Source organism: Phodopus roborovskii, unplaced genomic scaffold, assembly GCF_943737965.1.
Source record: "Phodopus roborovskii unplaced genomic scaffold, PHOROB, whole genome shotgun sequence".
Lineage (NCBI taxonomy): Eukaryota > Metazoa > Chordata > Mammalia > Rodentia > Cricetidae > Phodopus > Phodopus roborovskii.
The window spans coordinates 11,780,312-11,851,621 of NW_026126567.1; the positions used below are offsets into that span (position 1 = coordinate 11,780,312).

General features: G+C 45.6%; 2 protein-coding genes across 2 annotated transcripts; one reads left to right on the plus strand and one right to left on the minus strand.

Moving 5' to 3' along the window:
* The first annotated feature begins 779 nt into the window (after positions 1–779).
* Positions 780–37,144, plus strand: Washc5 (WASH complex subunit 5). The gene is made up of 28 exons (XM_051202648.1): positions 780–1,091; positions 1,686–1,831; positions 2,338–2,422; positions 3,398–3,498; positions 4,398–4,590; positions 5,571–5,723; positions 6,752–6,865; positions 8,614–8,785; positions 10,370–10,497; positions 12,609–12,738; positions 14,670–14,782; positions 17,104–17,270; positions 17,350–17,425; positions 18,065–18,175; positions 19,000–19,140; positions 20,322–20,402; positions 20,913–21,014; positions 21,674–21,853; positions 22,969–23,093; positions 25,261–25,423; positions 26,153–26,255; positions 26,346–26,425; positions 27,247–27,350; positions 28,104–28,233; positions 29,654–29,750; positions 32,069–32,222; positions 33,388–33,475; positions 36,768–37,144. The coding sequence occupies exons 1-28, from the start codon at positions 906–908 to the stop codon at positions 36,822–36,824; spliced, it is 3,480 nt and encodes a 1,159-aa protein (XP_051058605.1). The 5' UTR covers positions 780–905; the 3' UTR covers positions 36,825–37,144.
* A 1,037-nt stretch (positions 37,145–38,181) lies between these two features.
* Positions 38,182–56,320, minus strand: Sqle (squalene epoxidase). Its single transcript, XM_051202640.1, has 11 exons — positions 55,706–56,320; positions 53,662–53,914; positions 47,407–47,587; positions 45,550–45,646; positions 44,706–44,819; positions 44,458–44,629; positions 42,807–42,902; positions 41,380–41,522; positions 40,916–41,012; positions 39,426–39,513; positions 38,182–38,627 (listed from the first exon to the last, which is right to left on the minus strand). The coding sequence occupies exons 1-11, from the start codon at positions 55,991–55,993 to the stop codon at positions 38,435–38,437; spliced, it is 1,722 nt and encodes a 573-aa protein (XP_051058597.1). The 5' UTR covers positions 55,994–56,320; the 3' UTR covers positions 38,182–38,434.
* Positions 56,321–71,310: the final 14,990 nt, after the last annotated feature.

Sequence of the window (71,310 nt, forward strand, 5' to 3'; positions counted from 1 at the left end):
TGGTCTGTCTCTCTGTCCCGTGGGTGAGATGAGGAAGAAGGCAGTTATCATTGCTTTGCTTTAAGCCCTGTCCTCCAGGGTCCAACTGTTTGCACTCCTACAGTGTATACAGTTGGGCAGCAGTTTCATCTGCTATCCATAGCTTGGCCTTTGCTTTGTGAGGGCAGTTTTATCCTGTTTGAGTGAGTTTGGTCTTCACTGGGCCTCAGTAGTATCATTTTGCCCATTGTGGATTATTTTCTCCCTTGTCCTCTCTCATTTCCCGTGCCAGTCCAGATCAGTCCAGGAAAATGAGATTGCCTGAAGCTCGGCCTGTTACTTAGCAGTGTGGTTTAAGAAGCAGGTGTGACTGGGAATACTAAAAAGACTTGTTAAGAATGTGTGCCATGGTGTGTATTATAGGGTTCCCTGGTGAAAGTTCCAGGCAGCCGTTGTGACTTCTCAGCATCCTTTGCTTGCGGATCTGATCTGGTCCATCCCCATTTGCTCTGTGTCTACCCCTTGTTCACTGTGCATTGTCTTAGTTACTTTTCTGTTGCTGTGAAGAGGGATTCAACTGAGAAGGGGACACTTTCCCTGGATATGGGTGAAGTCATTCCACAGGCTGGAGTCCCAGACCTAGTAAAAAGGAAAGAAGGGAGTGACCTCTCTCTGTGAACATCGGGGAATGCCTTGCTTTCCTTCAGTGAGCCAGCGCTCGTTGGCATAGTTTTCCTGAGTTGTATCTGTACTTCAAAAGCATGTACACACATTTCGTAAATTTTCTCTTTTTTCAATGCAGGTTCTCTAATGGGGCAGCCATTTGGTCTACAGTCCTGGCTTCACCTTATGATCCACAGACCCCAGCTCTGAGGCCAGTTAATCATCCCCACCATCCGGGTGTGGAATAGCGGGTCGCCCTCACGATGTTGGACTTCCTGGCTGAGAATAACCTCTGTGGCCAGGCAATCCTGAGGATCGTTTCTTGTGGCAATGCCATCATTGCCGAGGTACTGCGGCTGTCAGAGTTTATCCCTGCTGTATTCCGACTGAAAGACCGTGCCGACCAGCAGAGATATGGAGACATCATATTTGACTTCAGCTATTTCAAGGTGCTTTTCCCCATGGCCTCGGTATTCCTGTCCCTTTTACAAAAGCAGCCTTGAGCCATGAGGCTTGAAATAGTCAAATTAGTTATGGAGCGGTAAAAGGACAGTTTTTCAAAGTTGACATTAACTCCTGCCTTGAAAATAAGGGAAGGAAGGGTACTGTGTGGAAAGTCCTAACATGATATAAACCACTAATAGAAAACAACCTATAACATAAAGCCTTTTGCCTTGAGAAGCATTTAAAAGCATGCTAATCTTGGTTGAGATTCACGCTGAGGCTCTTTGAGTCTAGGCCGTCTTAACCTTCTGTCCCTCTGCTGTAGTTTTGGTGAGTGAGAACCTTAGGCACAATTCTTTTTGGTTTTGGTTTTGGTTTTTCAAGTCAGGGTTTCTCTGTGGCTTTGGAGGCTGTCCTGGAACTAGCTCTTATAGACCAAGTTGGCCTCCAACTCACAGAGATCCACCCACCTCTGCCTCCCGAGTGCTGGGACTAAAGGTCTGCGCCACCACCGCCCGGCAAAATTTTACGGCAACCTGGAACTATGTCCAGCAGATCAGCCTTTGCTAACTTTTAATGCAAGTGTGTTTCCTTCTCAGGGTCCAGAGTTCTGGGAAAGCAAACTGGAAGCCAAACCTGAGCTGCAGGATTTAGATGAAGAATTTCGGGAAAACAACATCGAAATTGTGACCAGGTTTTATTTAGCATTCCAAAGCGTGCATAAATACATCGTAGACTTAAACAGGTATTGTTGAATTTTGTAACAGTTGATTGTGATGGAATAGCAGAGGAGCAGGGACCCAGCAGAACATGTATGCCTTTCTCATTGTTAACTCATCCATGCTGTACATTGATGTTGTTTCATTATTATCTCCCGTTCCTGTGATGGGTCATGATGAACTTTTTTTACATTGTCGTCGAACATCCAGCTCTTCAATTTGTGATCCTGTCCTACCGACTCAGCTTATATTAGTTCTTAGGAGTTGACCAAATGATATGCATGGGGTGTGTGTGTGTGTGTGTGTGTGTGTGTGTGTGTTTACCGATCCATTGACCCCTAGCCACTATTCCATGTTCTGTTCCTATGCCATTGTTTCTGGGCTCCTGCTGTTTTGTAATTCAGGAGTAGGAAGAGTGCAGAGGAACTAAAGCCAGAATGCCAGTGCCCTGCCTTGTCTCCCCCTCCCCCATCCCCAAAGACGTTACGTCTGCTGTTTACATTAACACCTTGCCCTTGCCTTTCACTTCTAGATATCTTGATGACCTCAATGAAGGAGTTTATATCCAACAAACCTTAGAAAGTGTGCTTCTCAATGAGGATGGGAAACAACTCCTAGTAAGTGACAGGAACTATAAAATACTCAAGAATACTCAACAGCTGGGCATGGTGGCAATCAAAGACAAGTGGATCTCTGTGAGATCAAGGCCACCTTAGTCTACACAACAAGTTTAAGGACACCCAGAGCTATATAATAGACTTTGTCTCAAAAAAATAATAATAATAATAATATGAAACAGTATCAATATATACAGAATCCCATTCCTCAAAGAAAAGGAAATAGCGTAATAATTACTTTCTGAGTGTAGAATGTGTGGGCGTTGTATGAAATTACTCATGGAAGAAATGGTCATGTTGGGTTATAGCTTCCCCTGTAACAGAAGTCCTTCCTCAGGGTTGGGGATGTAGCTCAGTGGTAGAATGCTAGAGTGCTTGCCTAGCATGTGTAAAGCCCTGGCTTCAGTCCTCAGCTGTGTGGTAGAACATGCCTTTATTCCTAGCACTTGTGAGACAAAGGGAGGCAGAGAGATCTCTGTGAGTTCAAGGCCAGCTTGGGCTACAGAGCAAGTTCCAGGATAACCAGAGCTACACAGAGAAACCCTGTCTCCAAAGACCAAAAAGAAAAAGAAGAAGTCCACCTTCTTTTTGCATCCAAGACACTGAGCTGGTACCTGGTACATGGAGACCATTTAAGAAATGTCTGTTAGAGCCAGTGTGCTGGCCATGTCTGTAATCCCAGCACTTGAGAGGTAGAAACAGAAAGATTAGTTTGATGTCATCCTTATTCATAGAATTGAGATTTCATTCTGGTATCGATAGCAAAATAATCTCTAGGAATTGAAGTTTATTTTAAGTCAAATTTTAAAGCCTGTTCTGCCCAGCAGTTGAAAACCCTTTGCAGAAAAACATACATTTACTTTGCAATACAAATACAACTTTTAGGAGGAACGTGACCAGAGTGATCATTTGTACCATTGTCAGCTTGCAGGTAGGCAGTCTTGTGAATTCGGCCATTGTCCTTTTTCTTCACAGTGTGAAGCCTTATACTTATATGGAGTTATGCTTCTTGTCATCGACCAGAAGATTGAAGGAGAAGTCAGAGAGAGAATGCTGGTTTCTTACTATCGATACAGGTATTCCTGACCTAACCTGCATACCCCACAGTGCTGCTACTGACCACCTGCACCGTGTGTTCCTGTACCGTTGGGAGCAGTGGCCTGTGGTGAAGGATGCTGAACACAATGAAGGAATGTAGCTTTGCCCTTTATGTATTATAAGTGACAAGTTACATCCCGCAAAAACTATGTAAAGTGTAAAAGGCTGTGTCCAGGACTCAGCAATATACAGATATGAATACATCCCGCAAAAAAAAAAAAAAAAAAAAAAAAAAAAACTATATAATATGTAAGAGGCTGTGTCCAGGACTTAGCAATATACAGACAAATTCTGTTTTCACTTGAGGATAAATAGTAAGGAATTTTGAAATTCTTAAATGATTCGCTTTTGAAGTTTTCTTTTTTTAGTTTTCAAGTTTTCCATTTTTTAGTTTTCAAGCAAGTCCTTGGCACCCACAAAGAAATGAAGGAGCTTTCTGTGTCATTCTCATGTGGGTGACCAAAAGACTATCATTCTGGATCAGGCTGAAAGTGTCCTCTCCCCATAAAAGCATAGACACACAAACACCACAGGCCTCGTGCTCCGTGAATCGGTGCAGGGCTGCGTGGCTGCGGGAGTGGGACCCCGGGAGCCAGGTGGCCAGCTCTTTCATTCCAGCGCCTCCATACAGGGTTCCAGTCTTTTGAAGAATGTGTCCACAAAATGGATACGTGGCTCTGGAGAAGTAGCTTGCCTGTTAAGAGTTTTCGCAAACTTCTTTTTTTGTTTTGTTTTGTTTTTAGAGACAGGATTTGTAACACTCCTGGCTATCCTGGAACTTGGTCTTTCCTGGGTGAAGTCCTTCGATTTTAGACTTACCTGTTTCTGACCTGTGATTTCTTTGGCTCTTTTGTTTCCGGTTGTGAACTTGACTCAGTGCTGCTCGATCCTCTGCTGACTCGAACATGGATGATATTTGTAAGCTGCTACGAAGTACAGGGTATTCCAGCCAGCCAGGAGCCAAAAGGCCACCCAACTATCCGGAGAGCTATTTCCAGAGAGTGCCTATCCATGAAACTTTCATCAGCATGGTGATTGGACGCCTGAGATCGGACGACATTTACAACCAGGTAGGTGTGGGCAGGGGCTTAATTTAAAAGGTGGATTTCCTTTCATCCTGGGTTACTCCTTCTTCTTCCCTCCAACAAGTCAGAACGGCAACTAGAAACCATTTGTAAAGCTTTTAAACAGAGGTGCAGGGTAAGTTTGGGAGAATCGGAGGGTTCGGGGAGATGATGTGAGAAGTTAGAAAAGAAGGGGCATCCTTTTAAGTCATCTGCTCAAGAAACGGTTGCTAAGAGTGCATGATGTGTTCACTCATGGGCTAGGTGCGGGGGATCAATCGCCAAAGAAGACAGACTCTGGTCCCCACCCAGAGTGGACTTGTAGCTTAGGAAGGAAGACGCCCACCAGAGGAGTGTGTTAGTTTGGGGGAGGCAGCGTGCCGTTGGAGCACACAGCAGTGGTGGCAGGATTGTAGCAGCTGACAAGGTGGAGCAGAAGGACGTCTAGACAGAGCTGGCAGCCTAAGCAGGCCTGGAAACACCGTGCAGTATCTGAGAGTTAACTCCCGTTCCTCACCAGTGTGTGCATCACTCAGAAAGACAGAGGAACTGTGTTAAAGGGCGGCAGCATCAGGAAGGTTGAGAACCACTGGGTTCCATAGTCTGGATAGGAGGTCTCTTTTGGCCGGGCAGCCTCAGGTTGCATCATCTGAGAGGACCCTGGAATTGGTGGGACTTCCGACTCTGGCTGTTGGCTTCAAGCCTGTATTATAGGCTGTTGCAGAGAACTCTGGGATGCCGTGGGAGGTTGCAGAGAACTCTGGGATGCCGTGGGCTGTTGCAGAGGACTCTGGGATGCCGTGGGCGGTTGCAGAGGACTCTGGGATGCCGTGGGCGGTTGCAGAGGACTCTGGGATGCTGTGGGCGGTTGCAGAGAACTGTCTGGAATGCTGTGTTGCAGAGAACTCTGGGATGCTGTGGGTGGTTGCAGAGAACTCTGGGATGCTGTGGGCGGTTGCAGAGAACTCTGGGATGCTGTGTTGCAGGTCTCCGCCTACCCTCTGCCAGAGCATCGCAGCACTGCCCTGGCCAATCAAGCCGCCATGCTCTACGTAATTCTCTATTTTGAACCTTCCATTCTTCACACCCACCAAGCAAAGATGAGAGAGATCGTGGATAAGTACTTTCCAGATAATTGGGCAAGTATTCCTCCCCTTTTGTAGTCACAGAACTGACTTCCTGAGACAGTATAACCCAAGCTGAGGACACAGAGGCAGGGGTCAGGTGCCTGGGTCATTCTCAGCTCCTTAGTGACTTCAAGGCCAGGTTGGGTGGGTACAGAGTGGGGAGGATCTGGGAGGAATTGGGCAGAGAGAAAACAAAGTATACTTTATGGAAGCTTTTTAATTAAAAATTCGTTTAAACAGAAATAAGCAGAACCCTTCTATTCTTTTGCCTTTTAATTTTTTCCCTTTTATTTATTGTGTATGTTCCCATATGTAAAGGTCAGAAGACAATTTGGGGGTCACTTCCTTCTGCCATGTGGGTCCCAGGGGTTGAACTCTGGTCCTTGAGCGTGCCACCAGGCACTGTCACCTCCTGAGTCTACTTTCCAGCCCTGTTCTTTTGGCTTTTAACTGAGAAGCCAACAAAACAATTTTTGTAAATAATTGGACACACACACACAAAAAAAAAAAAAAAAAAAAAACCCTCACTGGAGCAAATTATCCTATATAGTGAGAATTTTATGAATCATGACATGAAAAACTAACCAATTAGTTAAAAAGTTCTACACAAACAGTAATATTTTCCTTAAAACTTTACCATGAAAAACAAATTTGTCACTGTTTATTTGGAGAGCCCTAGGTTTTCATGAACATGAATTATAAAACTGGAAAAAGAGGGGCTACAGAGATGGCTCAGTGGTTATGAGCACTGGCTGCTCTTCCAGAGGTCCTGAGTTCAATCCCCAGCACTCACATGGTGGCTCACAAATGATCTGTTGACCTCTTCTGTCATGCAGGCATGCATGCGGGCAGAACACTCTGTGTGTGTGTGTGTGTGTGTGTGTGTGTGTGTGTGTGTGTGTGTGTGTGTGTGTGTAATAAATAAATCTTTAAAAATAAACTGAAAAGAGAGGGCAGCCCTATGCACAACTTTGTATTTCCCCACCCCTCTCGACGGAAGCCAAAGCAGCCAAGCACTGAATGACTGCACCTTCTTTCAGGTCATCAGCATTTATATGGGCATCACTGTTAACCTAGCTGATGCCTGGGAACCTTACAAAGCTGCGAAAACTGCCCTAAACAATACCCTGGACCTCTCAAACGTCAAAGAGCAGGTAGGTTCGGGCTAACCGGAGAGTACCCTGGGAGGTCAAACCGGGCTCGTAGGAAACAAGCCAGGCACACTTCCATGGAGTTGGGAAAAGACACTCCCGTACATCTTACTGCTAAAGAATGAACTTCAGAATTAATTACAGCCTTTAAACTTGGGTGTCAGGAGGTAGCAACTGGGACCCTAAGAAGGATTCAGTCCCTAAGATGAGTCAGTGTGATAGGGTGGCAGTTGACTTGGTTTCATCTTATGTGAACAGGGCTTGAATCTTTAGCAGCAGGATGAGTGCGGAGGTGAAGTGTGAGGGATGTTCTATTGCTGTGATGGAAGTCAGCCTTCTGGTGTGCTGCTTGGTCTACTTAAGCACAAGACCCTAAGTACTCACTTCTGAGTATGTGGCTGTGCTCTTCTTTGCTAACAACACCAGGCAGAAGGAAATAGCTGAGGAGACAAGAGAAATATAAATAAAATATTTATTCAAGCATGTACTTAATGTTTCTTAGTGGCTACATTCTCCTGCTTGGCTGTCTGGGTCTTAGAGCTTCCACTGTAGATAGAACAGTATTGGCTCCCAAACCTCTGCCATGTGTTTTATTCAAGTTGAATTCCTTAAATAATGCATAGAGAATCACTTCAGTGTTGGCCTGTCTCCTCGGGTGTGTCAGGACGGTGGCACTCGATGCTTGCTGATGTCAAAGCATTAATTTTCATTACTCAACTCTTTACCAGATTGGCATTTTCTCATTGTGACGTTTTAAGAAGTTTCTTCAGAGCCTGACTAGGTTAGCAAGGTTCAATGTTGGACCCTTACTGTAGTAAAATCAAATGGCCAAGGTTGTAAAAGATTTTTAGAAGAATGACAACTCTAATCTGCTGAGGTCTACTTTTTATTCATCTTTATAAACCTGTGGGAGTCTCATCCTTTGGGTGTGATGATCCCAGGACTCAAAGACGAATTGTCATGAGATCAAGGCCAGTCGGGGCTAGGCAGCAAGGCCCTGACTGAAAACTCCAAACACAAGTCCACTTTTGAGTGTGTCTGCTCTGTCTTGCATCTGTCAACCACAACAGGAAGAGCAGGCCTCTGTTTCTGTGCTTTGATTCCAGCCAGGGAATTGAGTTGAAGGGATCAAGCTGACCTGGTGGCACACCCCTTATTCCCAGCAGTTGGGAGAAAGAGGCAGGCAGCTCTCTATGAGTTCTAAGGTCAGCCTGGTCTATATAGTGAGTTCCAAGACAGCCAGAACTACATAGTGAGATCCTGTCTTGAAATAGACAAACAGACCGAAAATAAGTAAGTAAATGATTGAAGAGATCAGAGACACCACTTAGTCCAGTTCAGCATTAGACAAAACAATATACAAATATACACAAACAATATACAAAATATAAAAGCCAGTCTTGGTGGTGCATACCTTTAATCCCAGCACTCAGGAAGCATAGGCAGGTGGATCTCTGAGTTCGAAGCCAGCCTGGTCTCCAGAGCTAGTTCCAAGGTACATTGTGACAAGGTACCATGTCTCAAAAAAATAATAATAATAATAATTCAATAACTGGTTTCCCTTTGTGCTGTAACTGTAATGCATGTAATGCATGTAATGAAGTTATTAAGAAGTGGGGAGGGTGTGATGGATGGGTGGGTGGATAAAGGAGAGGCTTGTACTTTTCAGAGGACTCAGCTGGATGTGGTTCATTTTCAAGATGGCTATTCTCCCATCTAATTCCAGCTTTTCATCTTTTTTCATTTCAAAGGCGAGCAGATACGCTAGTGTCAGCGAAAAAGTGCACACCCAGGTGCAGCAGTTTCTGAAGGAGGGTTACCTGAGGGAAGAGGTGCTTCTGGACAACATCCCAAGGCTGCTGAACTGCCTGAGAGACTGCAATGTCGCCATCCGCTGGCTGATGCTCCACACGGCCGAGTCAGGTAAAGCACATGGCTGGGGGGAAAAGCGGGGGGAGCAACACTTAGCCCACCCCACCCCACCTCACACTAAGCTTTCCAGAGATCAGGTTAGCAGAGGGTGAAGCCACACGCCAGAGGCAGGTTGACTCTGCAAGGTAGTGATTTTTGTGTCAATTTGGAGAGGTCAGTGCCCACCTGAGCAGATGTCATCTGTTAGGCCCTGGTCGGTGCTTGGGAAATACGAGGACTTTGGGGCTCCCATGTTGAAGAAGCGTGTCACTGGTCACACTGGGTAGATCAGTTGTGAACATACAGAAGGGTTAGCTGCAGGCCTGTGGAGACAGAATGATGTGTCTACCCACCTTCTCCACAGCGGCACACGCACTCACCCCTAGAGCCTCTCAGTGCCTGTGGAGGAGTGAGGAGGATGTTGCCAGTCAGCTGCCCTTAGATCATCCCAGGAGACCCTCTGTAACACAGAGAGCCTTAAATCAAAACAGGGAGGCAGACACATCAGAAACAGATATGGCACCAGGCATATGACTTGGCCAATCAGTGCTGACTTTAGAGGTAGAAAGGGCCCAAGCCAGCAAGTGCGGTGACCCTTAGCGGCTAAAGGGGCAAGGAAAGGAATCTCCCCCACTTTAGGGGTGTCTACTCTTTGATTGTGACACGATGCTGTCGTCTATAAATGTGTGGGCCGCACTCATGGCTATCCTGCCCTCACACCACAGGTTGGACATGTCTTCTTAACCTGCTAAGAACTTTAGCAGGCCCACCGTGCTGATGGAGTGTATGTTTTTCCATTCATGTGTACATTGTCTATCTGTCTGTCTGTCTCTGTTCCTCCCTCTTCCTCTGTGTGTGTGTGTGTGTGTGTGTGTGTGTGTGCGTGCGTGCGTGCGCACACCCATGTGCACATGGAGTGTCACAGGACAACTTGCACATGTTAATTCTCTCCTTCCAGCATTTGGGACTTGGGAATCAAACTCAGGTCATCAGATTATGAAACCAAGGCTTTTACTCACTGAGCCATCTTGGTAGCCCCTGCCGACATCATGGTTTTAGTGCAGTGGATCCTGCTTCACATTTTGCAGCTCTAAAATGTAAAAAAAAAAAAACCTAGATTTATGTGCTTTCAGCTGCTGTTTGTGCTAACCTGTTAGAACAGCTCCAGGAAACTAAGGAAAGGCCCCAGGTAGCAAGTCAGAGCTGGCTGTGTGAAACGCCATAATGGTAGGGGTGGATGAACAGAGGAGGTCAAAGAAGGCTCCACCAGAAGGAAGGGACTGGCTAAGTAAGCTCTTGAGAAGATTTTTGACTTAATAAAAAGGAAGAATTCTGGACCATAGCTGTGACCAGAACGGGCAGCAGAGAAAATGCATGGGCCTGCTGAGTGGAAAACCTAGAGCAGGGAGTAAGGGAGCCTCAAGCTCTTCTGGATCATGGCTCTCTGGGATCTTCTGTCCATACCGTTCATTGGGTTTATAGCCTTCCCTGTCAAATTCTTATAAACCACACTAGCGCTCACTTTAGATAGCCTGCCCCATCTTATTTCATGTGGGTTCTATACTCTTAATCAGTGGGTATTCCTCCTCCTCCTAGCCTGTGACCCAAACAACAAGCGTCTCCGTCAAATCAAGGACCAGATTCTGGCAGACTCCAGGTACAACCCCAAGACCCTCTTCCAGTTGCTGCTGGATACTGCACAGTTTGAGTTTGTACTCAAAGAGGTAAAAGCATCAAATGGACAACCGTGGTCTCTGTTTGTTTGTTTGTTTGTTTAAAGACATTTCTCTGCACACGCGATATGTAACATTTTATTTGAAAAAATGGATGCGGTGGCCACACTCCACTCCCAATGCTGTCCCAGACAGCAAACCTGTGAGTTCAGTGAATGGCGTCTGAGAAACGTGAGCCGCTCGTAGCCTGTGATCAAGGTTTCCATGTGTTGTTGCTTTGCCCTTGTCACATGACAGTGATTTGTCCCAGGCACTCAGAAAGACAGGCTACATTCCGTAAGCAAGCCTCAGTGCCCCTCAGTGCCCCTCATCTTCTTCCATGGCGTTTATTGCTTAAGTGTCCTCTCTGGGTGACTAAGATTCTTTCTCCTCAGACCCCACAGTCTGACCCACCCCTGGTTCCCTCTCCTGCAGACGGAGGCTCTGGAGCTGTTCCTCTCCTCCTCAGTTTCCTTACGATGTCGACCATTGCAGACTCTCCTAACAGAGAGATTAGTGTTCGGGCACATTTATCTCATAAGAGGACAGCGAACACCTATACTGTTGTGTGGTCAAGCATGTCCTCCAATTAGATATCAGTACGATTTTTGTAATTTTGGTTCCAGGGATGAGAAAAGCAACCCCAAGTTATATTTTCTCCTCTGGCCAACCCTGCATAGGCTTACATTTCATGGATTGAATTCATAAATAGAATCGTCATCTAACGTAGCAAGAAGGAACTTATGTAGATCATTTAGTTCATTACCGTGTCCTCTGGCAAGATAATACTCAACCCTACTGTGACTGAATTGAAATTATGGGAGTTGTTCCCTAGACCAAGCCATGGAACAGTGCTCATGAATTTAATTTCATACCTACCCCCGCGACCTTCCGGACTGAATTACCGGGGCTTGGGAACTTTAAACTTGCTTTGTGTGCAAGAAGCCTGGGGGCACCTGTCTGGCTCTCCCTTTCAGATTTTATAATTAGCGTGTTACAGTTAATGATAATTTCTTGTGTGTGGGTATACGTGTGTTCTCGTGTGTAGGTGCATGGGTGTGGGGGTACGCACGGTTGGTGTCCAGTGCCTTTTTAGGTCACTTGCAGTTTATTCATAGAGCATGGTTGTGTTAGTCAGGGCCTCTAGTCTCGTGAAGAGACACCATGACCACAGCAATTTTTGTAAAGGAAAGCATTTAATTGAGGCTGGCTTGCAGTTTCCCAAGGTTAGTTCATTATCGTCATGGAAAGAATTATGGCAGCACACAGGCAGACATGAAGAAGGAGCTGAGAGCTCTACGTCTCCACCCTCCCCACCCCCTCCACCCTCCCCACCCCCACCTATCGCGGTAAATAAGGATCAGGATAAACAAATAGGCCGAATAGATGTTTATTCAGGGAGAAATAACTTACAACCTAGACAGATGAACACCAGGAAATTCAACCCGATCCTCTCCTGTCCGAGTCACGCCAGAAAGAGAGCGCCTTTCCTGGCTCCCCTCCGACCTCCTTCCTCAGGTCACTCCGCCCATGGCTCCACCCCCCAATGGGCGTGGTCAGAACCACAGAACTATCTCACTACACCCACCCCCACACTGTTTCTCGGAACTTGCTTTATAGACCAGGCTGTCCTTGAACTCACAGAGATCCACCTGCCTCTGCCTCCTGAGTGCTGGGATTAAAGGAGTGTGCCACCATCAGCTGAGTTCTACATCTTGATCCACAGGCAACAGGAAGTAAACTGTCCACCGCACTGGACATAGCTTGAGCATAGGAGACCTCAAAGCCCGCCTCCACAGTGACACACTTCCTTCAACAGGGCCACACCTCCTAATAGTGCCAGCCACTGTAGGGACCGTTTCCTACAAAACCACCAGAACACTAGTCTAGCTAGCCGGCTCACCTGGAGCCCCGTCCGCCTCTGCACCCGCCTGGTCTCTCCTGAATTCTGCAGATCCGAACCCTGCTCTTCTCTAGCAACACCAGCACATTACCCGCTGAGCCACACCTCCAGCCCTCCGTCGCATATTTGCTCAGTAATTTGGGATTCACTGAGGGTCTCTTTGTAAACTGTCTGATCTGAATCTCCTCTTAAGTCCTGAATCTTTCCATGTTGTCAACAGATGTTTAAGCAGATGCTCTCAGAGAAACAGTCCAAATGGGAGCATTACAAGAAGGAGGGCTCCGAGCGGATGACAGAGCTTGCTGATGTCTTCTCAGGGGTGAAACCACTAACCCGAGTGGAGAAAAATGGTAATTGCTGAAGAGGTGTTATGGTCTGTTTAATATATGTGTTTATATTGTTAAAGCCTTCGAAAATGGCTGGCGCTTTTCCTCATGGCTGTCAGAAAACACATGGCAAAACAAACTCAAGGAGAGGAGGGTTTGTTTTGGCCCACAGCTTGAGGGCGCAGCCCATCATAGCAGAGGAGGGGTGGAGGGAGGCAGGGGTGTGAGGCAGCTTGCTTACACTGCAGCTGAGGTCAGGAAGAGGGGAGGGCTAACTGCTGGTGCTCAGCTCACCTTATCAAGTCTGAGGTCTCAGCCCATGGGGTGGTGCTACCCACAGTCCCAGTGGGCCGCCCTCCTCCCGCTCCCCTCAGCTCAGCCTCTCCGGAAAGGCCCTCACTGACATGCCCTGAGCTGTGTCTCCCGTGGGGTTCTGAACCCGGTCAAGTTGATGGTCAAGAATAACCATCACTCTCACCCAGTTAAAAAGTCCTGGTCTCGTCATTGTATACGCTGTCAGCTATGGCAGTTTAGTTTGTGCTGCCTCTACCTTGTTCTCCCGTGGGCGACAACCAAAGCTGCTCTAGACCTCAGTTTTGTGTCTTACCCTTGGAATGTGAACCAGAGGTTCCTATAACTGGTCTGTTGATAGGGTTGAGAGTCGTAATCTACCCACCCCAGTGTCAGATAAAACTCATAAATGTGTTTATTTGCAACTGGGGGGAGGAAATGAAGCCAAGAGCTCTTGTGATCTAGGAGTACGTGTCACCTGAGGAGATTAATAACCACTGACCCAGACCTTAAGATTATCTTCTAGTCTTGCTAAGTTGTCTTAGTTAGGATTTCTATTGCTGTGAAGAGACACCATGACCACGACAACACTTACAAAAGGAAACCATTTAACTGTGCTGGCTTACAGTTCCAGAGGGTTAGTCCATTATCATCACGTCGCCACATGGTGTGTGGAAAAGGAGCTAGAGTCCTATATCTTCACCACAGGCAACGGGAAGTGGTCTGCCTCCTGGGATGTAGCTTGAGCATAGGAGACCTCAAAGCCCCGCCCCCACTGACACACTTCCTCCAACACGACCACGCCTCGCATTTGTACCACCCCTGTCGAGGGCCATTTTCTTTCAAACCACCATGGTTGTTTTCCCAGACTGCCTGCCATCTAGTGACAGAGGCTGTTCTTTAAAGAAAACATCTCAATTTTACATTAATGATTATGGTCCTGGTTCTTTTAGGAAATGTTACTGATAGGAAAACTGTGGCATCTTGTCGTATTTTTTAAGATAATATTCCTATGAATTTTCTTCGGTTCGAGAGTTGTCTGAAGCAGTTAAGACACCTGGTTTTGTAGAGGACCTGGTCTTGGTTCCCAGCGCCCACTCACACCTCACAATTCCCTGTAACTGCAGGGGATCTGATGCCCTCTTCTGGTATCTGTGGGCACTGCACACATGTGACACATACACATACATGTAGGCAAACACACCACTCTGCTCGCACCTCACGGATCTGACATGTTGGTCTCCACCTCGCCCAGAAGCCTCTGCTCATGTCTGTCTTTCATCTTGATAGGTAACCTTCATTGCTGACAACCCAAATCTTTACCCACCTTTACTTCTCCAGAGAAGCCCTTGCAGCCACACATCCTGTGCAACACTCAGTGCCCTCCTGACCCCTCCTGTGCCCATGAGCACCTTAGCATTTGCCCCTTAAGTGTGGGCCTTTCACCTTCAATGGTCAGTGCCACAGACTGAGCTGTTCATGTAGAAAACCGAATCTGTGTCCTAGGGTATGTGCCCTCCACATTGTTGGTGCTAGTAATTGGAGAATTGTTGGGAGTGATGTTCAGCACGTAATAAAAGGACTATGAGAACAAATTTGTAAAAGACGAATTAAAACCATGGCTACTGGGTTTCAATATGCTTTCCTTGTTTCTGAATTAACAGAAAATCTTCAAGCCTGGTTCAGAGAGATCTCTAAACAAATACTGTCACTAAATTATGATGATTCTACTGCTGCAGGCAGAAAGACTGTGCAACTAATACAAGCTTTGGAGGAGGTAAGTATTGCAGAGTATTTGTTTAACTATACAGAGATATGTTGTATTTATTTAATTATGTAAACATGTGTTGCATTTGTTGAACTATGTAAAGATATATTGCATTTGTTTATGTTGCAGAACATTTCTTTAATTATGTAAAGATGTGCTGTGCTTGTTTAATTATGTAAAGATATATTGCTGTTTTATCTTGCCTGCCTAAGGCACCTGATTGGTCTAATAAAAAGCTGAGTGGCCAATAGCGAAGGACGAGATATAGGCAGGACTTCCAGGCAGGGAGAGGAAATAGGAAGAGGAATTGAGGCTCAGGAAAAGAAGAAAAGAGATGCCAGGAAGACACCAGGGGCCAGACAGACAGACAGACAAGAGGAGGCAGGAAAGTAGAACATACAGAATGAAAGAAACATAAAAAGCCCATGCAAAGTGTAGATGAATAGAACCATGTTAAATTAAGTAAAAGAGCTAGTAGAACAAGCCTAAGCTAAGGCCCAACACTCATAATTGATAATAAGTCTCTATGTTTTTATTCAGGAGCTAGTTTATAGCCCAAAGAAAATTCCAGCTATAGGTAAGGTAGTCTTTTTCAGCCACAGTGCTTGGGCTGGAGAGTTGGCTCAGCAGGTAGGAGGGTCTGCTGCTCTTTCAGAGGACACAGGTTCCATTCCCAGCACCTGTGTCAGGCAGTTTACAGTCACCTGTAACTCCAGCCCCAGCGATTTTGACACCTCTGACCTCTGTGGGCACTTGCACTCATGTATGTATGTGCTCAGACATGTGCATGCACACACATACACAAGTAAAAGTAATTTTTAAAATTGTGAAGCTATGTCCTAGGCCAGAAGTTAAACCTTATGACCCACCTAATACTTTGCTCATAAAAATATGTCGAAGGATATTTCATCAGAATCAACCCTTGTAGTGTTGTATTCAGTGTCCTAAAATTAGGCTAACAACTGACTATTCAGCTGTAGCAACAATTGTGAATCCGAACTTGAATAAATATGTGGTTTTAGAAGCAGAATTATGAAGATAATCCAGAACAATTGCAGAGATTGTCATAAGGTATAAAAACAATAAACAAAATTCTAGATCTCTGCCTTCTTTTGGGTATGTAAAATGTTGTATATATACATGATAAATAAAAGCAGTTAGTTCCATAATGATATCATCCTTGTAAGCAGCCTGTGTTATTTTCTGAAATGTTTAATGTTTTTTATATACTCAAAATAACTGTACCCAGCTGGGCATTGGTAGTGTGTGCAAAGCTTTAGTCCCAGCACTCGGGAGGCAGAGGCAGACAGATCTCTATGAGTTCAAGGCCAGCCTGGTCTACAGAGCCAGTTCCAGGATAGACTCCAAAGCTACACAGAGAAACCCTGTCTCAAATAAAATAAACAAATAAATAAATAACTGTACCCAAAGAAGTGACTCTAGCCCGCCATTCTTAAATGTTGTCTGTTTACGTAAGGTTAACATGTAAAATAACCCTGTCAGAACTACCCCAGACTCCATTATTTAAAGCATCAGCTATACTGTGTCCATTAGTATAGTTAATATTTCTTACCAGCTTTTTTCTAGTTCTTTGAGATTATTCTGATGGTCACTATAAATAACAACTTCATGTGATCCCTGCAGTTAGCTCAGGGCATCTCACTCCAGAACAACTACAAACGAGTTGTCCTCGTCTGGGGATCTCCTCGACTATAGTAGCACCATAAACGGCTTGATGAACCTCCATGGGTTTTACTTTTTAATTATTTATTTTTATTTCATGTGCATTGGTATTCTGCCTGAATGTATGTCTGTGTGAGGGTGTCAGATCTTGGAGTTATAGACAGTTGTGAGCTGCCATGTGGGTGCTGGGAATTGAACCCAGGTCCTCTGGAAGAGCCATCTTTCCAGCCCTCCCCTCCCCCTTTTTCCCCCCTCACTTATTTTGGCATATGGCCCAGGCCTCTTGAATGATGCAAATTTGAGGACTTTAGGGAACCTTGAGAACACAGGAGTGTACTGCACTGGCATGTTGGCTTTAGTGGTGTGGGCATCCTCAGGAAGAGGATGTATTTCTTATAAAATGGAGGGTGAGGTGAGCCTGCCAGCTTGTCAGGTTGTTCACACGCAGGACAGGAGCAGGGGGAGAGTTTTCTAATCCTCCATACTGGTATGCTTCCTTAGAGCTTACCTTAGAGATGTCTGAAGCTCAATCTGAAATGAAAACCTTGGTCAGGAAGTGGCTGGCGAACGGTGAACTCCCTTTGAAGTACTCAAGGGAAAGGTTGCGCCCAAGAACTCTTTTAATTAAGTGGGTCTGTGTGACGCAGGTTCAGGAGTTCCACCAGTTGGAGTCAAATCTGCAAGTGTGCCAGTTTCTTGCCGACACCCGCAAGTTCCTCCATCAGATGATCAGGACCATTAACATCAAGGAGGAAGTCCTGATCACGATGCAGATAGTTGGGGACCTCTCCTTCGCCTGGCAGTTGATTGACAGGTAGTGTGGGCGGGCTCACTGACATTCACCCTCAGTGGAAGCCGCGGTCCATCCACTTACCACGTGTCCATCTCTACAGCTTCACATCCATCATGCAAGAGAGCATAAGGGTAAACCCATCCATGGTCACCAAACTCAGGGCCACGTTCCTCAAGGTAAGCGATGCCATCCTCTGGCAGAGGAAAGAGTCGCTTTTGCTCTGCCATCACTGGTCAGCATGTGATGCTATCCGCTCTGCACTAACCCTTTATGAAGTGGATCGTAAACATCTGTAGAAATGCTGTGGGTCCTGCAGCATCAAATATTCCGCCACCGTTTAGTTCTCTATATACAAATGAGCATGCATTGCATGGGTATGCAAACCTGCTTTCATCTTTAATATAAATGGTGAAAGTATGTTTTAAAATAAACCTGTGGCTTCTTATTGGTAAGTGTTTGATCTGTGCCTGTGGTATGACTGGGGCCACATACTGGTGAAAAGGAGTCATGAATGCAAAGAGCTCAGTGACAAGCCACTCTCCGGCTTCAGGGTTTCTCCACCTCCCTCCCAGAATCGCTGTGTCAGTCTGCGCTGGGCCTGGTGATCAGCATGTCTCTGTGCTGCCGGTGGTCAGCAAGGGTACTGATGGCTGTAGGGTTGTTTTGTTTGGTATCGTCAGAGACTATTGAGGCGTTGCTGGTTGTTTCCCTCCCTTGGGTGAAGCACAAATGTCGAGTTGTAAATTCCACTTTGGGGAAAGAGATTTCTAGGGCATTTATGAAGCAAGAAACGGATGTGTGTCGTTTCCTTGCAGCTCGCCTCTGCCCTTGACCTTCCCCTGCTGCGTATTAATCAAGCAAATAGCCCTGACCTCCTCAGTGTGTCTCAGTACTACTCGGGAGAATTGGTGTCGTATGTGAGAAAGGTAAGAAGTGCCTCTGGCTGCATTTCAGTGACAGCTAAACAGTGCACACTGGTGTGTGTCATGTCCTCCAGGTTTCAGATTTCAGATACCCCAAACTAAACAGTTCTTACTGCAGCTCTCTGAGGAGATCACACTGTTTTCCACACACTCTCAGCCTCGGAGTGGCAGAAGCTGAGGAGCGGAGGTGGTGTTGCTTCTGCAGAATCAGAGCCGGCCGCTCAGTAGTGGAGCACAGCTCACTTCCCCTTACCAGAACCTAGTCCAAGTCTTCATCCAAGTCCTCATGAGAGTGTTGGTCCTTGCCCCAGTCATGATGGATCCAGGACCCGGCCATGTCTAAATTCAGAGTGCACCCACATCATACATGGCTGGGAACTTCTGACGTCACCAGCACTGTGAGCACTGATCTTTTAAAATCTATAATAGGAGCATGACAAATCCTGAGTGCTCCCGGGATTAACTCTGTGTTCTCTGGGCAGTTGACAGCGGGAAGAAGTGAGCTTGTGCTTCCTAGCAGTTTCTTGCTCTGTTTTGAGATAGTTTGTTATGTTAGCACAGGCTGGCCTGGAATTTTCTGTGTAGACCAGGCTGGCCTTGAACTGATGAGATTTTCCCACCTCTGCCTCCCTGGTGCTGAGGTTAAAGGCGTGGGCCCCGTGTCCAGTGCCTTTATTACAGTTTAAAGATCCTTTTAGGGTTCTTAGCACCTCTATGAGCAAACGGCCATCCTACACACTGGTACCCTTCTTTCTATCATCTCCATTATCATCGGCTAAAAGAATTCAGATACTCAGGCGAACTCCTCCCTTGTCTTCTCATCAAAGGTTTTGCAGATCATTCCAGAAAGCATGTTCACATCTCTTCTGAAGATCATAAAGCTTCAGACCCATGACATCATTGAAGTGCCCACCCGCCTGGACAAGGACAAGCTGCGGGACTACGCTCAGCTTGGCCCACGCTACGAGGTGCCACATTCCCTTCGCTTCTGTCTTTTGATATTTAAAGCCCAAACTGTGAAACGTCCCAGGCCTGTGGCCCCCGGCCTATCCCAGGGGCCAGCAGACACTTGTGAGTGAGTCATCACACCAGCAGACACTTGTGAGTGAGTCATCACACCAGCAGACACTTGTGAGTGAGTCACCACACCAGCAGACACTTGTGAGTCATCACACCAGCAGACACTTGTGAGTGAGTCATCACACCAGCAGACACTTGTGAGTCATCACACCAGCAGACACTTGTGAGTGAGTCACCACACCAGCAGACACTTGTGAGTGAGTCATCACACCAGCAGACACTTGTGAGTCATCACACCAGCAGACACTTGTGAGTGAGTCACCACACCAGCAGACACTTGTGAGTCATCACACCAGCAGACACTTGTGAGTGAGTCACCACACCAGCAGACACTTGTGAGTCACCACACCAGCAGACACTTGTGAGTGTGTCATCACACCAGCAGACACTTGTGAGTGAGTCACCACACCAGCAGACACTTGTGAGTGAGTCATCACACCAGCAGACACTTGTGAGTCATCACACCAGCAGACACTTGTGAGTGAGTCACCACACTCTTCCCATGGCTCGCAGGGTTCAGTGCACTCACATTACCACGTTTCACCGGTGTCCCTGGGAGCCTTTTCCCGCACGCTCCCTGTAGAAATGGCGCTCATTTCTCTTCAGCGCTCTGCCATTGTCCTTGTTCACAGCCTGGACTTGTCACATCCCTGATCCTCCTTTGTCACATTCGATACTCAGGATTACATCCCAGTGAACCCATCGTAAGATGAGAACATTACAAATGAAAATGCACTTAGTGCAGTCAGGTAGCTGGCTCTTACAGCTCATCTTGAGGCAGCCCCGAAAGTTTAGAGCTGAGAAACAGAACCCAGGGAAGGGAAGTGCTGTTAGAGGGAAGGACTGCTCACAGGGACTGTCCCCAGCACATCCTGCAGAAGTCCTTCCCGTGCGCCACAGAGCCTCGCTCCCATCCCTGGCACACGCACACCAGTGTCCTTTACACAGCCACACAGCCATTTCCTGTAGCCTCTGGCCACTCCAGGCCGTCAGCCAGTTGCTTAGCCTCGCGCAGAGAGAGACGGTCTTTCCTGTCAAGTGCTGCATCCCTTCTTTGTCTCCGTTAAAGGTTGCCAAGCTCACTCACGCCATCTCCATCTTTACCGAGGGCATCTTGATGATGAAAACGACCCTGGTGGGCATCATTAAGGTAACAGCCGTGCCGCTGCTCTGTGTGGCGTGGGACGATGTGTCTGATTTTCTGGTAATCGTGTATGGGGCAGGAAGGGATGTGGCCATCTTGTGCCACTCAGCAGTTTTTAGTTATTGTTGAGGGAGGAAGAGAGCATCATACTTCCGATTGTTCAGAATTAAAGACAGCCACACGACATGAGCTTGGACTTTCTTGTCACCATCTCCCGCTGGCTGTACGGAAAGACACTCTACAGTCAGTGAAATGATTAAAACGTGTCCGTACCTACCATCTTTCTCATATGTTGTGAGGTTATCATGAAACTTACTGAGATGATCAGAGCCCTGCGGAGGCGACAGGATTAACAATGCCGTCACCCCGTGAAAAATGAAGTAAGGGCAGAGATTTAAAACTCCAAAACTCTTAGAGACAGTGGTGAATGCTGCACTGCAGACCCCCTAGCCGCTGGCCCTGCCTTCCTGACTTGCCTTTTCCTGGCTGCGTTGAATGCCTTTGGTTTGCACCTAGGTGGACCCCAAGCAGCTGCTGGAAGATGGAATAAGGAAAGAGCTAGTTAAGCGAGTTGCTTTCGCCCTCCACAGGGGACTGATCTTCAACCCTCGGGCCAAGGTACTGTGCCCAGAGTGGACCTGTCACTCAGCTCACATGTGCGACGGAGCACCATTCCTAACAAGCTAGGTCCTTCTCTCTCCTGCATTCCCAGTATGTGACCTGTGGTCCCAACAACTGATAATGCTTCTATAACCCAAGGATAAGAAAATCCCTTTAAAACCAGTTCTCTCCCTCTGCTCCTCCCGTGGGTAAGAACTGAACTGATACTTATGATTCAGCTACTCATTGCCAAGACCTTGTGTATCATAAAGCAGATAGAAATTATAAAGACTGTGTTTGTATTGACATTTGCATCATCTATTTAAAAGGGCGGTAGTTTTTTAAAAGAGGAAAATGAATAAGCCTGAAATTTTTACATACAATATGTTCACGTCAGTAAATTCAACTTAAGTGTTAGGAGTATAATATTAGATGTGTTCATCAGCTGATACTGGTGAAATCATCAGTATTCATCCTAATGTCCTTGGTGTAAGGCTTCCTTCCAAAGGCAGTCTAGTCTTGGCTGAGTATTTAAGAACACTGTCAGCAACGCTCGCTGCTAAAGGAAGATTTCTAAAGCTTTAACTGTGTGCGGTCATGGCCAAGGTGCCTTAGTTAGTGTGTCATTTAATGTGGGTGCTAAGCGTTATTGACAGGTTTCCTGTCCTTCTGTATAGCCGAGTGAGTTGATGCCCAAGCTGAAAGGTCTGGGAGCCACCATGGATGGGTTCCATCGTTCCTTTGAGTACATACAGGACTATGTCAGCATTTACGGTCTGAAGATCTGGCAGGAGGAGGTCTCTCGGATTATAAATTATAGCGTGGAGCAAGAATGTAATAACTTCTTAAGAACAAAGGTATTTAATAGTTTCTTTTTCAATTCTTCACTATTATCTATTGTTTCTCATATTTGAAATGACACTCCCAATTTTGGGTGTTTTGTCTGATAATTTTACGGAAAGCCATTCGTCCCACAGAGCACCTTCAGGAGACTTCAGGGGAGAAGGAGAGTTGACATGGGGCCGGGTCTCACAGAGCTTTCTGTGCTCTGGACAAAGCAGGTGGAACTAAGTGGCTGTGGCAGCTGCCACTCTGCTTGTTAGAGCCCAGGCCTTGAGAGGGAGAGAGACTCGGGCCCTCTCTTGACTTTGAAATGCTGTCTGACTTGTTCAGGGCCCCCAGAACCCTCCCATGGGAGCACTGGCGCCCTGCATCCCACCATCCCACCGGCAGCACGGGCTTCTGCCTCCCTCGGATCCTAACCAGAAGCTGCCGCTGTCCACTTGCTAACTTAGCTGAACTTGCAGTGAAGGTGCCTTTTTTTGGTGTGTCCTCCCGTAATGGCTGTCCCGTACCCTACCTTCTACCTTCGCGTGTCTTCTCTTAAAAGTGGGTTGTTTTCCTTTTTTCTTCTTTTCATGAACCATATAATAGCGCTGAACTGAAGTGCCACTGCTTTTAGACAGCATTTAGCAAGGAACTGACACACGCCCGTGACACTTTCAAAAGATTATTTAAGGTTATGATACTTTAGATTTTTAGATTACGCTGTCCATTTCTACTCACAAGACAGAAATCCTAAGTCTGTCTGTCTCTCCGTACGCTAACTTTTCTGCAGCCAGGCTAGTGTCCAGCTCACTGTTTAGCTGAGGATGACCCTCCCTAGCTCTGGGATCACAGGGCTGCATTGGTGTGCCTGGTTGACGGGCTGTGGGTGGAGTCCAGGGCACTGTTCCCGCTAGGCAGATACTCCACCAGCTGAGCTACCTCCCCAGCCTCCACTTCCCTTTTTAATGGTTGTTACTTTCCTTTTTTTACATTCTGTGTAGCATTGGTGTCAATTTCAAATTTTTCCCTTCAGCGCCAAGCAACATTTGTTGCTCTTCATGCAGTGCTTGTGAGATTGTGTAGAGAAAAGATCCCCAATGACACTGGCAGGGTTGAACAAGACATTTATGGTTTTGTGTTCTAGATTCAAGACTGGCAGAGTATGTATCAGTCCACTCACATTCCCATTCCTAAATTCGCACCTGTGGATGAGTCCATTACATTTATTGGTCGACTCTGCAGAGAAATCCTGCGGATCACAGACCCCAAGTAAGTATTTCTGAGTGCGACTGGGCCTGTGATTTGAGGCTGTGTCACTGAGATGTGGGCTCCCTTGTCCCTAGCCCTTGGCAGCTCGTCAACATGCTTATTTCTTAGCCCGGGACCAAGTACTTGCTATTGTCTGGTGATCACTGAGCATGCCGCCCGCATCTGCATACTTACTCCTTATCATAACCTTAGGAGGTAGGCACTGTTGCTCTTAGCACTTTAAAGATGAAGAAATTCAGACCCAAAAGCTTACTGTCCTGCCCATCATGTATAGTTGGCAAGCAGTATACAGTGCAGGCCAAGCTCCTGGCTCCCAGAGAGCTGCTAGTCAAGGTCACACCATGAGCAGTCAACACGCATCCTGGTCACATGGGTTCGTGTGACTTCAGCAGGGACTGAATGCAAAGCTCCCGTGATTCAAGCTCTTCCTAAGAGTGTCTGGTGGGTACCGTGGTGCCTCTCAGTAAACCCAGCTAACCCATTTCCTCTTCCTGTGTGCCTCAGAGGACGTAGCACACTAAGAACGGCACAGAAAAGAGCGGGTCTGTGTCTTGTGGTCAGCTGACCCCTGTGCATAAGCTCACCGAGGACCATGATGGAGGACTTGGCCGCAGAAAGCAATGCTCCCCATTCTCTCCCCCACGTACCTGTGTCCTGTTGAATGCATATGCATTCCTTAAGCACTCCATACCGCCTTCTGGTCCAGACCTGTTTTATCTCAAGATTTAGGAAGGTTAATAAACTGTAGATAAACTTTTCAAGATTTCTATTGGAAACATTTTTTTTTTTTTTTTTTTTTTTTTTGTCACAGGCAATAGTCCTTTGTGTGAATGGCCTGAATCACCAAGCCATGTGACTGGGAATTTGTTATTAGAAGTAGGGTCCTCACAAATGTCACATCCAAAGTGCCAGCACTGGGTAATAAAGGGATACCTTGAAGCCTGAGTGTAAAAGATGTATGCACTTTTGCAAACCATCCTGGGTTTTGTTTTGTTTTTTTCCCACATGTACTTCCAAGTCAACTTCTTACTCCTGAGGCTTTCAGCTCCTTCTTAAGCCCCAAGTGTGGGTGGTGGTGTTTATAACATGAGGCCTACATGTGTGGATGGTGGATAGTGGTGTTTGTATCATGAGGCCTACATGTGTGGATGGTGGTGTTTCTAACATGCAGTCTACATGTGTGGATGATGGTTGGTGGGGTTTATAACATGAGGCCTACATATGTAGAGTTTGCCAGAACTGCAAAGGCAGGGGCTACACCCCAAACCTGCTGAATCAGATTATCAGGAGTGGAATGTGGACATCTGTGCCATCTGCAGGCTCTACCAGTCATGAAGGCCCCTCCTCCATGGCACGAGATTCAAAGCTTTGAAATTATATAGCCTTGGGACCGGGCCTTCCTTGCCCACCATCCTCTCCCCTCTAAACTGGGGGTTGAGTAGCTTGTGTGTCACGGAGCTCTTTGAGGTGACATAGGTAACACTAAGTGCTCGGTGGCTGATGTGTTGGGGGCTTTGCCGCGCTTGTCATCATACTCTGTTCCCAAGACTAAGAAGGATCACTGAGAGATGCTGGCAGGATGGGCATCTGCCATTTAACGAGCTGGGCAGCGAGTGCATAGCTTCATCTTCCCTCTCGGACGTTACCGTTCAAAGATCCTGAGTTTCTTCTTTAACAGTGGGATTGATGTTAGGCTCTCACTGTCCCCAGGCCCTGGAAATTTCAAGAACACCCTGTAGAAAGGACGATAGGCTTTAGCGTCCTCCAACCTGGCAGCAGCTGAAATGAACTGCCCTCTCAGCATGGCTGTCAGTGGTAGCAGCCGAGCGGAAATAAATAAAACTGAGGAAGCAGCAGCAGTTAGGGAAGGAGGCCTAGCCGAGGGTTACTTCCTGTGACATCAGGCAGACAAGATTAAGTATGGGGTCCCGAAGGAACCTGGAAACACAAGTCATAACAAGTAGTGACTGCAGCCTGCAGTCCCTGCACGCGGGAGGTTGAGGCAGGGCCGGCGCACGTGCAGGCTGTGGCACACCACATGGTAAGCCTGTAGAGCAGCCAAAGCTCACAGCCCATGCCCTGAGCTGCGGTGCCCTGAGCTGCGGTGCCCCAGCGCCCATCCCACACCTTTGACCTGCTGGGACTTTTGCTTGTGCTTTTGTCTTAGAGTGACGTGTTACATTGACCAGCTGAACACTTGGTATGACATGAAAACTCATCAAGAGGTGACCAGCAGCCGACTCTTCTCAGAAATCCAGAACACCTTGGGGACCTTCGGTCTGAATGGCTTGGACAGGCTCCTGTGCTTCATGATTGTGAAGGAGTTACAGGTGAGCCTGGAACCCTCACCAGGCACTTCCCTCACTGCTGAGGGAAAATAATCTGGCAAGCAGCTTAAGGACTCACAGTTTGAGAGTCTGGTCCCTCACGGAGGGAAAGGCCTGCCTTCCAGAATGGCTCCCTCTGTGTTCACACATAAGAAGCAGCTGGCCACACTGCTCCTATCAGGAAGCAGAGAGAGACGGATGTCGGTGCTTGGCCCACCCTCTGCTCCTAACGTAGTCTTGGACCCCAGTTTATGGGATGGTGTTGTCCTGCTCAGCATGCGTCTTCCCTTTGCCATTAAGCTTCTCCGTTAACATCCAGACACGCTTTAGTGGTTCTGCCTGCAGAGAAGACAAAGACTGCCTGTTACAGACCCGAGTGTCTGGTTTCTACCTGGGACGCATAACAACAGGTCTCACCTGACAAACGTGGCGTCCTTCATGACTTCTCACCCTGGAGTTAGGCATGGGCGAGAAGAGTAAACTAGAATTTCTTTGTACTTTTGCTGGTTAATTCAATTAATTAATTAGTTAATTTCAATTTGGGAAAGAGAGACTTGGGTTGGAAGCCTTACCTCCTCCTTCTAGTCATTGTTCCTAGTAGGAAGCTGGGTGTCTGCCACCTTCCCATTTAGAGGCTGGTGACCAAGGTGGATGGTGTTGTACACAGCATTTGAGTTAACTGGAGTTTACAGTTGTTGTGTTTGAATTTTGATCATGGCTTCTTGTTTGTAGAATTTCCTCAGTATGTTTCAGAAAATTATCCTGAGAGATAGAACTGTTCAAGATACTTTGAAAACACTCATGAATGCGGTCAGCCCCCTGAAAAGCATTGTGGGTAAGTGTCCTGAGACTCCCCACGGTGGAGATGATGCTGTGCTGTACCCTTCCCAGATTTACTGGGTTAAGATTGTACTTTAACTTTCAGCAAATTCAAGTAAAGTTTATGTTTCGGCCATCACTAAGACACAGAAGATTTGGACCGCTTACCTGGACGCCATAATGAAGGTACGCTATGGGAAGCAGGATTATCAACACTGTATAAAGAAAGTATGTTATGGGGGCAAAATAATCAATGCTGTTTTGTAAATTACTACTTTCCTATGACACTGTGTGTATGGAAATGTATTCCTTTTGTCATTAAGACATCTTCCACAACTTCCTGTTATTTCTCACACCTGTCGTTCCTTTACCCATCTCTCTGCAGCTACCATTAACCAGGCTTTTCATGGACCCCCACTTGCTCAAGAAAACATATTCTTTCCAAAATGCCTCCCAATCAGAGCTGCTTCTGCCCAAGGAAATGGGCATTTTCCTCCGTGGGCATGTGATGCTCTGCTCTGTGGATGTACAGATCAGGCGTCTGTAATCTGTAACCCTCACAGCATTGCAACAGGGAAGTGTTCCTTCCCTCCCATGTCTTCGGGAGCATAGACTATCCACATCTATGGATAAAGAAAGCACCATGTCTGTGGAAATGAGGACGAAAGACAAATGAAGCCGTTAATTCTTTAGATAAAAGCTTATTTTAGTATCCAGACGCCTAGCTTGTACAAGCAAGGACACAGTGAAACCACTAATTTGGACTGTCCCGTGGGTGTTAAGAAAGGGTTATTACATACATGAAGCTGCAGTGTGGCTCTCTGTAGTGCTAGAGAGATCAGCCTGAGGCATTTGGAAGAGGCATTGCCATGGCTACCTCAGAGCATGTAGCAAACTGGTGACTGCCAAAGGCACATCCCTCGAATGTTCTCCAGCTCTGTTTACAAGCTGGTGATGGCTCTCAAGGGCTCTGTGTGTCACATCTGTGTTCTGTCACTTGTCCTCAGGTTGGGCAGATGCAGATCCTGAGACAGCAGATCGCCAATGAGCTCAACTCTTCCTGTCGATTTGATTCCAGACATCTGGCCGCTGCTCTGGACAATCTCAATAAGTGAGTGCCAGGGCCAAGACGGCCACCTGTGGGCTTGCACTGCCTCCCTTCCCAGCCCCCACACTCACGCCGTGTTCCTTTAGGCCTCTATAGCTCACTATAGCTAATGTACAGCAGCACTACTAGATCCATGTCCCAGCTAATAAAACTGTTGTTAGCAGAGTCTCCAAGAGCTGGACTCTAAAGAGCTAAGCACGGTTTCCCAGGGAGCAGGGGAAGCAGGGTAACTGATACATCTGGGATGCACACAGCCCCTCCTTTCCCTGCTGCTGCCCGCCTGCTCAGATAAACAATCCAAGCGTCACCATCCCAATGTCAGCTCTGCTAACAAACAGGTCTTAGAAACCGTCTGGCTAGTTCACAGAGTGTAACTGTGGGGCTGCAGAGATGGCTCAGCAGTCAAGAGCACTGGCTGCTCTTCCAGGGGACCAGTGTGTGGTTCCCAGCACCCTGTCAGACGGTTAACACGCACCTGTAACTCCAGCCCCAGGGCATCAGAGGTCTCCATGCACACACACACACACACACACACACACACACACACACACACACACACACACACACACATTTTTTTTCTTTTGTAACTGAGGAGTGAAATCACTTGATATAGGTTGACTTCAGAACACGAAGTGACTGTAGGTCAGGTTCAGTGACATTCAGTCACAGATCTGGTGTCATAAGGATAAAACTTGGGTACAGATGTACAAACTCAACTGACCACGCATGTTTATCGCCACTTTTCTACTCCATTAGGGCTCTCCTGGCCGACATTGAAGCCCACTATCGGGACCCTTCGCTTCCCTACCCCAAAGAAGATAACACACTCTTATATGAAATCACAGCCTATCTGGAGGCAGCTGGCATTCACAACCCTCTGAATAAGGTTAATGACTAAAATATAAAATGGGGGGGGGGGTCAGGGCTCTGTGGTGACTTTGTCTAGGTAACAGATCACTGAAAATATTCCAGAAACCTACATTCAGCCCCCCAGAACCCTATACTGTCAGGTTCTAACCTTTTTAAAATGATGTCACCTCCCTGGCTATGAGACTGATGTTGGCCAGGGTTCAGGAAAAGTTTAAGCGCAGTGTCCGTGCAGGTCCCCCTGGGGTTGGGACAGTCACACTGCTCTGTCTTGCCTGTCAGTGCTTCCCCCTGGAGACCAGCAGGGACGGCAGTTACAGGCCAGGCCCATCATTCTACAGCTCCCAGTGCCAGAACCACCAGGCGGTACAGGGTTTCTCGCTGACTCCGTGCCAGATCTTGTAGGGCGGTCCCCATCCTAAACTGACATCAGTGCCTGTACTTGCCATGTGTCTTCCTAGTATGAGTGTTTATATGTATTAATGCAGAAACAGGTCCATTTGAGAGGGTTACCCTGGTTACTTCAAAGATTCTAAATTATAATAATAAAACCCTGTCCCCAAATAAAACAAAGATGATGAACTTAAAGGGCAGCTGACATTGCAGTGCTCTGTGCTGAGCAGCCCATGACAGAGGCCATCCTTAGGTGAGGGAGGAGCCTGGGGCTTGGAAAGGTCAAGGACTTCCCAGGGCCTCCACACTAACGGGGAAGCTAGCCAGTGATAAGAGCCTGGGCTCTGAAGCAGTGCACTGTCCTGTCTTCTGTGGACTGGAGGCCCGCTGAGGGGTGGCATGGCTTTGTGTGCCCTGACTTTCCTGCCATGTTAACTGGGAGGGAGACTGCCTGTGGGAAGCAGGTGACAAAGGAGGACTTTGCTTTCTTCCTCAGCATTTGCTGTCGCTCTCCGTTTTTAAGATGTGTTTTATCTGTATGAGGACTTGCCTACCTGTACGTGTGTGCCCGTTATGTCTGCCTGATGCCCAAGGAGACCAGAAGGTGGTGTCAGATCCCTAGAGCTGGAATTAGGGGAATTGTGAGCCCCGTGTTAGTGCTGCAAAGCGAACTTGAGCCCCCTGAGGAGAGCCCATGGTTAGCCGCCGGGCCCCTCATCTTCACTGCTTCATCCCACTGCCCCTTGCCATTCTTACTCGTCACCTCCTGCCCCTCCTTTTAGAAGCAATAATAACAGAATCTGGGGGGTAGGATCTCTGGTCTGTAAGCAAAGCTTTTCTTTCCAGAAGGACTGAAGCACATAGGTGCCTGCATTTACATGGGGCCATAGATAAGTAACTCTGCAAAGGCAGCAAATGATGGAACCCTCCCAGCTACAGGAAGTCAGAAGAGCAAACAGAAGGGACAGCAGAGCTTTCTGTTTGAAACACGGAGTCCGTGATGCTCTGTGACAAGAAACCAGCCCTCTGTCTGCTTTCTCTTCCAGATTTACATAACAACGAAGCGCTTACCCTACTTCCCGATCGTCAACTTTCTCTTCTTGATTGCTCAGTTGCCAAAACTTCAGTATAACAAAAATCTAGGTACGATGCCAAGGATTTTGCTTTGTAATAAACAAGCAGTAAGTCAATGTCTAAGGACAGCATTCTGAATATAACACTGTCAGTCATCATGTTTTTTCGTAACCAAATGCACACGGGTGAAATACTGTCACTACGCCACTGCAACATAATGCCACTGATGGAATGTGCACTGTGGGTTCCAAATCAGATGAGCACACCTGCCTCTCACAGACTGCAGCATCTTTACTTGGTTCCCCTCATTCAATGCATAAGTAACTGATTGTGGTATAAAAGAAACTTCTTTATATTCAGATTCTGTTCCTGCAAGCTTCCTTCTGTTGCTGGCTACCAGGACTGTCATAGGAGTTACAGTGCATGTAGTTAAGGAGATAGAGCTAATAAGTGAGTATCTCAGACAGAAACGTATACATGGTTACATGTCAGAATATTTGCTACAAACAATACATATCCAAGGCTTTTGATACAGGTGTCCTGGCTAGTACCATAACTAGTCATTTTGTTGATCAGTTTATTGTGAGCATCTCTATAATTGCCCAGAAGATTCCCAGTTCTTCCTCTGTCTCCTGACTTTTTGTCTAACTAAGTGGAATTTCTTAATGCACTGTATATTTAGCTGGTCTAAAAGTACCATCAGAAGCTAGCACTACAGCCTTTCAGCCACTAGGACTGTGAGGACATTTCTACCAATGGTACTTGTTACTACTGTCTGCTTAACCCTTCAAATGTGTCTCTTCCTTATTTTCCTTCCTATCTCCTAAATGTTTTTACAGTAAACTCGTGGAATCTCTTTTGGATTTTTAATTGGTGGTGGTGAGGTATTTTGTTTGTTTGTTTTTTTGGTTTGGTTTGGTTTGGTTTGGTTTGGTTTGGTTTGGTTTGGTTTGGTTTGGTTTGGTTTGGTTTGGTTTGGTTTGGTTTATCAAGACAGGGTTTCTCTGTATAGGTTTGAATCCTGTCCTGGAACTCACTCTGCAAACCAGGCTGGCCTCGAACTCACAGAGATCCACCTGCCTCTGCTTCCCAAGTACTGGGATTAAAGGCGTGCACCACCACCTGCCTGTTGGTTGGTTGGTTTGCTTGTTTGTTTGTTTTAATCCTCTCATTCAGAAACTTTCACTGGTCCTCGTCATTGTTCCTCTCCCAATTCCTATTAGTTCTACCTGTTGCCAAGCACTGTGCCTTTGGTAAGGGAAGGCAGCGTTGATTCATTGGTGCTGGGTTAGGGAAGGCAGTGTTGATTGATTGGTGCTGGGTTAGGGAAGGCAGTGTTGATTGATTGGTGCTGGGTTAGGGAAGGCGGCGTTGATTGGATTCTACCTTGACCTCTTCCCACCAAGTGCTCACAGGTGCTGATTCCGTCTGTTCATATTGGTCAAACCAACTAATGACCACCCCATGTTAGTGGAAGCTTCATCTCCAGATCCACAAATGCTAGTTTCACAGTGGCCCCTGTGACTAGTAAATATTTCCTCGCAGACTTTGGTTTACCAGTTCATTTTATCTTTTATGTTAAGGGCTACAAACCATCCAAGTTATTGTTTGCATCTGGTGTAAGGTGGGGTCAAGTTCATCATCCATGAAGCTGTGCAATTCGGTGTCAGGTTTTGCTAAGATTTCCCTTTCTCTACTAAGTTGCTGGTTGTATTTGTGGAAAGTCAGTGGATCATCCGATGGTCACTGTTTTGAACTCTGTCCTGATGCATGGATAGGTCTTCATGCCAGTACTGTTGAATGTGACTTTGTAGCCTTGGAGGCAGGTGGTATACATCTTCTAACATTTCCACGGGTTTCCCAGAAGGTCCTAAACCCCACCTCCTGCCCAGCATGGCCATCCAGGCAGGCCAGAGTCTCCAGATTTTGAGAGAGGTCCCCAGTGAGAAAGCAGACAGTGTGTGGGCACACGCTAATCTCCCTCCTTCCACTCTCTTGACTTCAGCTGGTTCATTTCTCAACACTCAACATGGCTTTCACAGATACTTTTAAGACATCTTAACTGATTTTTACCTAATGAGGTCCTTCTGGGTGTCTGGAATACCATGCTGCCGTTAACTGAAGTCAAGTTGTTAGGTGACTTTTCTTCTGTCATTCTCATGAATGTACATCTTACGTCTCTACCATAGAGTGCATTAACAATACAGAACAAAATAAACAGTAATGATAAAACCTAAGTCCTTCGGACTTTAGCATGCCCCAGCTCAGAATTACTGTCTCCTCAAAATAATGCCCTGCCAGCCGTGATGGCATTGATGACAGCTGATACTTAGTGAATGTTGTCAGAAGCAAGTAGCTCACTGGGTATTGTCACTTTTCCCTTACAGGCATGGTCTGCCGGAAACCTGCCGACCCTGTGGACTGGCCGCCACTCGTCCTGGGACTGCTCACTCTGCTGAAGCAGTTTCACTCCCGGTACACGGAGCAGTTCCTGGCACTGATTGGCCAGTTTATTCGCTCCACAATGGAGCAGTGCACAAGGTACAGAGGACCAACCAGAAACATGGAACTTAATGTCACAAAAAGGGACTGCAGCCTCTCGTGACAAGTCCCTCTCATTGCTGTTCTGGCAGGACCAGGGAATAGCTGCTGCTCCTCTATAAACAGGTCAGGACACCTGCCCGTGTTTGGAGCAGTTACCTCCAGTGCCTGTCCTCGGCCACCCTGCCAGGAAGGTTTCCATAGTTGTACTGGCAGGGACACTTTAAGACTGGCTCTTGATGGAAATTAGTAGACGTTAATGGATTTCTTCCTCTGAGAAGGAAAGTGCAGACCTGAGACTGTCCTGTAGAATCCAGCTCTCAGAACCCAGCAATCCTGCACTCCCGCTGAACTACTCACCAAAGGGAGCCACACTCCTCAGTGTCAACACCACCAAGTCAAGGGTCCACACACTAAAGGAGTGATTCCTCAGTGTCAAGGCCAGGGACAAGGCTAGTTTGTGGCATATAACAAAACAGGAATCACAAGTTGCTATGGGATAACAAAGCGAATCAGCCTTCCGTTTCTTCTAGTTCTTTGCTCCCTTCTCTTCAATTGTGGATTTTCTAGGGTAGGAAAAAACAAAAGCCATGGCGCTAGGATGCTCAACCTGAGCTTCCTCATCTGCTGCCTGAAGGGGTCAGCATAACTGAAGCATTTCTGTCTGGTCACATCACCACCTGCTGGTTTTGCCAATCTAACACAGATCTTTCTGCTGTGCTAGATAGGTCCTCAAGTGCACCGGGCAGGCACTTAAGCCAGGTCACACCCTGTCCTACCTTTACTCTCAGAGAGTAAAGTTGCCTCACTGTTCCCCAGCCTGGCCCTGAATTTAGACTGCAGCCCAGTTAGTTGTTAAATTTGCAATTCTCCTGCAACAGCCTCCAGAGTGGGTGGAACTGTAGATCTGGTACCACCAGTCCTGGCTAGTCATTTACTTTCAAAAGAACATGCAAAACAAACGTACTGGAAGCCTAGAGGATGGGAAAGTGTTGGACTGTTAGACATTGATTGAGTCATGCGGTATGAAAGGAAGATGGGTCTAAACAGACTACAGGATAATTATCATAGGAATCAAGAGGGTGCCCTGTGGGTTTGTTACAGACTTGGTATGCTGTTCATTAGTCACATGCGAAGCAGCTAACTGACCAGACTTCTCTCACAGCCAGAAGATGCCTGAAATGCCTGCAGATGCTGTGGGTGCCCTTCTATTCCTGGAGGATTATGTTCGGTACACAAAACTCCCCCGCAAGGTAAGCCACAGACAAAGGATGCCAGTAATGACCTATCCATGAGCGATATAATAGCAGCCTATTCTGAAGTCCATTGTGCCTCTTCCCTGAGCATTGGAGGGCTTCTCTCCCCCTCCTCACTCTCCACCCTCCTCAGGGTCAGCTCTGTGAGATGAGCAATCAAGGAAGGGATTTCTAGCTGGTCAGGGAAAGAAATGACCACAGGTTTCTCTTCCTAACAGCCTAGGGCCCACAGCACATTAAGTCCAGGCCACAGCCAAAGCTTATATGGCCACTGCTTCCCAAAATGAATTGCTATTTACCATCTAGGAAATCCCTTCCCCTCTAAATAATGGTCAACCTTGGGAAGTTTAAGCACAAAGGAGAGCTTGTTTTAAGAAATGTAAAGACTGTCAGGCAGTGGTAGCACACGCCTTTAATCCCAGCACTTGGAAGGCAGAGACAGACAGGTCTCTTGAGCTGAGGCCAACCTCGTTTACAGAGCAAGTTCCTGGATAGCCAGGAACCTCCCCCCCCCCAAAAAAAAAAGACATGTAAACAAAGACAAGAATGTAAAGACATATAACATAATGAGAAAGATAGTTTCTTGTCTTTTAAAATTAATAGTTAAAAATAGGATCCAGCAAAATGGATTATTTGGCACTCGATGCCAACTTGACAATCCCAGTTCAGCCCCCAGAACCCATTTGGGAGATGGAGAGAACTGGCCCCCACACGATGTCCTTTGACCTCTAGAGCCTTCCTAGGCCTGTGTGCACCAATAGTATGTGGGGGAATTGGAGGTGCTTTCCTAACAAAGCCAAAGGTGATCTTTGATGAGCATGAGGTACCTAGTGAAATGACTCTTGTCAGGACTACAGAAGGCTCGTGATGGTATCAGTGACACTTGCTCCAATTTTTGTGGTATAGATGTCAGATAATAAAATAAGTGAAACTAAATACGACAGATTTGGGTGGAAAACCAAACGTGTGTTGTTTAATAGGATAATGAGAACCTAGCAGAATCATGGGGAAATTTTGAAATGAGCTCAGATGGTTGGGGTGTAACTCAGAGGTAGAGCAAGCCCTGGGTTCAATGCCAGAACTGAAAAATTAAAAAGATGACTGAGAGTTGGGGATGGTAGCACACACCTTTAATCCCAGCACTTTCGAGGCAGAGGCAGGTGGATTTCTGTGAGTTCAAAACCAGCCTGGTCTATATAGCAGGTTCCAGGCCAGCCAAGGCTACATAGTGAGATCTTGTCTCAAAAATCAAACAACTTAAATAATAGACAAAATAACTTAAAATATGAGAAAAAGGCACCATCATGGAGGAATGAAGGGGATGGTGTAATTAAGACTACTAGAGACTGAAGCAGTGTCGCGGTGGTTAACACGCATACTGCTCTTGCAGAGGACCCGAGTTTGACTCCCAGCACCCACAGCAGCCAGTTTAAAACTACCTGTAACTTCAGCTGCAGGGTATCTGAGGTGCCTCTCAACTCCAGACACATAAATGAGTAACAATAGACACTAGAAGAAATAGATGGATGTATCTTACTTCTGACCAGCCTTTTTTCGACTGACATGCTTAAGCTTCTCAAAATCTTAAGCTTTGAAAGTCTGTTTCAAATGAGGGATTTGCAAATTAAACATATCATCGATACCTAGCTTACAGGTTTGTGTGATTATAATCAAAGCCCAGGTTAATCTTTGACTTGCTTTTTAAAATTTTTATGACTATAAAGGACTTTGGAAAAGCATTCTTACATAGAATATGTTAATGTTAACAAATAAAACTGCAAAAATGAGAGTAGTGTGGTTCTGGTAGACTAGCAGGACCAGTGGACAAAGTCTGTGCATTGGCTCGGACAAAATGATACCTCATATCAGAAAAGAAACAGACCATAGCCATATGGTGGCACTGGGGCAGGTGACTCATGGTGTGGGCTCAAAATGACACCCGTGTACTTAAAATCAATGGCAGACAGTGAGTTAGTTGTGAAGCAGGTAAGTTAGCTGGCATTTAGATGAAATATGCCAACACAACTTCACCATAACACACAAAGGAGAAAGTGGAAAGGTAGATTCAGATTCAGTCTCTAATTAATATCTGATTAAATTCTGTCAGAAACCTCTTTTTTTAAAAAAGATGAAATAGGTATTAATACCTGTAAATCAAAAAGTGGACATTTATTGATCTGTGTTCTCATTCAGCTCAGTAAAGATGACCTGTTCAGTAGAGAGATGGATAAAGGGTATTAACAGGCAGTTCTTAGGGTAAACATTTGGAAAAGGCTCGACCTTACTTAAGTCCAAGGTGCAAACCAACTGGGAAATGTCGGGCTCTGTGTTGGAAGAGTTTATCTCCCTGATGTGAATGGGAATATAGCAACCCCAGCCTTTGAGCTTTATCCATCTTTTTAAATTTTGAAGATGTTTAACCTAGTCCCAGAAATTCTGCTACTAGGAACTACCTGCTAAAGATTAACACACACACAGTACATATGTGTGCAAGTGTCCATGAGAGTAGAAGGTAACATGACAGGACAAGCTCCTGGCACCTTTTTTTTTTTTTTTTTAAACCTTCTAACCTCATGCTTAACCCTCTATCAAAATATCTTTAATAAAATCTCTATGCTTAAAATTTTACATGATCCTAATTTTGAGTGAATTTGGATTTTAAGAACACAGTTTTTGTTTGATTGGTTTTGGTTTTTGAGACAGGGTTTCTCTGTGTAACGGCCCTGGGCTGGCCTTGACCTCAGATCTCTGCCTCCGCCTCCCGAGTGCTGAGATTAAAGGTGAGGGCCATCACCACAGCCAGAATACAAATGTAGTCATTGGTTTTACTATCTCAGGATCTTTGTGCTAGACACACACACACACACACACGAATTCAGCAATGTTTTCAAACTCCTCTCCGACTCACAGAGATTTCCATCCCCCACTCCAGCCTCCTTGCTTCTTTCTACTAAAGACAGTTAAGGACTGCAGGCCCCTCCAGACCTTCCTATTCTCCCCCTCTGGCCTCAGGTTTCTCCTTACTGCCTCTGAGATGTGTATTCCTAGATCAAAGTGGCCAAGCCTGCGGTTTGGAGGCAGCAGGCCTGCCCTCAAGTCTCATATGAGTGCTGCACACTAAGGGGGCACTAAGACACCAGCCATGAAAGGGCTTTCTCCTGGTTTACACGCTCATGCCAGCGCTTCACCTAATTCCAACAGACACTTTCACTTCTTGAACTTTCATTTGTAAAGTTGTGAATTTGTTCAGCTGCTACTCTGAATAATTTAGTTCTGCTTAATATTCCAGGTGGCTGAGGCACATGTGCCTAACTTCATTTTCGATGAGTTCCGAACAGTCCTGTGACTAACTTCTGCTTCGGTGACAGGACTAGCCTCATTATTTATCTTCCTGTAACTAAAATGAATTTGGGAATGAAATTTGACTATTCATGCAACGTCATTTTTCCCTCCACCATGGGAATCAGCCACTCTAAGGGAGAAGACTCTCGGCTCTGATATATTGTTTAAATCATGGTATTATATGGAATTTGCATCATGTAGAAGCAGAACTGTTTTATACCTGCCTCTTCTAACTGCAACTGTGATGGAGGAATCCATTCAGTTTTATATTCTAAAGAACTATTTGTGCAACTCCAGATCTTCAGTAAAATAATATTGCCAGTACTGAGTTGTCTGTGATTGAGAATTGACACTCACCCTGATAGAAACCCTACCTGGAAGGTGACAGGTGGCTGGGGGTGGTGGGTAGGCAGGCCTGTAAGGAGCACTGGCAGCCCAGTAGTAAACTCGATTCATGTTTCCACCACCTGGTCCCAGACAACAGGGAGCTCCCCCAGCTCCTGTAGCATTCCCTATGCCAGCTGCTCTTCTGGGCTCTGCTGTCTGCCAGACAACCAGGCTGCTATCCATAAGATGCTCTTTTTCCTTATTTGGGAGGTAGTAGGGGCATCGGGGGAGGGGGTTATAAAGAGTTAGTGATAAACTTTTAAGACTCAAAATCCTAACTTGTTTCTACATGAAAATGCCTCTGGCTGGGCGTTGGTGGCACACACCTTTAAACCCAGCACTTGGGAGGCAGAGGAAGGCAGATCTCTGTGAGTTCAAGGCCAGCCTGGTCCACAGAGCTAGTTCCAGGACAGGCTCCAAAGCAATAGAGAGAGAAACCCTGTCTTGAAGAAAAGAAAAGCAAGGGAAGGGGAAGGGGCGAGGGGGAAGGGAAGGGAGGGGAAGGGAAGGGAAGGGAAGGGAGGGGAGGGGAGGGGAGGGGAGGGGAGGGGAGGGAAGGGAAGGGAAGGGAAGGGAAGGGAAGGGAAGGGAAGGGAAGGGAAGGGAAGGGAAGGAAAAAAGAAAAGAGAAAATGCCTCTGGAAGGGAGCTGTCATTCTACCAGGATAACTTGGATGAGACAGGATAAGAGTCTGCCTGAACCTGTAGTTGGTGGTACCCATTGCCTAGAGCTCCAGGTTGAGCAAGAGACCTGCCTCAAATATCCATACGGTGAAGATGGATTAAGGAAGACAACCTCAGAGCTCCACATGACATGTGCACCACGCCCATGTATGCCCAAATACATGCACACACACACAACAAATAATAAATAAATAGAACAGGCTTAATAACTGCACTTTCTGCCCCACTTGGGCTATCATCTCTATGACCACGAAGCGATGTAAAGAAGTCTACAACGACGAGAACAAAGACCAGAGTTCACCCTTCATTTTATTTGCATGGCCCAGTGAATCACCCCAAATACTGAAATCAAAAGAAGACTTCAGTGTTAGCACTAATTTGTGGAAAGAATCATTCTTTTAAACACCTAGCTCATTTGACCCTTCATTCTCAATTGCAAATTAAGGCATTATTTACATGCTTATACACAGCTTGGTCCTTGAGTCTCTACTGTAGAGATCAGACAGTTCTAGGCTATATACATCCTCTTCCAAGTGGTTTCCCTTCAATGAACCAGATACTTCATTTCTGAATAGATGAGAGGAAATATTATAGAACACGCTTTGTACAATACAGCACCACTACTGAAAAAGGCTCGGGGTTTTGTAGCCCACGGCTCTGATTTAAAGCAGAAATACGTGGCATAGATCGCAACGGCAAAGAAGTGTCGAATCAACACTAGAGGGTGAGGAGACAATCTGTAATGGAAAAGAAATATACTGTTAAAATGATCCGCCAAGGTCCTAATTATGTGTCATCAATAAAAGCTTAATGCACGCTACATTTGAGGACTTAGCAAGCTCACTTATCTGCATCTGATAGCAAGAATGAATTTTTACAACATATTATAAAAATCTGCTTAGAAAAACCCCTTTGAGAAGCCAATGGCCAGCCTCACCCTTGAGTCATTCTTTTTCAGCTGTTTTTTTCTCTAGTCTTAAGATCCAAAATGAAGCACAAAATAGCCTGCTGTGGTCTGGGTTGGACATCAATACTGATGCTCTGATTACAGATCAGTAAGAGGTGCCTTGAAGAATTTCACTTCTCAGACTTCCCAAGGCTATCTGCACTAGCAAAACTACTGAATGTCAAGCCAGTAAGGTTAATGTCTCCTGGAGATCAGATGTGAAGACACCACAGGTGAAAACCACACTTCAGTTGTACTCAGAGGGCTTAGGCACCTTGTTCCATTTCTAATCCACTGTCTGTCTATCCCTGGAGGACAGCACAGTGCTGACCCTTTGTTCATAACTTGATGCTGCGATGATGGGGGTGGTGGGGGACACACCCTATAATAGCACACTCTAGAGGTCAGAGGACAACTTCATAGAGTCCATTCTTCCTCGTGGGTCTAGGGATCGCACTAATGATGCCAAGCTTTTGCAGCAAGCACTCTACCCACAGAGACAGCTCCCTGGGTAACAGATGGAACCAAGTGTTCATGGGATAAAGATTGACAAACTGAGTGTTTCCTCCCTTCTGCTGTTAGAACTTACACAGAAAGCAGCCCAACTGGACCTGTCACGCATTCTCCACCAAGTTTAAAATAAAGAAAGCAAGCTTTTCGGAGCTGATGCAAAGAATCTAAAATAAAATGTAGAAATTATTATTTAGCTTGGAGTATTAGTCATTATGTCAGAAAAATAATGAAGATATAAAAGTGCCAAACATTGACAATTTCTTAAAAGTCCTAGAATTCAATAATCGGGTTCTTTTGCATTCCCAAACTAATGTTATAAGTGTTAATAATTATACGATAATATTTCTTTTAATTCTGCTAATACTTAGGTCTTATGAATTACTTTTAAATTATGTATGATAATTTGTTCTGTTTTTTGTTTTGTTTTTTGAGACAGAGTTTCTCTGTGTAGCTTTGTAGACCAGGCTGGCCTTGAACCACTACCATCTGGCTAGGTTTTTCTTTACATGATTTTTTTTTTTTAAGGATGAAATATGGTAAACTTTTGTTCACAGAGTTCTTTCCTCCCCTGATCTGTCACTAACTTTGCAACATTGTTGGCAGCTTTGATATGTAAGAATCTAAGAGCTTAGACAAACTAAAAACTCACACTCTTGTCCTCTCATTTGCCCAAGCAGCCACTTTGACTTGCACTCCAGTTCAGCAGACCTGCCTTGCAAATCAGTGGATGGGCCGTTTCTTTTAACCGGAAGCGCTGGGTGGCTGTAGCCATCTCCTCTTCTGATGGGCATGAGGAAACTCAAGCAAGGGGCTTAAAGCATCTCACTCTAGATGCTATTTATTTAGTTATTCTGAGTGTGATGCAGATGTGGGGGGGTGCAAATGCCAGTCACTGTGTTGAGACAGTGTGAGGTCAGTGTCATTTGTCTTGAGATCCAATCTTATTATGTAGCTCAGGTTGATATTCCAGATCTCCTGCCTCAGCCTCCTGGGGGCTAGGAGAGCAGGCACGTGATACCACGCCTAGCTCAGAATTTCAAATTTTCATTATTAGGAATGTTCAACCTATTGACAGAGTGGCCAACCTCTCTACCTCAAAACAAAGCATGTGGCTATTTCCAATGACACGTGTGCACTGTAGCAGCAAAGAAGCCCCACCCTCAGTTTGAAGTGCCTGTTCATAGCCTAAACACTTGAAAAGAAATTCAAACCAGCCTAGCATAAGAAGGAAAAAGGCACTGCTTTTCCACACCCGGCCAGAAAGGCCTTCTGCCAGCATTTACCATGTGAGGGTAGACATACACTAATCTGGACACAGGAACTGAATGGATGCATTACTGAGATACTGATAGGGGTGTTCTCTAAAGAAAGTCAACCACCTCCAAACGAAGTAGATACGTGATGCTCAGACACCAAAAGGGACCATCAAACTGGCAGTTGGTGGAGTTGGGTGAACTGTGATTATGGACTAACTACTACCAACACAAAAGCTGAGCCCCTTACCTAAGGAAACATAAAAATCTGTACAGAGCAGTAATGTCCGCTTAAAAACACCTGCACACTTACCGTCTGTAGCAGAAAACAACTCATACAGAGCCTGGGCCAGCACGTTCACAACAAAGGAGTGGGTCCTTTTTCTCGACCAATAGAATGACTTCTTGGCCTAAAAATGAAAGCTGTCGTTATTATTTTACACAGTTAAAGAGGAAGAAAAGCATAAGCTAATGTTTACAGTCTCTTGAGGAGATGTGATATCTGTCCCCGGGCTGATCATTGTCAGAGCTGTGTGTCATAGGCTACTGAGCTCAGCTCATAGATCTGAGCAGTGGCCTGAACCAACTGGGTGTAACATACACTAAAACATACAAACTGAAGGTTCAGTGTGCAAGTCAGGCTATTATACCTGAACAAGACAAAGCATTGTGAAGCGTCCTGCTTCCGAGCTGGGATCCCACCAAGCTCCCATTTCTCTTGCCCCTGCGCAGAAGTGTACTGTGAGCCATTCACAGGGAGGAAAACTCCAGTCTTACCTGGAAAACAGCAGCGTCGTCATAAAGGTCAGGGATGCCTTTTAACAATTTTCTCCATAATTTCACATCTTTTAAAGCAACTGTCATCCCTCCACCAGTGAGGGGATGCCTCAGGTTATATGCATCTCCCAGAAGAAGAACCCCTGTGGAAGAAGTAAGACCATGAAATCCCGGACAATGCTGAGACAAAAAAGTTAGTGCTATTGAACTTACAATTGACATGAGCTAAAATATCCCCAGAATGAATAATTACATTTGCTTTCTGAACAATCTGTATCTCAACAAAACTGCTGCCAAAATTAAAAAAAAAAAAAAAAAAAATTAAGTTCTGCTGTCTATTTAGGATATAAACTATTATATCCTAATATCCTGGCTGACATACGGTGTGTGCCTATCATCTGTTCTTGGGAAGTAGAGGCAAGACAGAAGACCAGAGTTCAAGGTCGTCCTCAGCCATAGTTTTAGTCTGGGCTTTATAAGACCTTTCCTTGAGGAAAAAAAAAAAAGAAGGGGGGAGATCGGGCACTGGAGACATGGCTTAGCAGGTAAGAGTGCTTGCTACTCTTGCAGAGGACCTGTTCGGTTCCCAGCACCCACAGGGGATTGTCCATCTGTAGCTCCAGCTCCATGGACCCCGATGCTCTCTTCCAGCAAGCACATGAAAGTAAAAATAAAAATAAATCCTTAGCCAGGCTTGGTGTTGCACAACTTCAACCCGGCGCTCAGGACGCAGAAACCGGTGGGTCTCGTGAGTTTGTGACTGGACTGGTCTACATAGCAACTTTCAAGCCAATCTCCAAACAGTAAATAATAAACCTTGAAAATAGAAACTGAAAACACAACTATACCCCAGCTAGCAACCACTGTGACACCTGCCCAAAACGCCAATTACAGGAATCTACTTGAGTTCCTAGAAATCCAGCATAATCAGCCTCCCGGGGCTTTGCGGGGTCCATTACCTCTTAGTCCCTCCTGTCACTGTCCACCTTCCAGACCAGTGCAGCTTTACATCAAGCAACGTCCACCCTAACCACCCTTCCACTTCAGAACCTCCCTCCCAGCCTTAGATGTGGTACCAGCAATGGAGTTCTATGGGAACTGTTATCCATACCGCTGTGAACTCATCCTCATGCCCCTCCTCCTAGGAAACTAGTCTTTTCCGGGTCAAGGGGCAACCTTGAACCCTCTTGTTGTCCTCTCAATGATGCATGGCCCCTTCCACGAAGCCTGAGTCAATAACTACATCATAAAATCTTGATGTTGGGGACATGTTAAGGTAACGGATGCTCCTTCTCCTGCTCTCCCTGCCCTGTGAACTTACTACTCCAAGGTCACCAACCCTCGGCTTCATGGTATTGCCCAACCACAAATCTAATCACGTGTGATTTGAAGTAATGGCAGCATTATGAAATAATGCTAAGAGATACCTCGTTTGTTCACTGGGGAAGGAGGAAGGAAGCTTGCTGGCATGGTCCGCAGACGAGCGTTCTGAGAGGCCTCCAGAAATGGTTCCTTCAGGTGCTCTGCAATCAGACCCATCCGACCAAATCAGTGGTTCTGAGCATTTCAGTTTCAAATTAGCACACATCTTCCTATCAGCATAAGAGTACTTACCTGTGTACGCATTGTGGCTGCACACAGTTCCTTGCAATAAACCAATTTCCTACTTAATTAATAACATTATCCAGTAAGCAATTGGATAATCCAGTAAGAAATGAGACTAAGTGCTGAGAGCTGCCGTGGGAGTATACAGCAGGTGACAATTACTGTTCAGCAGGTCATGCCATCAGACACACGATTCCTGATGCGGGAGCCCCACTAGGCAAGGCTGTGGGGTCAGTGGCTGTAGAAACTGGTGGCTCCTGTCTGTAATTTCTCCCATGAGTCATTCATTTCTTCCCTAATCACAGCTCTGGGTACATTCCCACTGTCTGTGTGTTTATCTCGTGAAAATACTCCATCTACTGGGCGGGCACGCCTATAGCTGGAGATGTCGGAAGGGTAATTTCTACTATCCGTGTTATGCTGAATACAATACTAGGATGTTTTACACTGCTCAGATTGACATAGGATTCTCAGTCAAAGGCAGCCTTTTACACACAAGCTAACTTTAGACTTCAGAGTAAATTCAAAGCAGGCTGGTTGCCCCTGGAGACATTATCTGGTTGCCCCTAGAGACAAATACATGAGATCATTTTCCCAGGTGTTGTTGTTGCTAAATTCAAGGACAGAATAGAAGTAACTCGATTAGACATAACTGTCTAAGCAGTTGGCTTTTTGCACGTAGTCCCTGTCTCCGGCTCAAGGTTCAGCCAACTGTTTACTTACTGTCAGGGACCCCTCACCACTCGGAGCTACGTGCTAGGCCACTTGGTCACTGGCCAGTCAATGTGACATTCCTACTTGAGAGAAACTATGTGACTTATCTTGGGTTTTGAGACGGGGTCGGACCCTAAAACTGTATCTTCTAACTGTCCAGAGTCTGGCTGGGAAAGCAACAGAAGAGGGCGAGAGAAGAGGCAGCCCTGGAGCAATGGAGGGAGGCAGAGCAGAGATGGAGAACAGAGGCACAGAACTAGTCAGGGAGAAGCTGCTGAATAGAGCAAGAGCGGTTTTCCAGGGAGGACTTTTTCAGGATGAAATAAGAATGCTGTCATCAGAAAACATCTGTTTATTTATCCCCCCCCAGGTTAAAAAAGAAAAAAAAGGGGTCTATTAGATAGGTAAGAACTTTTCCTAAGCTATCGCTGCATTTGTGGATTTTCTCACATACCCTGGTGCTGACTGGGGCTGGACCTTCCAAGTCAGCTTTATGTACACTATTTACTCGAAGGAATCTAAAAGAAGCAGACGTAAATGACACACACTGCTGAACAGAACAGAGAGATGGGAGGAGACAGGAAAAAGCCTATTTAGCCAGCTAATTTAGCTTTTACCATCCACATATTCCGACATCCCACGAACAGCTGTGTTCACCTCTGGGCCTCCTTTAGACACTGCTCTCAGGGGACTGGAAAGAGGCTTTCGTGAGGCTGTCTTTAGACTGCAGATTACGGTGAAGGCGAAAACCTTTCTTACCAGGTATTTGGGGGTAAATCTGTTCAGCCATGTACTCTCTCAAGTTCCTCGGCATTTCCCCACGAATATCAACAAGTACCCGAGTTTCACTGGCTGAAATCTGGTAGATGAGAACTGGACTCGGATTGAGGAGAACAAGCTCCGCAAAATTGGCTTTAAACTGCGGTGCATTCTGAAGAAGAAAAAAAATCTTAAGAACTTTGAAATTTCAGGCTGATTTTATTTTCTACAATTACACTCCTCCATACCTTCATAAGGAAACCAACAAAATGAGATGAAACAGAAACTTTATTGGAGATGAGGCTCTTCCTGAACTTGGAGAAAAGCCCGTCGGCAACAACGGTCAGCGGGGCACGGAGCTCCTGAAACAGAGGAAGAACACCGGGCAAATGCTTACAGGAAAACATCTGAATGCATTTAAATATTTAAATCGTGTCCTTACAAAAGGCACCAAAGCTCCAGTGAATGTAAGAGAATGAAGCCTTGAGTCCCTGGGGGGGGGGGGGGGGGGGGGCATCTCCCTTTGCAGCTCTGCCACCAAAACGATCAACTCTCCACCACGATGGACATAAGGAAGAACTTCAAGGCACTGTGGGCCAGGAAGACTGAAGCTCATCACAGACTTCATTATAAAATTACTTACCTTCACGTGGGGCTGCTTAATGAGCAGCTAGACAGAAGAAGCACTTTTACACACATGATAATGTGTATCGATTTTACTACACTGTGAGCAGAGAGAGCCTGGTAACCTTATCAGAGCCCAGCTTCTAGGAAGGGATGGCCCTGTAAAACAGTCTAGAAGGGCCCTTTGCCTCTCTCATTAACAGACCAACATTAACATAAACCAGAAACTACTGTTACTTGCTGTCAGCATTTTCCTATTCTGACTATAACAACACGTACAGTAGCAATACTGTACACACAGCTCCATCCCGGGCACCCTCATAAAGTGGAAGAAGAGAACACACTGCACAGTGGTCCTCTGACCTACACACACATACGCACTCACTCACACACACAGAAAATAATACAGAATTTTAAAGGGGTAGGGAAAGCATCTCTGAGCAAGAGATGACATTTCCTAGACCTCACCTTGGTGTCTGCAGTCTCCTTGTCCTTGTACTGTACGCCTACCACAGCACCATCTTCCTCTAGTAACTGAAGCACAACCCCTTCTATAAACTTCACACTAGAGGAGGGACAGAAACACATTGCTAGAGGAGCCCGCTTAAGCAATTTCCCACAGCTATGACATAGTCTTTACCCTCGAACTCTTGCCCTCATAGGAATGGGACACATGTGCTCGCGTATATGTAGTAAAAAGTGCACAAAGCAGAAAGCCACCAGCACATTTAGAATTACATGTGGTTTTTCACTTTGTAATGGACAACAAACACATATTACAAATGTAATCATTTTAAAAGTATTTTTAAAGTTGTATCATGTTTGTAATCATTTGTTAAGAAAAGAATAGAGAAACTTGATACTCAAACACAGTCAGACATAAAAGGGAAGAATTACTAAAAATAATTATATTTGCTATGTGGACACGGTACTGAAATGCCCTCTAGGTTCACAGAGCTCATCAGAGATTTCTTTGTGCTGTTGACAGTGGTTAATGCAGCTCACAACTGGTCAAAGTGCAGACAGTGAGCATCTGTGGCATGCTCAGTCACAAATGGGACATCTATATCACACCCCTGCCCTAGGGGGCAGAGAGAATGTAAGAGCCACAGGCTGGGGAGGACAGAAGCAAAACAGTGTCTTCTGGGCACAATGGGACCACTCTCTCGGAACTCACAGTAGTGTGTCTGCCTGCACAAGATCAAGCCAGTCTACGTTCCAGCATGGACAGAGGAGGGGCTCACAAGCCCCCAGCCCACAGAAGCAGTGGGAACAGGCAGCTGGCTTTCTTCAGGGATGTGCTATCTGTTAGGTTGACCATGCTCCTCTGATGGACAGTCTCATATTCAAAAGACAGTAAGTAGTACAACTTGCACTCAGTGAATTATTAAAGACATGACGGGGTAAGTCTGGGAGGAATCACACACAGTAAGGAACAAAATACATTGTACACATGTATGAAATTCTCAAAGAATTACATATTTTTAAAAAATAAAATGGCACATGGCAAATTTTAAAACTAATTATATCTGTCAGAAAGATCATCACTTTCCTGTTTGAAGCATTTCCCACTTTTACGCAATGAACACTCTGAGCATGTCAGCCCTAAGGAAAAGGCCACTGACCTCTTCACTTTGTCAACACACAGGCCTGTGCCAACCTCATGAGTGCTCTCATATTTAGAACTTCCGTAATTAGCATTAAGATGACAGGCAAATACAAGTTAATAATCGAGACATGCAGCCAGTCCTGTCAGACCAGGTTCTCGGGGGAAGGGGAACAGGGATTTCTTACCATCCTCTGTTGTTTCAAGAAAAGGTATTATAACCACAAACGGACTCAAATGGGCACACATATGCCTTAGTTATAGGACTTACACCATCCTCTAGATTCCAATCAAGTAATAATCACTTCATTTTTACTTAAAGGAAAATTCTCTTAACAGTCTTTACAAAGGCACTGAACATATCTTAATTATGGATTATTTTATCATACCTAGGCCATGCCAAAAATTTTCATGAACACCGATGAAATCTCACTTGTAAAAAAGGTATATTATATTTTTATTTGTGTGTATGTCCTCACACACGCATGTGCACATACATGCACACATATGTGAGCATGTGCATGGATGCCTGAGGAAGGCAGAAGAGGGCATGAGACCCTCTGAATGTGGGGCTACTGGTGGTTGTGAGCCACCTGACATGGGTGCTGGGACCCAAACTCCAGCCCTCTACACGAACAGAAAGCACCCTCGAGCACTCAGCCATCATGCCAGGGCCTGGGTCTGCTCTTTAACACCAGCGTCTAAAGCCGGGGTCTTACTTGGGCTCTGCCATAGCTGCTTTGCGGAGACTCATGATGAACTTGCCATGGTGGAAAGCAACTCCGTTCTGCACTTGGTTGTTTTCTGACACCGGGTAGGGAATCTGCACTTCAGATCTGCTTTCATAATCATGAACTATGTAGCCGTGTATCAGATGGGCATTAAAACCCTCCACTGTATCTGCAAAAAAAGTTCAGTTCAAACAACTTCAGTAATACGCTCAGATTACCGAGAGAGGTACCCAGAAACAGATACGGACACTGAAAGTAAGGCTCAGCCTTACAAAGCCGTAAGACCAGCTACAGAGCTGAACGACTGACACAACTATTACAAACGTCTTCACCTCAGGGACAAGCCAGAAGAGCAACCTGAAACACACTAAGTCACAATTCTCTCATGGGTGAATCCCAAAGACACAGAACACAGTCGGCCCTTCTTAACACGTGTCCCAGTGTAGAACAGCTAGCAGGTCAGGGAGGAAGGAGGGAGAGCAAAGACAAAATTAAGTAGCATTAAACTATTTCTAAAGGTCCCAGTTTATACATAAAGGGCCAGTATATGAAAAGTAGACTTCCCCATCCAAATAGAATGGATAGTCCCTAAATGCTGATGGTTTCTACTGGATATGAAAATTGATTCAAGCTAAATTACAGAGTAATTTTAGTAAAACTAAACCAGAAAGCAAAACATCCTTGGCTTTTTTACATTTAAGGCAGTATAAGAAATGGTTAAAAAAAAGAAACTTTAAAGAACCAATTGGAAATTTAAAACTTAATGACAATTAAAAATATTTTAGGGAAAATATCAAGTAAAAAACAAAGATTACTATTTATGCACAAAATTTACTTACTAAAAGTATTAATATGCACAAAGTAATGAGCAAAAAGTATAGCAATGGTTCATCCAAAGAAATATATAATCAATGAACAAATCAGAATTAAGTCTGGCCTGTAGGCATGTGCCTGAAACTTCAGAATTGGGGACTAAAGTTTTTCAAGGTTTGTCCCAGAATCAATATAAATTCATGTTTTAACATTTCAATTTTTTTATTTTATGTGTATGAGTGTTTAGCTACATGTATGTATGTGTCTACGTTGCATGTCTGGCGCCTGTGGAGTCCAGAGGGTATCTGATCCCCTGGAAGTGTAGTTACAGATGGTTGTCAGACATCATGTGAGCTCTGGGAGCCAAACCCAGGTCCTCTGAGGACAACACACAACTGTCCCATCATGGAAGTGAGCCACCATTGTAGTTAGAAGGGAAGTCACGCAAGGGAAACCCAGACCTGACATAGTGGTGAACGCCTTCAATCCCAGCACAGAGGCAGGCAGATCTCTTAGATCAGCCTGGTCTACACTGTAAATTCCAGGCTAGCCTCAGCGACATACCTTGACCCCTTGTCCCCAAAGAAACAAAAGAAAGAAACCCAAACAGAGTTTTGTGTTCTGACTTCTTCACACAAAGCTCTCAACTTCTAGCTCAAGAAAGCCAACATCAAAAAACGAAAGCCAAAAGTTAAACTAGAGTTCTATAATGTTATCAAAAATCATAGGAGACATAGCAAGCTTTAAATACGTAAAAGTTTTAAGTATATGCAGAATACAGCACTTTCCTGGATAAGAAGTCTCAATCTGAAAAATGTCGGTTTTCTCAAAATTGAACCATGTATCCAATGCTTTTTTATAATAATCTTAGAAATGCTGTTTTTCTATAAAGCTTAAAAAATCTGACTCTAAATTATATACCAAAATAAAAAAAAAAAAGGGTGGGGTGGAGGGTCTAACAAACCCCAAGATAACCCTAAAGAAAATAAAATTGAGGGTACTGAGTATTAGATACTAAGACATGGTATAGGTATACCAAACTTAAATTATGGTGCATAAGTTACAAGATTTATGGATATTAAATACAATCTACTTGCCAATCAGTTCACTAATTAAAAATCCACAATCCAGGATGGACCACTTGATATTTTGTTAGAAAGCCTTTATCTGCAATATAACCATTCTAAGTAATCCTATCACACAAAGCTCATCAAACCTGAGAGGGAGTAAACATAGTTAATGTTTAAAGGACTCTTATTGGGGATAGCAACCCCCAATAAATAATTGGATAAATACTTGGAAGGCTGTTCTCAGTACACTGGAAGGCTGAAGGGATGGCTCAGTGGTTAAGAGTATGCTTTGCTCTTCCAAAGGACCCAAGCTCAATTCCCAATAACTACATCAGATGATACCAACCACCTGTAACTCCAGCCCCTCCACAGGCACCTGCACTCACATGCATACATGCATGCATGTATGCAGACAGACAGACAGACAGACAGACACACACACACACACACACACACATACACACACACACACACACTGACAAATCTTAAAAAGAAAAAGAATCCAGTGGGACTTGTAGCCACAAACATGTAGCTGTTTCCTAAGGCTAGATCTACAAAATAAGGGTCTAGTCTTTAGTTCAAAATCATTTCCGATTGGCTAAAGTTCAAATACAAGGTTAACAAAATCCTGCTTCTGGATATTGACACATCTGCTTGAAGTGCAAGGTGACCCCTTAAGGAGCCTACAAGGACAGCCATGGAACCTTCCTTCTTTGTAAAGCCATGTTTCTGTTTTGTTCAAGAGCATGGAGTTTTCGCTTTCCTCTGTGTGGCTGCTTTTGTGCCCAGCTTTGGCTCCCAGTCACCTCACTGGTCTATGCATGTCCCACAGCTCAGTCCTGGACTTCTCGACAACAGTTAACCTTACGTAAGTTCTATGGCCCTTCCCTTTCTCAACCTAACATCTGATTCATCAGGAGGTTCTACTCAATCTTCCTGCAAAATAAATTCCCAGTGAGGGTCACACACCTCTACTACTGTGACTGTGTCCTAAGTTGTCAGCCCTGAGTGACTGACTGCGCAATAGCTTCCGGATAACCTAGTTTCTGGCCTTAGCACTCCATTGGTCTCTCACTTTCTTGGAATATAGTTTCAGATAATACTCTTGATCGCACTTTTAAAATGTGGGCCTTCATAGCTCCTTGAGTTTCCAGTGGCTTCCCTTCAAAGAAAACAAAACAAAACAGACTTTTATAGTAAACAACACAAACCCATAGGTCGAGCCCGTCACTACTATCTGCTGCTTTCTCTAACTGACTTTCCTCCACTCACAACACGAAGGCTGACAGCAGGCTTCACAGCTCTTCCCAGAAGGCAAAAGCAGGGCCTGGGGTTCATATTCTCCTGGTATCCCCAAGCCTTAATCTCCTCCTTCAGTTCTTTACTCAAAGGTAACGTCTCACAATCAAAAACTAAACTCACCCCCAACTTGCTATCCCAGCCTTTCTGATTTTTCTCTAGTCCCTATAATCTTCACATATTTTATCTACTTTTAAAAACTGTAGTGTCCTCTCGTACTCTCTCCCTAACATCCACTAAGATGTAGTCTCAGAGAGCAGAACAAAACCTACCTGTCAATGTTTTAAAAGTATCTGTTGAAGGGTCATTCTCAGCCAGCTTGTACACTCATCAAAGTCTGGCTCCAGGCAACAGTGCGCTGAGCGCTCCGTTTCCAGCTTTCTCTTGGATGTAACATCCCTGTTATAACAGGGTTGACACTTCAGGGAGAAACTTGTGTTTGTTCTTATACTTGTCACTGACATACAACAATTGTGTGTTTATAGGGATGGTGTGATGGTTGACAATAAAGTTATGGAACTCAGTATATTCATTACCTTAAAAAAACATATCTGACTCTCAGCCACAGCACTGGCCTCCCCTCCTCTATCACACATTACCACAGAAGAGTACTCCTGTATCACATACACCTCCACTAGCCTCATATGCCTAGATAATTTTATCCAAACTGTTTTCTGCCATTAAATTAGTGTCTCCAGAAATGGCACTGGCTACTCTTCCAGAGGACCATAGTTCAGTGCTCAGAAACCAAGAGTAACTCCAGTTCCAGAGGATCCAACAACCTCTTCTGGCCTCCTTGGGCACCAGGCACATGCGTGATACACAGAATAACTATAGGCAAAATACTCAAACCTATAAAATAATAACTTTTTCTTAAGTTTTAAAATCTCATAAGAAATAGTTTTCTATGGGCCAGGGAGCCTGTTTTCTGGGGTAGGGTGCTTGGTTGGTATGCACAAGTCCCTGGGTCCAATCTCCAACCTCAAAGGAAGACAAAAAAGAAGTTTCCTCCTCTCAAATTCTAAAGTTTCCCTCTCATTTCAGCTTAGGTTTTCTTGTCACTACCACAGACTGCCAAGTCCAATGGTGACTGCCCTTCACTCATCTCGCCTAGCATTTAATCAGGAAACACGTGTGTGTGTGTGTGAGAGAGAGAGAGAGAGAGAGAGAGAGAGAGAGAGAGCGTATATGTGGATGACCTGTATCTCTTAACTTTATCATGTGTCCACTTTCCTTTATAATTTGCTACCAACCAGCTTGTCTGTTAAACCAATACCATCTTTAACTTGGGCTCAGCAATGAGTTCCCCCAGACTCCTAACCTGACCCTTGCTACCCCACCATCACAATCTTATAGTCTATTCTTTCGGGTCTGGGGTTTTTTTTGTGTGTGTTTTGTTTGTTTTGAGACAAGGTCTTTCTATGTATCCATGGTTGTCCTAGAACACTCTATATAGATCAGACTGGCCTTGAACTCAGAGACACAGCTACCTGCTTATTCCTCCCAAGTGTTGTGATGAAAGGTGTGTGGTGCTTCTACAGCCTTATATTCTATCCTTCATACTGCACCTATGGTTTTTTTCCAACACCATTGTAGATAAATGGCAATGTGCAACCCAATGAACTGTAAAGTGAATTCTGAATTGTCATCTGTTTGTTTGTTTTGTTTTGTTTTTTTTGAAACAGGGTTTCTCTGTGTAGCTTTGTAGCCTGTCCTAGAACTTGTTCTATAGACCTATAGGCTGGCCTCAAACTAACAACAGAGATCCGAATGCCTCTGCCTCCCAGCTGCTGGGATTAAAGGTGTGTGCCACCACCATCCAGCCTGAATTGTCATTTTAACTGGTAAAGCCGTAATAAGAATTTTTAAAAAGAAACACAGAAGAAATTTCAGAAGTAGAGATGTAGCTCAGTGGTAAGATATGTATTTAGCAAGTGCCGGGGCTGAGATTGAGCCCTACGACCAAAAAGACAGGGGGAGGCCATCTCAGTCAGAATGAAATATGTATGGCTACACTGAGCCACAGTATAACAGGTATTACGTACACAGTGCTATGTCAAGTGAGTAGATGCTGAAGAGCTGAACCATTGTGTTAGGCACAAAACAATATGTCATATTCCTGCCCCACTGCTTATCAAGCCCTACATGATCCAGCTTCTGCCTCCCTCTTCAATCTTCAGGTCAAGTCATCTTCTTCCTCCATCACCCACAGCTGTCTACACTTGCGTCCTTTTCAGCTTCCTAAACAAAACAGTAGACAGGAACATGGCGCCTATGATGCACCAAGTATTGTCCTCAATGGTCCACATGTCCAGATTCACCTAATCTTCATAGTATGTGAAGCAGAGGGTTTTCAAATGCCCTTCTTATAAATGGAGAACAAACCATGCACAGAAGGCTATGCAAGACTTGGTTTAAAGTAAGTTTCCAGGCAAGGCCATACCGCTCTTAAAAGCCAGAGCTGATACTCAAACCCAGGCACTGTAGCTCCAGAACCAAGGCCCTGAGCCAACACATCCCCCTTCTACACCCTCCAGGCGAGTGGCTTCTTCCCTTACAGCTGAGTGTCTTTTGTGCTCTACTTCTCTAGAGCACCTGTCTTGATCATCAGTGCACCTGTGTAACACCTCAGTCCAAGACAGCAGTAAATAAACACTTCCCCAATGAACTTAACAAGTACTTAGTTAGAGGGCACTGGCCGAGTCAATGTATCAGCCTTAGATCAAAGACCTGACTTAAAAACTCCACTCTACTCTATGAATGAGAGCTCTGCTTAGTTAAATATAATGTCTTCGTTTCTGACTCTATGAATGAGAGCTCTGCTTAGTTAAATGTAATGTCTTCGTTTCTGATGTTACACTTTAGACGTTTCATTATCTCAGTGTGTCTGGGTAGCCTCTTCTTTCCATGCTATTAAATATTTCCTTTCTCCTTTGCTGTATTATTCCCACATGAAGCTCTTAGCAAACAGAAAGTTCATAGGGAGGGAAGGAAAGCAGAACAGTCTGAAGAAAAGGTCACTTATTTGCACACCTAACTCCTGAAAGTCAGGTGAACGTACCTCCGAGACCCAGCTCTTTAAGGACATGATAACCACCAGGCTGCAGAAGCTCGCCAACAATTCTGTCAGGCTCTTTTAAATCTCTCTCGATTACCGTCACTTTTCGTCCATCTCTGGAAAGAACCGTTGCCAAAGCTGACCCAAGGACACCTGATCCCACGATGATAACTTCCGGAGCATTCAGAGAAGATGCTGTTACTGAGGTAGCTGCTCCTGTCAGTGTTGTTTCTGAAATATTGGTTTCTTTTCTGCACTGTTTAACAAAAAGAATATTATGCTTTCAAATCTGCTGACTTAAGTCATATTCCTATCACATAAACTACTGGACTCCTAAATCTTGAGCAAACAGTAGACCCCAAACATTATTAGACCAAATCAATGGTATGTTTTTAAATCCAGACCAAATATAAAAACTAGTATCAAAATACTGGCTAAACAGAAATGTATATATCCCAATAAAATTAAACATATATTCTTTTTTCTGGACAGACTAATTAGAAAGTGTTGTTACATGGACATACTTAGAAATCCACATCAGGTCAGATACTATAAACGTCTATAATGAGATTCAAAGACACAGCCTAGGACAAATGTTCTACAAGTACAAACTGAGCATCTACAGGTGTGGTTCTCACAGCTTCTGACTTCCCATGTTTAAGTATGCACCAGTGCACTCAACACACTCCAGCAGCTACCTCGTTTCCAGGTAAGGCAATTAGCCTGGAGCAGTCACAAAATGAAACCAGCTTGCTAGCTGACAGTCTAGTTTTCCTACCTCACAAACTCTCTACACAGCACAGTGACAGTGACAGTACCCGGGCCACCTGAAGGAGGACTCAACCCCAAGGGGAGTCCTCTAAAATACAAAAGGCAGAGCTTGCACCTTGAGAAACAAGCCTCACCCCTAACCCGCAGTCACCATGGCACTGAATAGTCCTAACAGATTATTCCAACCCTACATTTGTGGCGATAGCTAGTTACGGATCAGACGGTTATGCACCAGGCATTCTGCAAATAGGAAATCACTTAACTCCCTGTCTACAAGTGAAGGTGGTGACACACCTAACAGAACAGGAAACTGATTCAGGAACTCAAACCATTCTCAAAGTGTCACAGCCAGAAGTGGCAGAGCCAAACCTCAGAGCCAAGTCCCTTTCTTCTATCAACAGTGCTCACCTGTGCTCTGGACATGACAACTTAAAACACATCTGGAGTCTGCATTGCTTTGTGGGAAACTCATTCAGTCTCGTCACCATCTATGCCAGGCTGGGAGCCCTGCGACTGCCTCATAGCAATATCCCTGCTATTGTTATCATTATTTTATTATTATTATTATTATTTTTAAAAATCAAGCGTTGTTACTCTCACTCTTAAGTCTTTCCTGTGCTCTTGAGGGGAAAGTTCAAATATCCATGGCCAATAGGCCCCTACACGATCTGGCTTGTACTATACCCCCTCTCATCTTCCCCCACCGGCCTCCATCTTTCGGTGGCAGTAATAATGTCAGCCTCTGACACTGGACCATCATTCAGTTATTATGGCCTTAGGACCTGACTGCACAGGTTCATTCACTGCTTCAGTGAGTCGCAGAAGGAAGGGTCTCCCACATCTTGTAAGTGGTGAGCATTGGCATTGCTTTTCAAACTGTTCTGACACTTTGCCCGCTCAGTCAGCTGTCACTTTTACAAGTGGTCTTACCTGCCACACAATTCTTTCTTCTCAGGGTACAAATGTCACCCATATCCAGTGTTTTACATAAAAGCCACACTGATTCTCTCCCCACAAACCAAACGCTGACATCTCCTATCAAATCAATACCCAAGCCCTTACTAAGGATCAGGCAACACTAAAAGAAACAAACGCTCTTAATCGTCCTAAATCAAGGACCTTAGCGCAATCCAGAACTTAAAAAAAAAAAAATCAACTAAATGAGAATAACGACACCTAAGATGTCACTTCCTTGCCTTTTAATGAAACTTGAGTGACCTCGATCTTAAGTTTAAAATAAGATGTCATTCATCTGCCCACTGTGGAATCTGCCTACCTTATTGGACTCCGGCTCCTCTTTCTTTTCTGATTCAGGGGGTGACTTGGCCCAGAAGAAGCCAATAAGAGGTAAAGCTGAGAGAATATCCGAGAAGGCAGCGAACTGGGAGCCGCTCTGCTGGCGACCGAGGAGGCCCGCGTTTCGATGGCGGCAGCGGTAGGAGAGCACCAGGCCCAGCGACAGGAACACCAGCACGCACAGCAGGAGCTCCTTGTTGGCCAGGGTGACATCCCCGCATTTCTTATAAAAATAGGTGAAGGTTGCGATGCCAAGAAAAGTCCACATGGCTCAAAAGGCTTCTTTGGTGGCCAAGGCTGAGGATTTGGGGTTGTTTTGTTTTGTTTTGGGAGGGTGGTCTTGTTTTCCTCGGAAGGATTTTGGTGATTAAATAGTTCTCAAAAGGGGCCCGGGACACTGGCCCGACTCCTTCCTGTCAATAGTTTCAGGATCACGAGTCAGATGAGATCAATTTTTGAAATCATTGAAAGTGCAAACGTAATCTTCAAATTGTCCAGGACTTAAAAAGCAGCATTTAAAGCCTTCCTGCAGCTCCTGATTAGACCCTTCTTCATCCAGCCAAGAAATGACTCACGGGTCTCTTTCCCTCTCCCTACTGGACTGAGGGGTGCGAGTGTTGCTGTATACTTCGATGTCCGGTCGACGGGCTGCAAACGGTCTTTTGTCAGCAGCAGCAGCAGCTGGGGCTCACTCGGTGGGAAGTATCAGGGTGCTGGGAACGCTGCGACACTGCCCGGCAGCCTCCTCCAACACAAAAATGGCCCGGCGTCCCGAAGCGCGGCTGCAGCGGGGCAGCGCAGCTCTCCTCGGAGCCCTCTCCCGCGCAAGCCCAGAAGTCACGGCCCGGAACCTGCCCGAGAGCCACTCGCCTTCCTGGAGGGTGAATGGCTGTGTCTGGAGAGCGTCCGTCCGTCAGAGCTCGGCGAGGCCCCCAGCATCCCTCGCAGCCGGGACAGTAACCAGAGTAACCGCCGCGCGCCCCGCTAGCCCGCGGCCCGGCCCCACGCGCTTCAGCCACCGGGCGGGCTCGGCCCAGCCGAGGGACCAGGGGGCGTGGCTCCGAGCCGGCACCGCCCCGCGAGCAGACCCCGCCTCCCACGCCTCCCCGGGCCAATGAGAGCGCGCGCCGCGCGGTAGGCCGAGATGGCGCTATGGAGCGCTCGGCCAATGGCAGGCGGCTCGTTCCGCGCGGCGCCAGTCGCAGAGGCGCTAGGGCGATTTTGCGTGGTGCGGGGCGGGTGCGTGGGGTGGGCGCCCGCCCGGTGGGCGGACGGGGCGGTGCCTGCTCGGCTCGGCTCCCGCGGGGGCTTCGGGTCTCACCTGCTGAGGGTGGAGCTGGCTCTCGGGGAAGGTCCGGTGACCGTGCACACGCAGCCCGAGCGAGCGTAGCTGAGCTCAGAGAGGCAGCCGTGTGAGCACGGGCTAAAAAGGCGTGGAGTACGTGACACATCGGCGATCCTGGCGTAATTCGTGGACGAGGGCTAAAGGCAAAGAAGCGAGTCGTGGGAAGCGGAGCAAGCCTTTAGTCCCAGAACTAGGGAGGCAAAAGGATCTCTCTCTGAGTTTGAGACCAGCCTGGTCTGTAGGGTGTTCCAGACCAGACCAGTCAAAGCTACATAGTGAGACCCTGCTCAAAAAAAAAAGAAAAAGAAAAGAAAAAGGAAGGAAGGGAAAACTGTTCTAGTTAACAGCAATGCCGAACTGTTTAGTAAGATCCTTTTATGTTTTAAGCACTAGGCCAGAAGCTTTGCAAACATATATCCAAAACTTACAGCAACCTTCCAAGAGAGGTATTACCCTTGTTTTACAGGTGAAGGAAGTTAAATGGAAAGCCGCAGTTCAGGAGACTGATCTTATTATACGCCCCCAACAGCTACTGCCTCGCAACCGAGTTACAGCCTCAACAGTACCATTTGATTAACAAGCATTCATGGAATTACTAGTTATCCATTTTCTTTTTAATACTGTAAGGCCTTGTCCTGAAATGTTACTATTTATAATTGTGGCAATATCTCATGGCACACGAAGGGAGAGAGATGCGTGGGTAGAAGTAGCGCAAAATTCAATCATGTTTGGCCCCTTTTAAAAAGTAGAAGCTCATCCTGAAATACTTCTCAAATATCTTTGTTTGTTTCTGCTATCTTTTTTAGTCGTGCAACAATTCAAAAGGGGTACAATTGTTTAACCAGTATGCTGTATCATAATAAAAGAAATAAACCTCGTGTAACTAGTTACCCATTAGCCCTTTACAGCAGCCACAACTGACCCTATCTGCACATTTCTCTTTTTTTAAAGATTTATTTATATATGTGTTTTGTCTACGTGCATGTGTGCACAACAGAAAAGGGCATTGGATCCCATGGGATTACAGTAATAGACAGTCATGAGCCACCATATGGGTGCTGGGGCTTGAACTCAGGACCTCTGGAAGAACAGTCAGTGCTCTTAACAGCTGAGCCACCTCTCCAGCCCTAGCCCCACATTCCTAACACACATCTCTCCATGTCCTTCGTGAAATATATCTTGAATCCCAACAGTAAACTGAAATTCCAGGCAATTTAAAGGAGTCTTGATGTTCCTAAATATCTGTCACCTTTGGGCAGTAGTAGGAGAACATAAGATTCGTCTAATACTTTCAAATGCATCATTACCACAGAACAGAGGGAGGAATCGGTGTAGTCAGATCCATAAATCAAGCATACAAAGAGGCAGAATGAAACTGCCAGTCCACATAGGGAGAAGCCTATGTCCACATTTAAAAATGGAATTTGAGTCAGTTGTAGTGACTCACGCCTTTAATCCCAGCACTTGGGAGAATGAGGCAGGCAGATCTCTGAGTTCCAGGCCAGCCTGGTCTACAGACTAAATAAAGGAACTCAACACATCTTTGCATCGTTGAACAAATGTTCCACAGCATAAACAAATGTAGCACATCTTAAAACTGTATTCTACAACACTCCCGTGTGAGCTCTCTCGTGGATAATAGGATGGGAAGTATTGCTAAAGCTTCTCCCACACTCATTACACAGGAAGGGTTTCTCCTCTGTGTGTGCTCCCAAATGCTGAATCCGGTGGGAACTGTCACAAAAGCGTTCCCCACGTCCAGCACATGTGTATGGTTTTTCTCCCAAGTGTGTCCTCTGGTATGTATGCAGATGAAAATTATTGCTGAAGCTTTTCCAGCATTTAGAACATTTGTAGGGTTTCTCTCCAAAGGGTCAGTCCCACTGGGCAGAGGTGTCGGCATGTTCTCCTGAACCCCATCCTCACGGTAAGGTTGTCCCCTTCTTTCCCTGTGGGATCTTGCCTTTTCTCTCACTTGACATCATTGTCATAAGAACCATGACACAAAATCTCATCTCCATGAGACCATGTCAGCAATCCTTCTGTGTTTCTCCTGCTTAGAACCCTGAAGCCCACATCTTTACACTACTTTGGAGCTTTCTCTTTGAGTTTATCTGCCATGGGTGTATTGATTTGTACAGTCCCTAAATTATCCTTACTTGCATCTCCTGCAAGATTTTCTTTTCCGTTTTTTTTCAAGATAGGGATTCTCTGTAGCCCTGACTGCCCTGAAACTCACTCTGTAGACCAGGCTGGCCTCAAACTCACAGAGACCCACCTGCCTCTGCCTCCCAAGTGCTGGGATTAAAGTCATGTGCCACCACAGCCCAGCCTCAAGAATTAAAAATAAATAAATAAATAAAAGCATAGTCCCTTATCTTGACTGACAAGGAAATTCTGAAATGAATAAAGAGAGAATAAGAAAATAACAATGAAAAAAAAATCATTTACTTTTTTTCAAGTTTGTATATGTGTATGTTTGGAGATTCTTACCTTTTTTTTTTTTTGAGACAAAGTTTCTCTGTGTAACAGCCCTGGCTGTTGGAACTCCCTCCCTTTGCAGACCAGACTAGCCTCCTGCCTCTGCCTCCCAAGTCTGGGATTAAAGATGTGCACCACCATCACCACCACCACCACCACCACCACTCAGAGTTATCTTGGGTTTCTATTGCCATGATAAAACACCATGACAAAAAGCAACTTGGGAAGGAAAATTTGGTCCATTACTGAATAAAGTCAGGACAGGAACTCAAGGAAGGAACCAGAAGGCAGGAAGACATGAAGGAGAACCATTTCCTGGCTTGCTCCCCGTAGCTTGCTGAACCTGCTTTTGATACCATCCACAATAGGCTGGCCCCTCCCACACAAATCAGACCAGTTCTGCAGGGGCATTTTCTCATGTGATGTTCCCTCCACTCAAATCATTCCAGCTTCTACCAAATTAACTGATATAAACCAACCAGGATGGGGCCAAGTGCTTATGTGCTGGGGCTGGGGCCTGTGGAGAGCAACTGGTCGCTGGCCCCTTGGAGCCGGATTTATAGGCAGTGTGAGATGCTGGTGAGACCTGAACTTGGGTCATCTACAAGAACAGTATGCTCTTGACCACTGACTGGGCCATCTCTCTAGCCCCTATAGAAAAGTTTTTAAAGCTAGCCTTACTTTTATTCTGTGTGTTCACTAGCCCCGGGTGAATTTGTTGTGCCTACCCACTACACAAACTAAGTTTTCCAGCTAGTATACGCAAATAAGGAAGAGCAATATCAACCTAAAACTAAACGTACTAAGCCTATTTGAAGTTTAAAGGGGACCTAAGTAGGATGTTGTATGAAGTATGGATCAGTTGAAACACGAGCAAACATAAGAATAATAATTGGGCACTATTGCTACCAGGCAGTGGTGGCGCACGCCTTTAATCCCAGCACTCGGGAGGCAGAAGCAGGTGGATCTCAGCGAGTTCCAGGCCAGCCTGGTCTACAGAGCGAGCTCTAGAACAGACAGGACTGTTACACAGAGAAACCCTGTCTTGAAAGACCATTAAAAAGAATGGGCACTATCGAGAACAGTAGCTTTGTATGTATGTAACTAATCCTCAATAGGTACAAGGTAAGTATATCATCATTTGTAAAGAGCACCGAAGCTGGGTCACTGACTGATAAGTGACACAGCACACGTTCAAATAGGTTTACTGCACTGAACACTGTCTTTTCCAAACGGTATCTAGCACATTTTGTAAGACTTTTCCTAAGGCCCCATTCAGATCATCTTGACCCTTCTCCTGTAAACATACTTTTTAAACTTTCTCCCTTGGTGAAATTCAAATTCCAAACCAACTGCTCTGTTCCTCGTTCCATCACGGTGACCATACCAGGCTAAGGACTGACAGCCCTGTGCAGGAAATAGTTAGAAATGTCTGTTTAGGTTTATCCTCTACCTCCCTTCCCAACCATCACAAGAAAATAATGGAAACTGACGACCGTGGCCCTTAGAGGTCCTTCCAGGACGTCTCTATTCGTTTGATGTATATAAGTGCTCTGTCTGCATGTATACCATTATTCCAGAAGAGGACATCAGATCCCACTGTAGATGGCTGTGAGCCTCCCCGTGGTGGCTAAGAATTGAACTCAGGTCCTCTGGAAAAGCATCCAGTGCTCTTAACCACTGAGCTTTTTCTCCAGCCCAGGAAGTCTTATTCTAGATACCAGTGCTCAAAATTAAGCGTTAGTCTCTTATCCTGTTATAACTAAAATGATTTTTTAATGACTTATCTTAATGTGTGTGGGTGTTTTGTCTTCCTATATGTCTGTGCAGTGCCGTGGAGGCCAGGAGAGGGTACCAGATCCCCTGAACTGGAGTTACCAATGTAGTAAGTCACTTTGTGGGAGCTGGGAGCTGAACCCAGGTCCTCTGGAAGAGCACACAGTGCTCTTAACTGCTAATCCATCTCTCTAGTCCCACAACAACAACGAAGTATACTGTTAACTTAATTGCTATTTAGTTTAACTATCCTTGCATTAAAGCCTGGTGATCAAGTTTCCACCGAGGATGAATACTAGTGATGTCCACTTGTGGCTTAGAAACCCTTCTAATTGAAGGGGATAATGTGGGGTTGTTTTTGGTAAGAGTATGAATAATAAAACATAGAAATCAAGTAATCCATATGCAGGGGCAAGAAGCAATGAAGAGAAAGGGCCTTGTTTATGGTCAAAAGATAATGTTGGTGTTGACCAAAAAGAGAAAAAACAAAACAAAATAGCAGCCTTTGAAGTCAGTTTCAAAAGGCACACTTACATAACCCATAACAAGAAAATAGTGGAAAACAGGGGTAGAGTAATTACATCAGTAATTCCTGAATACAAAAGAGGACATCCCTCCCTCCATCTTATTGGTCCTAAATTGTACAATAGACATGTCAGCCTATGGTATCTGCTGGAGCTACCAATGATCCCTAATCTACTTAAAGGATTAGGCCGTGTGACCTGCCGGTGTCACATGGACACAGCACCCATTTCAGTTAATAAGGACCAGCAAGCATGATCTGGGAGGAAACAGAAGCCGGAAAGCCTAGACAAAGGCATTCATATACAGTGTTAATTCTTGCCCTACTGCTGCACGCACAAACCAAGGAATGAAATAAATCACTGTTCCTAATTCTCTTATCAGCCTGGGGTGTATGAACCAGTTGAGGCGTTTATCTACTCCATCTTACAAGTGGTTTTACAGGTGTGTCCAAAGTATTAAGGAATCTCCTAAGGTCACACAACCAGAAAGTGGCAGAGCAGGCCTGAGACCCAAGCTGATTGGACACTGCCTTTCACACCATCTGTTCCAGCAAACTAAAGCAGGAAGCAGAGAGGAGCCAGCATTGATTCCCAAGCACAAATGGTCCCAAGACTACCTTCATCAACTCTTCTTTCCAATGTATTTCCAAACTTTAAGACCCAGTGAGCCAACCAGATCAGATCACAAAGCAATTAAGAACTGGTTTGTTATAAAGGTGAAAGAGATTGAAATTACATCAGCAGAGTTTGACAAGAACAAAAGAAACCCCTGAACGCAAACAAAATGAAGAGGGCTAGAGAGATGCTTCAGCAGTTAAGAGCACTGGCTGCTCTGCCGGGGGCACCAGTCATGCAGGTACACCACACACATGTATGCAGGCAAAACACTCATACACATAAAACATATTTTTAAAACCTAAAACACAGAAAACGGACAGTAGCTTAAAATGCTATACTCAGTTATGCATTTCTATCCAAGTATTTGCAAGCAATGATTCTGTGTAACAGATTTGTATCTCACCACTTTCCTTAAGATATTATTAAATTCGTTGCCAGGTGGTGGTGGTGCACGCCTGTAATGCCAGCCCTCGGGAGGCAGAGGCAGGTGGATCTCCCTGAGTTGGAAGTCAGCCAGATCTACAGAGTTCCAGGACAGCCAAGGATACATAGAGAAACTCTGCTGGAACACCCCCCCCCCCAAAAAAAAGAATATTATTAAATTCATTATTAAAGGAGCCCTGGGAACTCTGGCTGGGCAAAACAGGCACACCCCAGGTCACGCATGGCAGTTAAAGGTGGTCCTTAAGGTGTACGTGCGCAGAGGCAGCTTGGACGGTTACAGGGCGAACAGGTGAAGATGGTGGGCAGTGTTATCTGAGAGCCTTCAGGCATCTGGGAGGTAGTATATTCTGCAAGGCTTAGGGAAGCTTGTGGATTCCGGGAACCGGTCAGGCCAGTCCCCGGAGGTGCATCTCCTGAGCCCTGCAGCTGCAGAGCCCTGTCCCCAAATGCCCTGGAAGGTGCTCACTGTTGAGGTCACTGCACATGGTTCCTGCACCCCAAGTGGCCCCAGCTGTCCTGGGGAAAGAAGCCCGCCCCTTTAGGCCCCACCAACCTAAGATCCTAGATTCCCCAGACCCGGAAGACACGAAGGGAAGTTTCCAGCAACACCTACTCAGGACCCACTTTGTGGAGACCTCTCTAGAGAGAATGGGATGAATGGGTGACTGTCTTTCATCTTAACCCTTAGAGGAAGAATTTCTTCCTGGGATGTTTGACAATTCTTGATCCATATTCCCCTCTCACTTCTCAGGTGCCTCATGTTAGGGCTTGTCTCGAGATGGTGGTTTTCTTCAACATCAAGGCATTGCCAGTATTTAAGCTTCTCTTGTTCTGCTCCCATCACTGTGAGCATAGGTATTTGCTTTCCTGTCTGAAGTAGTCTGCAAGCCAAGAGAGGCCTCACAGGAAACCAACACTGAGGACAGCTGGCCTTGGACTTCTGACCTCCAGGATCAGGAGAGAGCAATTCTGTCATGGAGCCCAAACAGCCTGTGGAGTTACAGCAGAGGGAACAGACTTACACAATTGAGAAAACTAAACGTTTGATTCCCAGACTCTTTGAAACTGCAGCAGCAAACGCAACAGTCGTGAGAGACATTCCTGGAAGCTTGGTCCTGGGTCGTCTTCTTGGCCACTTCCAAAGATTCCAAAGCCCATCTAACACCCGCCCCCTCCAAAATCCCACAAAACCAAACAAACAAAAACAGCCTTTAGTCCTAGGGCAGCTCTGATGGCTTCTAGTCCCAGCTGGACCTGACCAGTGCAAAAGCTAATCAGTAAGAAGGGCTGGGTGCAAGAACTAAGTTTGTGGTTAAGAAAAGGATGGAGTGACACAGACCTTTGGCCATTGCGCAGAGGATGGCTTTGTGGTATATAAAAAGAAGGCCAGGGCTGGCTCCCAGAGCTGCTGCCTTTGATTTGATAGTGCGGCCACGAGAAACCTGTTACTGAGAAAGTCTAAAAAGGATTCTTTATTTCATGGGTTTAATAATGCTATTGCCAGTGTGAAATAAGAATTGAATGGCATTATCTTGATTGGGGTAATTAACTTTACCATGCAAGGGGCCAGATAATATATACTGTATTTAATGCTGCGGGTCATGCGGTTCCTGTCACAATTATTCAGCTCTACCACAGAGTCAAGAGAAGAGTCAGATGCAAAATAAGCAACTAGGCACAGACATGTCCTAGCAAAACTGTATTTATTAAAATAGGTGAGCTGTCCACCAGCTGACCTTTGTTTTAGCTAAGGAGATTCCAAGGCAGACTTTTGAAAGTGTCCCCAGACTTCTCACCACCAATAACAAAATGCAAGGGCAGGGGGAAGCTAAGAACCTAACCCTCAAGTACGTACTAATCAGGAGATGCTGTCTTCAAAATCATTGCTTCTCAGAATCCATCCCTCCCATATGGCAATGTTAAAATGAATTCATGCTTTCAAAAAATGAAAGATCAAACTTCAGTTACTGCTAGGAAACTATGGTTGAAACAGTGAACTCACTCTGTCGACCAGCTGTCCTCGAATTCAGAGATCCATCCACCTGCCTCTGCTTCCCAGGTGCTGGTACTAAAGACGTGAACTACCACCACCCTGCTGAGAGTCCAGTTTGGTTTTTGGTTTGGTTTTTGTTTGTTTGTTTGTTTGGTTGGTTGGTTGGTTGGTTTTGGTTTTTTGAGACAAGGTTTCTCTGTGTATCCCTGGCTGTCCTGGAATTCACTCTGTAGACCAGGCTGGCTTTGAACTCAGAGATCTACTTGCTTCTGCCTCTCGAATGCTGAGAGGAAAGGAGTACACCACTACCACTACCACCTGGCTGAGGGCCCAGTTTTAATGCTCAATTTAAAGCCTCCCTAGATGGAGACTTGAGGTGGCTGGCTCTTTATCCTCTGCTCCACCTTAAAAGGAGGCCCATCATTTTCTTGAACTCTATCTAGTTCAATAAAAATTATCTTACTCTTTTATCTGCTCATGTAGAGAACAAACACCCAGTCCTCTTCATCTCACAGTTTGCTCTCAACTATTCTTGACTCTCTTTAATAACGATTGTGTGTGTGTGTGTGTGTGTGTGTGTGAGTGCAGTGCCTGCAGAGGCCAGAAGAGGGCATCAGATCACCTGGAACTAGAATTATAGGCAGTTAGTTGTAAGTCTCGCTGTTGAGTCATCCATCTTTCCACCCCCTGTTTCTTTTTGGTTACATTTTTATATATTTGCTGTATGCATGTAAGGGTATGTATATGCATGAAAAGGAGCACCTGTGCACACAAACCATGACACGCATATGGAGGCCAGAGGAAAACTGTGGAGTTGGTTCTTCCCTTCCACCTTGTAAGTCCTTCAGACAAAACCCAGGTCCTCAGACTCGGGGGCAGGCAGAGCCTTTATCCATGGGGCTACCTCCCCAGTTCTGTATCATTTTGTATTTTTTTGTGCCTGTAGGCTCTGAACATATTTTCAAACTTGTTAAAAAGGAGTTAATGAGGATGGAAGAGGGCAGAGAGGGGGAACTGGGGGGGAGGTGAATATGATCAAAGTACATTATACATGTATGAAAGTGTCGCAGTGAAACTTCATGTTACGCATAATTAACATGTGCCAAAAATAACTTTCTAAAATTCGTTGAGAAACCAGTTGAGAAGCTGGCTGAGCATACACGGTAGAGGCGTGAAATAGGAATGAATGGCCAGGAATGAATGTCACATAGAGCCAGATACGAAAGAGGGCCTGGGCTCCAGCAGCTGCTTCACCTCACCACGTGCTAGACTGCTTACCATGACATACACACGGAAGAAAGCCTTGCCCCAAATGAGTTTGCAGACCTTACAGCCCAAGGAGCAGAGAGCACCCAGCAAATGTTTGGTGAGAGGGGAGAATGTGGAGAAAGGGGAGTAGGGCTGGCTCACACTCACATTCCATCCTTTCTGCCCAGCTCAGTTTTCACACGCACAGCACCTTCCATGAGTAAGGATGTTGCTGGTGGTTTCTCTTTTCCACCACTTCAAATGAGCACCCAGAGGCTTATATTCATTATTAAACTGGTGGTTGGTGCCTAGGGCTTCTTATTGGCTAGCTCTGTCTTAATTATTAATCCATTTCTATTAATCTATGTATTTCCATGTGGTCTTGTTTTACCAGAGAAGGGTCCAGACCTGCTAACTCCTTCCTCTGCTACATGGAATCCCCTCGTTCACCCTCTCTGCCTACCTTTCCCAGAATTCTCATCTCCAAGTCCTGCCTACCTTCCTGTCTCTACTGGCTATTGGCCAAACAGTGTTTTATTCATCAACCAATAAGAGAAACATATGTACAAAAGGACATCCCCCATCTTAAGGGATAATGATGCTGGGAATGTAATGGAAGGCAAAAGATACCTCCTATTATTTCCAGGAAATCATTCACTTTTATGAGGATTGTGTGACTTTTTCCTTGGGAGATGTGAGCAAATGTACTCACTCTGGAAAAGGCACTGGTGATGGATTAATGTGATAATTTCACCAGAGTCCAATTTGGTGAGCCAATGTGTTTATTGTACCTCCTTACAGAGTGTGGGTGGATGGTACTTGCAAAAGCAGAGATGACTCAACCTGCAGCACCCAAAAGCTGTCCCCAGTAGGCGATGACTCACAAAGCTGCTTTTCCTGGGGCTCCTAGAACAACACGTAGGCAGCTTGCTAATTGGCCAGTCAGGAGTCTCCTCTGCCCAGGAGTTGTTACTGTTTGTGTTACCTTGGGGAGAAGCTTAACGAATCTTATCTCGAGAACCTTAACAAACGCTTCAATCTGGAGAAAAATAACTACAAACAACCAGCTGCAGGAATTAGGAAACAAGAAATAAAGGCTTTCCTGTGTTTCTATAGTCTTCCCATGATGGCGTTCAAACGGGCAAGTGCCTGTTACCCAGTGTCTTAGTTAGGGTTTCTATTGCTGTGAAGAGACACCGTGACCACAGCAAGTCTTATAAAGGAAAACATCTAATTAGGCTGGCTTACAGGTTTAGCCCACTGTCAAGGTGGGGAGCATGGCAGCACGCAGGCAGATACATTGCCAGAGAAGCACCTGGGAGTTCTACATCCAGAACTGCAGGCAGCAGGAAAAGAGAGGACCACTGGGCCTGGCTTGAGCATCTGAAACGGCAAAGCCCACCCTCAGTGACACACTTCCTCCAGGAAGGGCACGCCTACTTCACAAGGCCACACCCCCTAACAGCGCCACACTGTGGGGGCCATTTTCACTCAAACCTCCACACTCAGGTTAGGCACATTGCAGGCTGAACACAGGAATCTCCTATTCTGACCCTCCAACCACAGAAATGAAATTGATCCTGAGCGCTTAGGGCACAGTGTTTCCAGACATTAAGTGTGCATCCCACTGTGAAGCATTGACCAAGTCCCTTTGCATCCTCTTCTATTCCCTTTGTCCTTCAGTTCACTTATTCAGCAAGTATCTCCTGTTACTTGTATTGATTCCTGCACCAAACAGTTGCTCTTATATGTACTGTCCTGATTCCTGGCTGGCTGACACAGAGCGCCAAGGGAGTAACCTCTTCCTGTTCCGTATGTCAGTGAGGGGGACAGCCGAAATTGCAAATCCCGGTTCTCTGAGATTTGCTTTCAGTTTCAAGTTACAAACTACCTGACTTACAAGGGTTTAACGTATAATAACTTCAGTATTTACTTGAGAAACGTGTGTGTGGCAGGCAGTTCCAGAATGCACTGTGCCGCTCTGTGGCGTCTTTGAGAGATGATCACATTTCCTTTGTTACCTTCCACCATCTTTAGCATTTTGAGAACTTTTCATCCCATGGCTACAATATGGCTGCAGAACCTCTTCCCATCACATCTTAATACCATAGCCCGTAAAGCAGGAAGGTAAGGAAGACCAGAGGCTCCATTTCCGCATACAGCTCTCCCGTTATAAAGGAACACACTTTCAGAAATTCCCAGTAGAGGGTTGTGTACCGGCTAGTTTTATAGCAACTTGACACAGCTAGACTCATCTGAGAGGAGGGAGCCTCAATTGAGAAAACGCTTCTAGAAGACGGGACTGTGAGAGGCAAGTCTGTAGGGCATTCTCTTAATTGATGATCAATGGGGGAGTGCCCAGCCTATTGTGGATGGGGACACCCCTGGGCTGGTGGTTCTGGGTTCTATAAGAAAGCAGGCTAAGCGAGCGAGTGAGCAGCATCCCCTCTGTGGCCTCTGCATCAGCTTCTGCCTCCAGGCTCCTGCCCAGTTTGAGTTCCTGTCCCGACTTCCCTCAATGATATGCAGTGACGTGGACGCATTAGCCACGTACACCCTTTCCTCCCCAGCTTGCTTTTGGTTAAGGTGTTTTATCACTGCCCATCACGGCTAGAACTTCCTATACCAATTGTGGTTCACCTTGGGAGCCGAATGCCTCACTGTCCAGCCTCCTTAGGAGTCTCTGCTCCCTGTAGGTGGATCCCAACTGTGCACCCAACTTCCCAGTTTCTGGGATTTACAAGAATGTAAACATTGAGCAAATGTCCGTCTTGACTGTAACTTCCTCAGAGATTGGCTAATTTATCACACTGGTTTTTGACAGGCTAGCTTCACACATGTCTTTTCTTCTTCTATTGATAGTTGGGGGAACAATTGCAAAAAAAACTGTCACACGAATAGGAAAATTGCCATGCAACATGTTGAATGTTATAGTAGGAAAAATTAGAAACCGATTACTTTGGCCCCAGGGAAACAACAGGCTGAGAAGTAGAAGGAATTATTTTCAGAAGAGCTCAGTTGGTTAGTGGAGTCTCACGAGTGACGGGGTACCAGACATTGGGAGCAGTGCTCACACAACTGGAGTTCTGAGAACGGGCAAATTTCCAGGGTCTGAAGAAAGCACAGTGGAGGAAGAGAGGAGAAACAGATGACAGAGGCCAGCTTTTCATGGAGCCCCTAAGCCAAACTGAGGAACTGATTTCAAATCTGCAGGTAATGGGGATCCTGTTCAATCCAGTTGATATTTTCAGGCGTGCCCATTGAAGGAACTGGGGGAAAGTCAGCTGGCTTTTATAATAGACCGCATGAGGGATTGCCACGCGCTGCGCTCAGGTCTGGCAGAGGGCTCAGGTTGCGGAGAACCTTCTGAAGGAGAACTTAGAATGATGGGAGGTGAGTGGTTCCATGGGGGGGTCGAGGGAAAAGACTGAGTCAGTGATGACTGAGATTGAATCTTGGGAAACAAGCTGAACAGTGAGAGTATCTGCCAAACAGAGACTAGAGACTGCCCAAACAGATAGCGTCGCCACTTCCCATGCCTTGCCCCGATGGGCTTGCCATTTCACAAGCAGCATTTGGCTCTGTTCTGAGCACAGATTAAGAGGCAGGATGGCTCCTGTTGTAAACACTGCCACCTTGCTGGCACTGCCCTCGGGGAAAGCTCTGGAAACAGCTATACTATTGTTACTTGGACACACTAAGGGCAAAGGGCAAAGCATAAAACTGGTTTGGAAACAAACAAAGGGTCTGTACTTTTCTCACTGAAGCAACAGTGTTGAGAATCCAACAAGGAGAGGGATTTAATAAAAAAGCATGAACAGAGCGTTCATAGAAAAAGAAACGCAATGCGGGATCATTTCCTTTATTTTCTTTTCGTCGTTATTTTTCAGGATTAGTTTCTTTGTGTACCACCTGCTGTCTTGGAACTCACTCTGTAAATCAGGCTGGCCTTGAACTCACAGAGATCTGCCTGCCTCTGCCTCCTGAGCGCCACCACGGCCTGACTGTGGAACCATTTTCAATCCGTAGATAAACAAAGATTTAAAGAACACAGCCGCAGGCAGTGTTGGCAGACTGGGGGGGGGTGTCACAGCGCTGGGCAGGAAGGGACAGAGACTGGGGAGGGGGTTGGTCACAGCGCTGGGCAGGAAGGGACAGAGACTGGGGGGGGGGTTGGTCACAGCGCTGGGCAGGAAGGGACAGAACACTTTTTTTTTTCTTACCAAAATGACAACTTTGTTTTCTGTTTGCCACAGCAATTCAACTTCTGTGGAAAATTCTTCAGACATGTACATGTGAAAAAGTTCTATCCCCAAGTGGAAAATTCTTGAAATATGTCACTTAAGGGGGTGGGTGGATGGAATATAGCAACTGGGGTGTATTGCTTGTATTCTTTTATGGGAGAACTGAGACAGATTAAGAATCTATATCCCTTATTTGTTAAGCATGAAATAATCACTAGTATTTACATGTTAAGGATGAGGTACAGCAGATGGTGGAAGACTATGATCAATATTTCCCCCATTTTCCAAAACCACGTCAACAGTGGATTCAAGCAAAGGACCTTGAGTTTCAGCCCACCTCACATGGTTGCCTCATTTACTGGATCAAGGTATCCAACCGGCCAGAGGAACTTCTGGGATGCAGGGAGCAGGGTCTAGACTTGAGCATCCCTCCTGTTGGAGAGGCACATTCCTTAGTGAGCCCAAATGCATGGGATTCTACACTGTGTCAGCAGGTGGCTCCAGACACAGCTGTTTGCTAAGACTGCAACAAAATGAAAGCTACGAGGTTGCAGAGCAAGCTGGCTGCATAATCTCTCGGTCAGCAAACATTAAAACAAAAACAACATTGTGTAAATTCTATTAAACTCTGATAAATCTGGACTCATTAGAGGATTATGGCCACAGATACTCTCTAATGTGAGCCATTTGTTATTATGTGAAGTGTGTATGTATATGCATGTGTGTGAGATAGAGAGAGAGACACACACACAGAGAGAGAGAGAGAAAGAGAGAGAGAGAGAGCGAGCAATGGTGGACAGGTTGATTTTTCTAGGTGCCTCTTGACCACAGACTTCTCCACAGTTCGTTAGTACCCACCTCACTACACGCCAAGACATCAAAAGACCGAGACTGGCCGGTCCTGATGCCGTA

Bases quoted from the DNA above. Each gene is read 5' to 3' on its own strand.
- Sqle (XM_051202640.1), bottom strand. From the start codon at position 55,993: ATGTGGACTTTTCTTGGCATCGCAACCTTCACCTATTTTTATAAGAAA. The intron at 45,647-47,406 runs GTAAGACCCCGG...TCCCTCCTCTAG, and splicing joins GCAGCTATGGCAGAGCCCAA to TGTGAAGTTTATAGAAGGGG. The intron at 44,630-44,705 runs GTATGGAGGAGT...TTTCTTCTTCAG, and splicing joins TTGTTGGTTTCCTTATGAAG to AATGCACCGCAGTTTAAAGC.
- Washc5 (XM_051202648.1), top strand. From the start codon at position 906: ATGTTGGACTTCCTGGCTGAGAATAACCTCTGTGGCCAGGCAATCCTG. The intron at 12,739-14,669 runs GTAATTGCTGAA...CTGAATTAACAG, and splicing joins AACCCGAGTGGAGAAAAATG to AAAATCTTCAAGCCTGGTTC. The intron at 21,854-22,968 runs GTATTTAATAGT...TTTGTGTTCTAG, and splicing joins ATAACTTCTTAAGAACAAAG to ATTCAAGACTGGCAGAGTAT.